The sequence below is a fragment of the Cajanus cajan genome, chromosome 3, assembly GCF_000230855.2.
Source record: "Cajanus cajan strain Asha chromosome 3, NIPB_CcT2T_4, whole genome shotgun sequence".
NCBI classification, from domain to species: Eukaryota; Viridiplantae; Streptophyta; class Magnoliopsida; order Fabales; family Fabaceae; genus Cajanus; species Cajanus cajan.
This window is the reverse complement of record NC_138519.1, coordinates 6,497,911-6,569,999: the sequence shown is the minus strand read 5'-3', so window position 1 is coordinate 6,569,999 and position 72,089 is coordinate 6,497,911. Positions and strand designations below refer to the sequence as shown.

At 31.2% G+C, this 72,089-nt stretch overlaps 5 protein-coding genes and 1 pseudogene across 5 annotated transcripts in view; 2 read left to right on the top strand and 4 right to left on the bottom strand.

Moving 5' to 3' along the window:
• Positions 1–1,144, top strand: part of LOC109794553 (RNA 3'-terminal phosphate cyclase/enolpyruvate transferase, alpha/beta) — a 7,660-nt gene extending 6,516 nt beyond the window's left edge. Inside the window, exons 7-8 of the mRNA XM_020354024.3 lie at positions 514–575; positions 658–1,144. Of these exons, the coding sequence (XP_020209613.1) occupies positions 514–575; positions 658–876 (281 nt within the window). The 3' untranslated portion in view covers positions 877–1,144. The remainder of the gene's footprint in view (positions 1–513; positions 576–657) is intronic.
• Positions 1,145–3,613: 2,469 nt separating this feature from the next.
• On the top strand, positions 3,614–6,256 carry LOC109800184 (UDP-glucuronate 4-epimerase 3). Its single transcript, XM_020360925.3, has one exon. It carries the CDS (start codon positions 4,455–4,457, stop codon positions 5,769–5,771), a length of 1,317 nt encoding a protein of 438 aa, XP_020216514.1. The 5' UTR covers positions 3,614–4,454; the 3' UTR covers positions 5,772–6,256.
• A 21,790-nt stretch (positions 6,257–28,046) lies between these two features.
• Positions 28,047–47,326, bottom strand: LOC109819177 (uncharacterized). The gene is given in 9 exon segments (XM_083071548.1): positions 28,047–28,595; positions 28,710–29,541; positions 29,543–30,497; positions 43,287–43,336; positions 43,644–43,703; positions 43,837–44,035; positions 44,317–44,399; positions 44,997–47,076; positions 47,160–47,326. Coding segments are annotated over 9 exon segments (4,839 nt in total). The 3' UTR covers positions 28,047–28,182.
• A 4,461-nt stretch (positions 47,327–51,787) lies between these two features.
• LOC145955992 (uncharacterized) lies at positions 51,788–55,488 on the bottom strand. The gene is made up of 2 exons (XM_083071547.1): positions 55,459–55,488; positions 51,788–55,324 (listed from the first exon to the last, which is right to left on the bottom strand). Exons 1-2 carry the CDS (start codon positions 55,486–55,488, stop codon positions 54,338–54,340), a joined length of 1,017 nt encoding a protein of 338 aa, XP_082927673.1. The 3' UTR covers positions 51,788–54,337.
• LOC145955993 (MDIS1-interacting receptor like kinase 2 pseudogene) lies at positions 53,579–54,297 on the bottom strand (annotated as a pseudogene).
• Positions 55,489–63,203: 7,715 nt separating the features above from the next.
• Positions 63,204–71,968, bottom strand: LOC145955991 (uncharacterized). The gene is made up of 5 exons (XM_083071546.1): positions 71,624–71,968; positions 69,683–71,489; positions 69,188–69,568; positions 68,978–69,080; positions 63,204–68,223 (listed from the first exon to the last, which is right to left on the bottom strand). The coding sequence occupies exons 1-4, from the start codon at positions 71,966–71,968 to the stop codon at positions 69,010–69,012; spliced, it is 2,604 nt and encodes an 867-aa protein (XP_082927672.1). The 3' UTR covers positions 63,204–68,223; positions 68,978–69,009.
• Positions 71,969–72,089: the final 121 nt, after the last annotated feature.

Here is a 72,089-nt window from a genome sequence, read left to right as displayed (position 1 = left end):
GAGTTCAATCCTTGCTGCTCCCAGTTCTTCCAGTAAAATTCATTTTGGCCTACTTCAAATAAACAGTTGAATTAAAGTATAAGGTAGGTGGGCCTGTGCATATTCACATTTCAGGCTCGGGGAGGGGTGGGGGGTGGGGGCATGTGTGGAATATATAATAGAATCATTCATGGGGTTCACCTATCAACTCAAGTTTTTGTGATAGTTGTATCGTATCAGAGTGTCTAAACTAGACATGATCTTTCTATGGAGGGAAATTTAACCTAAGGAACTTGGATGTTTCTTGTTTTGTGTTTCTTTTTCTTTTTTTAATCTTTCTAATAATTGAAAGGTTTTAGTTGTACCCAAAAAGGGAGCAGAAATAAGGGGTTAGCTTTTCTCTTGTAAGCATGAATTAGGTGCATTTTATGCCATTCCTTAAGTTCTTATACATTTGAACTATCTACTATATCCTGTAGCAAACTTGTTTTCTGTTCAGACACCCATTTACTCTTTATTTCTTCTATCTTTCAGTGGCAAGTTGGAGAGTTAAAGAGACAGAGAGGATGATAGCAATCTGCACAGAACTCAGAAAGGTGAGTTTCTTGCTGCTTCCTTTATGATTTCTATGTTACTGGACTTTTTACAGCTCACTGACTTGCCGTCTTGACATTTCAGCTGGGAGCGACGGTTGAAGAAGGTCCTGATTACTGTGTGATTACTCCACCTGAGAAATTGAATGTCACAGCTATAGACACATATGATGACCATAGAATGGCCATGTCATTCTCTCTTGCTGCTTGTGGGGATGTTCCAGTAACCATCAAGGATCCTGGCTGCACCAGGAAGACATTTCCTGATTACTTTGAAGTCCTTGAGAGGTTCACCAAGCATTGAACATTCTTGTACATTCAGTAGATAAGAGAGAGATAAAATACTCACAAAGTAGTGAGTATGTGGCTTGTTTTAGTTTCTAAACATTCCCTTGTAAGGACTTGAGATAATTTGTATTGTTGAAAAGAGCTATCGGTTTTGTTGTATCAAAGTAATTTAATTTTCAATAGTATACCGACTTGGCTCTGTTACTCTATAAGTGGTGGTGTACGTTTCATATTTGCATTTGATTCCATATCTATTGAGATGGGACCTTGCCTTTTTTTGTTTATTATTTAAGTCAAACATGGCAGATAATATGTGAACAGAAAAGAGTCTAGCTAGCAAATGGGGCAGTGATTGAAAAATGTATGACCATGGCCTTAGGGACCAAATGGTCCTATGCCACAGTCCCACTTGAGAGTCTTGGTCCTTGATGATGTCCTTTTTTTTTTTTTTATTAAAAATTTTCTTTCATTTTTTTGACAATAAAGAAAGTTCATATTCTTGGCAATTGCAAGTTAAATCAAATGTGAAAGTCACATGAAATTTGCCACAGGCTTCATTGTTCATATGCTTTATTCATTGAGGCCAAGAATTTTGACTATTATAAATGCTGTGCGGCAAAGACTGCATAGATGTATAAATTATTGCATATCTTACGGTGACTGGTGAGGTTCATTGCTCCGATCCACTTGGCCAATTACTAAATGCATGTATATATTATTGCATATCTATGGAAATTTCTTTGTAATACCAGAGTGGGGATATTTTACTAAATGCATGTGACATGTACTAAATATTTTACAATACAGTCTGGTTTAATAATAAAATATGTAGAATGTCCAGCTTATGTTAATTCTTTTAATTCATGGAAAATGATGATATAAAGATTAACAGAAGGAAAACCATAATGGAGGTGCATTTTTCTCTTTTTTTAATGCTGTTTAATATCAGATTGCACATGGGAAAGGGTACTGGCTCATGTGGGATATTGATTTTTGTCCCTTACCTAAAAAGAGAGAAAGAGAAAACAACTAATTAAAAAGAGTACCACCACCACCACCCTTTTCGCTTTTAAATTTTGTTCTGTTTTCACTACCCTTTCATGTGTTGTTTGTTGGCTTCTGATAGTGACGATTACGATATTATGTTGAGAAATAAGTGCCAAGAAAATTCTAGAGATTGAAATTTAAGCTTTTGAAACTCTTCAACAACGAACTAACACTTCAATCCTTAGACTCGGCCTCTAGATCCCAAAAGAAGGTGATGTTTAGACACATTATTATATATAATACACATATATAACATGATTTATATTATATTAACGAGTGATGCACGAGGATGGTGGTGACACTAGATGGTCAAAACAAAAGTGCAATTTATTTTTTTCTTAAGAATTACTCTATCCTTGGAATACTAGTCTTAAAACCTGAAAGACCTTGTGAACAAAGCAATCTTGTCCTGATCCTGTGATTGTTCCACACTAGTCCTTGCGTGTACATGAGCACATGATACTTTGCTGCCCTAACATAAATTGTACCATAAGGATTCTTTGGAAGATGCTTTTGCCTTCATTTTCAAGTTTGTTTACACTTTCAAATTGCTCTTTCAATGCACTCTCTTTCCTTTCTGGGACCCCTCTATTTAGCACGCGCGCACACAAAAACAAGTAGACAATAATATTACATTGGTTCCATTAAATTGTAATTACATATAGTACATTCTTTGTGAGTTTCATTGAATTTATATTTACAGAGTTATGTAGAGCCTTGTCATTAACATGATCTGATGTCAGGATTGTTTCATGCTTTGATTGTACGTTTTTTTGTATTATTGTAAAGTGCTTATTTTAAAATTTGTCTGGGATTGCCATGATCTTTATTCTTTAGGGAACACTGTACAGAAGAGAAAGACAAGGATATTACTAATACTAGTAGATTCCACAAATTCAACCATAACTACTTAACTATTACACATTAAGCATGGTAAGAAAAGGGGGGAGAAAAGTAAGAATCAAAATATATAGGATTGAACTTTTTCCTTGTATTGAATGGCAATGCTTTAAAATGGGCTTCAACTTCTAAGAAGAGATATGTCATAGAAATTAAGGAATTTTACTTTATAATAGTACATTACTGAGCCTTATAAGTGACCTATTGACGTAGTAGAATTCGATGTAAAGGGAAATCAATAGGTCTCTTGACGGAAAAGTTAAATCAAAGTATCATATACACTTCATGGCCAGCGTTTACTTTAATTATAAGAAATGCATGTAATTAATGGGCAAATGAATTATTTGAAACCAACTAAGTGAAAATAATTTTCCTCCAAAACCACTCAAGCCCGCATTAAAAACAAATAAACTAATGCATATAATTAAGTAAATCTAACCAACCATGTTTTTTTTCCATCTTCTAGTGCATATATATCGTATTAATATGGTACTATGAATTTAGATAAATTTTTTTTTTTGGAAAGGAATTTAGATAGTTTTGACTGTTAAATTTAGGAGGGTTGTTTTACTATCTCTTACTCAATTACTTTATTTAAGGCACATTTTAGTAAGATTTTCAGCCCAAATTAGTAAAAAGGAGTTGCGGTTTGACTCTCTAAAAACTTAATTGAGATTTCTAATTTCAGAAATCAATAATTGCGGTCTTAAACTCTATAATTAAACCTTTTAACTCCAATCTTTTTTTTCAATTCTCTGAATTAAAACGATCAAAATTCAAACTGACAGGAATCTCACACGCCTTCCCACGGTAGAGAATAGGGAGTCCCTTTATAGCAAAAGGCCTCTAAATCTCCTCCATTGCATTTTCACATTCAACAAACCACCCATTATTATGTTCCCTTAATAAATTTCACACTGAAAAACCCTCCTCCCCATAACCAAAAGGAAGTTTCCTCCACACAAAAAATATCCTCAAACTATGAGCTTCTATAAATCTACTTAAAAAAAACCCCAAAATCCAAGGATCTCCAGCCAATCAAATCACCATGTTGCATCTTTTACTACCCACCCACTTGCATTGCATTTCTTCAATGAAAACCTTTTGTTCTTTCTGAGACAAAGGGAGAAGACACTTCACAACATAAATACAATTATCATTCTTAATCCCAAACCCCATCTTCTTCTTCTTCATTCACATTTTCTCAGAATGTCCCAAATCCCTACCCCACTCTCTCTCCATGATGCAATTATCATTCTTTAAATCTTGAAACCTTTTTCCCTGTAAAACTATAAACCCAAAAGAGGGCCAGCACCTCCAACCCATTCCTCCAAGAAACAAGAAGATTCCCACGCACAAATATTTCCTTTTCTTTTTATTTTAAAGGAAAAAAAAAAAAAACAACAACTCACCAAGCCTCCCTTTTTATTTTTTCCTGTTCTCTCCATCACTTTCCCCATCTCACAAACAAACAGAACCATATCAAACCAAACCACCATTATAACACTCACGAGTAAACCCTAGACACTCAACAATTTGGGGGAACCTCGAACCCAATCCCAGAAACCGAAATCGGCCTCGCAATTCGACGAAACCGAGGAAGAGAAATCGTGGGCACCCTTCAAAATCCGACATTTCCCCGAGAAAATGTCCCAGCTGAAGCAAATGTCGCACATAGACAGTGCCCCTTCGACCCCAGGGAAGTTCAAGATGGAGAAAGCCTCGTACTTCAACCGCGTGCGGTGGCACATGTCGCTGGCGAAGCTCGCCGTGTGGTCCTTCGTCTTCTTGGCCGCAATCTTGATCTTCTTTTTCCGGTCTCCGGCGTCGTCTCCGGCGGCGGCGGACCTCTCTCGGCGGTCCCTGAGGAACTACAACTGGGGCGGTCCCGTCTGGGAGAAACGGGTCCGAGCATCCGCCCAGATCCGTTCCCGAAACGGGTACGCCGTGTTGGTCACCGGAGCCGCCGGCTTCGTCGGCACCCATGTCTCGGCGGCGTTAAAGCGCCGCGGTGACGGGGTGCTGGGAATTGACAATTTCAATGACTATTACGACCCTTCGCTGAAGCGTGCACGCCAGTCACTTCTAGAGCGCACTGGCGTGTACGTGGTGGAGGGTGATATCAATGATGAAGCACTCTTGAGAAAGCTTTTCGAGGTTGTGCCTTTCACTCATGTGATGCACTTGGCTGCTCAGGCTGGTGTGAGGTATGCTATGGAGAATCCTGGATCTTATGTGCATAGTAACATTGCTGGTTTTGTGAATTTGCTTGAGGTTTGTAAGAGTGTGAATCCCCAACCTGCTATTGTTTGGGCCTCTAGTAGCTCAGTTTATGGACTTAACACTAAGGTTCCATTTTCTGAGAGGGATAGGACTGATCAGCCTGCTAGTTTGTATGCTGCCACTAAGAAGGCTGGTGAGGAGATTGCTCACACTTATAACCATATATATGGCCTTTCATTGACTGGATTGAGATTCTTCACTGTTTATGGCCCTTGGGGTAGGCCTGATATGGCTTACTTCTTCTTCACTAGGGATATTTTGAAGGGGAAGGCCATCTCCATATTTGAGGCTGCCAATCATGGCACTGTTGCAAGGGATTTTACTTACATTGATGATATTGTGAGGGGATGCTTGGGGGCTTTGGATACGGCAGAGAAGAGCACAGGGAGTGGAGGGAAGAAGAGGGGGCCGGCGCAGTTGAGGGTGTTCAATTTGGGGAATACTTCGCCCGTGCCGGTTAGCGATCTGGTGAGCATTTTGGAGAGGCTGTTGAAGGTTAAGGCCAAGAGGAACATAATGAAGTTGCCACGGAATGGGGATGTGCAGTTTACTCATGCCAATATTAGCTATGCGCAGAGGGAGCTTGGGTACAAGCCCACCACGGATCTGCAGAGTGGTTTGAAGAAATTCGTGCGGTGGTACCTGAATTACTATTCTGGCGGGAAGAAGGCTGTTGAGTGACTGATTCTTTTAATCATGTGATGCGATATTGTCTTTGAATTCTTGTTCATTATGATTCTTGTGATTGTTCCTTAGCATTTCTCTGTGTTCGTTGTACGATCACCGTGTTTCATGTGTCAAGGATGATGCCATATTAGGAGGAAAAGTAGGAACGTTGTTTCCTGCACTGAGGAAGTTTTGTTGTTGGTGGAGATTAATGCCTAGGCACCGATTTGCTGTGTCCAAGAAAACCAAATACATCATATTCTCTTTTATTTTTTTTCTTTTCTGAATGTAATTGCTGTAGTTTTAGAAATGTAGCATTCATGACTGATAGAGCATATGCTGATTGGTGGCAGTGTATAATAATTGTTAAGAGAATTTAGTAAAATCACAATAGTTTGATTTCCAGTTTTCGGACTGAATGAATCAATAAGACATGTATTTTATTTTCTTATGTAATTTTTCACCTATAAATGGACTCCTGTATTAATAATTCTTGCACAGTTCTGCTACTTTTTTTTTTTTTTTTTTGTTGCTATTGCTAACATTTTTGTGGTTTCTCTGTGGCATCAGGCTTCAGGCACCAGGCACCCTCTCTCCTGGAAAAGCCAGCATTCTTGTATGTGTTTATATTTGAAAGTTCTTGAATGTTGTTGTAGATACTTGATTTTATTGTCAGATTAATTATTTGTTACCATTTGAAAGGATTAGTTTTTCAAATAATTTTTTGAATTAACTTGCAATTTCATGGTATTTTGGTCTCTTGTTATCTAATATTCTTGATACATTTTTCATAGCCATTTTTTTGTTCTGCTTCTGTCACAATGTTTTTGTCCAACAATAACAGTTCTATGTGAGTATGTGTAATGTCTTTCTGTTAAGAACAATGTGTTCTATTCCTTCTGTTAAGGACAATGTGTTCTATTCCTTTTAGTTTCCTTCTGAATTTCTTTTCGTTTCCTTTATGCATAGATTTTGAAGTTCTCCCCCTTTTTTGATAAAGATTCTACGGAGTTTAACCTGAGAGATTATTTTGGTATGAGTTGTTGCTTCCAATCACCTTTACCTTTATTTACATTTATCTGTGATGAACTTGACATTTATACGAATACAAGTAATGAAGACCTTTTGGTAAAAGCAATGAGGTTCCTACTTTCTACATATTTTTTTAAGCATGTCAATGTCTTCCTAAATAGGTGACCAATTCTGAATATTTAATAGTCATCACGATTCAGTACGTCTAGTAGGAAGTAGGAACATACATGTTATCAATTGTTGTTTGGAAATATTAATCAGTCAGACCCGTCTTCACTGTCCGAACTTCCTATCACATTAGTCTTTTAGAAGTATTTATCACTAGAATGCTCATAATAATCCTTACAATCAGTTGAAATCAAAATATAATTGTACCTATGAAATCTCTAGTTCTTGTTAGGTCCTGAATAGTTTTTGGTGAATCGTATATTAGAAATCATGGACAGACTTCAACTGCCAGAATGTCTGACCAAAATGATAAATTACATATGATTGGAATGTTCATGAGTTTAGCTATAGAAATTCATAATGCTTACACAGAAAATCGTAGTGAAGAGAGAAATTATTACTCGATTGCTTCTTATAGTGTTTTAAGCATAGAGGCCTAGAAAACTAGAAAGAAATAATTAGTTAACGCGAGGTTTCAATGGCTTTAATACTGAATATAAAGTATATGGTTGTGAACTCAGGATTCTAAAGTCTAAAAAGTATTTAGAATATGTGCGAAGCTTAAACAAAAAAAGATTCAAATCTGAATGTTTTTAAGGTTTAAGCTTGTTTTTAACGTGGTGTTGAATCGAATTAGTAAATGAAGTCCATTTGCATGTAGCTTATATTATTACTTGCACAGTGTCAGAACAAGATTTCGAAATGTTTGGAAGTATGATATACAGACTAGTAGATTCAAAACAGGGTTCATAAAAGTCACATCAACAATGACTTTTGAATGTTGACAATATAAAACTTTTATACTAACAAATTACTAATACATAATCATTGAACTCAAAAGGAGTACAAGTATTTAGAATTATTCAAAACCAACAAAAGAACTGTGAAATCAGAGTAATATAAACTTGTGGCATTTCATTACACGAGCAAGTTTTCATAATATTTTGTTCTAATCACTGTTGTATAACTTGTATTCTACTGAATGCTCAAGTGTTACTTTTAATGAATCCCTATTTTTATTTGCGGCTAACACACCATTTACCAGACTATATAAGTTGGATTTTGTCTCGAGCAAAATGATAGCACGCCGATAAACAAATAAGTACAACAACTAATTCTTACTTTATGTTTGGACGAGAAAATTTAAGAAATTTAAAATTTTTAAAATTTAAATCACTTTAATTTTAATTTTCATCATTTTTTTTAAATATTTTGTTTGTTTGTGTGTGTGTTTTTAATTTAACCAGTAATAGTAAAAAAAAATAAGTAATTGAGCTATTATATTGATTACATTCAAAATTTCTTTTTCTTATCTTTCATTTTAGAGAGCATTTGGTACATGGAAAGTTTCTGGCTACCAATGAATCTAAATTGAGAATTTTGAATTTTTATGTTTGATTTATTGTTTTATAACATTATGAAAAAATATTTTTTTTATAGATTTTTTTATAAATTTCACACAAAATTATTTTCATGAGACGAGGTAGAATGTAACCTTTATCAAGTTGGGAGAAAAGCTATAGGGCTATAGGAATATCATGTTTGTTAATTTAATGCAACAAAGATCTTTGATTTTTAAGTAACATATAAAAATGTTCTTTATTTTTTTAGAACTTTTACTATTAATCAAATAAATTTTAATCATTTTTAGAAATAAAAAAATCTCATCTAGAATGATGGTCATCTCCCCCAATCAACAGGTAGCAGGAACTAATCCCCTTTATCATTACTCAATCAAAGTAGACAAAATGTCTTGTTGATCACACTTGTTGAACTACTAGCCCAAACCAGTGATGAATCCAAAAAAAAAACTTGTTTAGTAGGGACAATAAAATATTTCATAATAATTTTATAAAAATATATGACAACTTATAGAAATACATATTTTTGTAATACAAAATCTAAAACATATATTTTTTTATAAATCACAATTTTCTTTCAAATATAGTAACGTTTTTTTTCTTCTTTTTCTATTTAAGATTATATTAAAGTGTGAATTTGTGATTTTTGTGACTTATTTATTATTAAAGGAATAAAATGGTAAAAATTAAAAGGATAAAATTAGTATTAACTTATTTTTTTTATCTCTTATAAATTTCTACATTCATTTAAAATAATTATTTTATGAGAGTAATGCTTATTTTTTGTAGGAGCGATTTTTTTTATTATATGTGTTTAATTTAAAAAAAAAACTGTGGACAATTACTCTACTCCTCTCAAAATAGATCCACTCTTACCAACACACAATGTAACATATAAGATTGAAAGAGTAAAAAATTAAAATAAAAATTAGAAATAACCTTTTTTCCATAATCTAATGACAACTTTAATAAATATATCACAAACCTTTTTGTCAAATTATAATAATAATAATAATATAGTATGACAATAATAGAATAAAATGTGAATGAAACACTGATATATTATAACATTAAATATAGTATGACAATAAAACATAACTAATATACATATATATATATATATATATATATATATATATATATATATATATATATATATATTGATAAACAATAAAATTTTAGTGGGGACAATTATCCTCACTGTTGTGGCTGTGCATCTGTTCCTAACCCAAACCTCTATATGTATCTCATCATGTCCTGATGATTAGTCTTAAAGAACAACTCCTTCTTATGCTTGACCACCTTTAGCTCGTGTTGGTCTTGTCCTATGATTTGTGAAAATCTTTAGAAGGAACTAGATTGTTGTAATTTCTCCTTCAAGTTTCTTCTTAGATCTTTTCCTTCTTGACACTCCTTAAGCTTGTTCAAGGTCTCTAATGGAGTAGGAAACCTTTGGAATCACCTTCAATAGTGAAGGACTCTCTTCAGGTGGTGCCACTTTAAGGAAGAAGATAAACCACTTCAAATCTCACCACACTCTTAAGAAGAGGATAAGAGAATTGGAAGTAAATCAAAGAGAGATTTAAGCTTTTGAGAGAGAGAACACTAGAGAGAAATCTTGGCCAACTCCAATAATACTCAAAAACTATGTACAAATGGTTCCAAACACCTATATATAGAGCTTAGGTATCTTGGAGAAGAAGTTCGACATCTAGGAGACAAGGAGATACTTAGATCTAGTTCCATCAATCATGAACAAGCTCTAGGAGACATGTAGATCTAGAAGATCTAATGAGCAAGTGTCAGGTATCCTCTTGTTTCTAGGTGGTTGGAGAAGTAGTTTCAAGGTGAGATAACACATACTCTATGCTCATGATAAGCACATGCCTAAGAAGCACATCCTCTTTAGTAACTTCTTCTAGCCTCCTAACCAAAGACCTTGTCAAAGGTCCTATGATCTTTAAGGATGATCCTTCATAAAAGACTCTAACACTATAAACAAAACACTTATTATCGACAGACTTTTTCTCACGGATAAATTTTCGTCTGAAAAACAACATTATCGATGGATTTTTTCGAAGGATATGTGTCCGTCTGAAATATAATTAATTTTAACGGATATTACCCACGGATTTTTTCCGTCTGAAATTTCATATGGATATTATCCACGAATTTTTTTTTCTGAAATTTCAGATGGATATTACCCACGGATTTTTTGCGTGGGAAAATTATGATGTTTTAGACAGATATTTACCACGGATTATCTATCTAAAACATTGTTCATAAAAAATAAAAAAAAAATCGTCGGTAACTTTTAAAAATTTAATGATAAAAGATTAACAAATTAAATTCTTAAATACTTAACTAATTTTCTCATGCTAATTAATTTACCATACCAAACATTATATATATAAAATTTATAATTAAATGATAGTATAAAATAATAATTAACTATCAATATATTTTAATATTATATAGTTATTTTATTTAAATAGAGAAATATATAATTAGAGAAATGATATTGATGCATGATAGTCTAAAATTAAAAGATAATTTCTTAACATTTATAATAATTTTACCAATTTTGAACTATATTATTTTTAATAAAACAAGATTATTATTTAATACAATTTTAAAATAATTTTTTAAAAATATTTTCAACAATACCCACAAAATTACCGACGTTATTACCGAAACCTGCATCCGTGGGTAATTTTTTTATTAATAATTTATTTTAAAAATAATAAAATTAATTCGTAAGTAATTATGATAAATAAAAATTAAATTAGATAATTACTCACGAAATTACCCACGAATTTATCCGTAGGTAATTATCGACGGATGTATCCGTGGGTAATTCCCGACAGATTTATCCGTGGGTAATTACCGACGGATTTATCCGTGGATAATTATTTTTTATTAATACTTTATTTAAAAAATAATAAAATTAATTCATAAGTAATTATGATATATAAAAACTAAATTTGATAATTACCAACGAATTTATCCATGGATAATTATTTTTTATTAATAATTTATTTTAAAAATAAAAATTAATTTATAAGTAATTATGATAAATAAAAATTAAATTAGATAATTACCCACGGATTTATCCGTGGGTAATGACCGACAAATAAATCCGTGGATAATTATTTTTATTAATAATTTATTTAAAAAATAATAAAATTAATTCATAAGTAATTATGATAAATAAAAACTAAATGAGATAATTCGTGAGTAATTATTTTTTATTAATAACTAGTTTAAAAATAAAAAAAAATTAATTTATATGTAATTATGATAAATAAAAATTAAATTAAATTATTATCTATAGATTTATCTGTGGGTAATTACCGACGGATAAATCCGTGACTAATTATTTTTTTATTAATAATTTATTTTAAAATAATAAAATTAATTTATAAGTAATTATGATAAATAAAAATTAAATTAGATAACTATCCATGGATGTATCCGTGAGTAATTATTTTTTATTAATAATTTATGTTAAAAATGATTAATTAATTTATAAGTAATAATGATAAATAAAATCTAAATTAGATAATTTTTTAAAAAAATATATAAAATTATTATAGTTAAAGAAAAGTCTCTAAAAACCAGTGTTTTAAAAATTGAATCGAATCGACCGGTCGGATGGGTTGGACCGGGAACTGGTGATTCAGTCGGTCCAAATCTTAAGTTGGATCGGTTATGCAGTCGACCCGTTTTAAACCAGATTAAACCGATCAATTTTTCGGTTCAAACCGGCGGTTCAAACCTATTCAACCACATTTTTTTTTTATTTTTTTAAGGGACCATAAACCACAAAAATAATAATGATAATTGAATCTCTTAATGGAAGAGCAAAGAGTCTTATGAAATATAACAATGACTACTTGTTCTAATGTATTTATTTGTAATATATACAACTTAAATAACTTTTATAATATATTATTAATTTTAAATTATATATTTAATAATATAATATCTATGTAAATATTACATATATTATTTTGTGATATCAATTGCAAGCATATTATATATGTACATATTATTTATATTTTTAATTTGTACTAATATATAGTTTAACATGTAATTTTTTTATGTACTTTTTTTACAAAATAAAAATAATTTTTTTTAAATAAGATAGAAAAATTGAAATTTAAAATAAGATATGAATTTATTAAAAATTATAAGTATAAAATATATTTAACATGAATATTTAAAAAAAAAAATTGAGTCATGCGATTCAACTAGTGACCCACCGGTTCAACCTTTGATCCATTGACCCAGTACCTTGACCGGTTTGGTAACTGGTCCGGTTTTTAAAACTATGCTAAAAACGCTATGGTACAAGAAAGACATTTGTGCTTTATATATAGAAGTTAATTATTTTTTGATTAGTTACTAATTTTATTTAATAATATATTTATACAAATTCTAAATATAATTTATTGATTTAGCTATAATATTTATTTTTATATATAATTTATTATAATTTTTAATTATAACAAATAAAAATGTAACTTGTGAAATACATAAACTAAAATATTAATATTTTTTAATTTAGATAAAAATTATAGTATTATATTATATTGTAATTTGTGAGATATACTCAAATGAGAGGGATCCAAAGATTGCACAAGTATGAGATTGTATAGTTGAAGATGACTTAAAGAAATTAATTTGTACTATTTTTACCAATGACATGCATCTACTCTTTGGTAGCTTATTCCTTAAGAACTTCACAGTTAAGCGTGCTTAACAAGGGGTAATTTAGGGACGGGTAACGTTCTAGGAAGTTTTCCAGAAAAATGTGCAAGTGACGACAAGACATGCTAAAAAGTCTTGTGTTAATTTGTGGGGTTTGTGGGGTCAATCTTTGATGTTAAAACATACGAATATCTAAAAAATGATTACCCATGAAGAGCTCGAATTGGTGAAGGGTTCTGACCAATGAGAAGTTGCGTCAAGTGTCATGGAGTGGAGCTGCTGAAAGGTCATATATGAGGGATGGTTGCGCAAAATAAGGATGTTATTTAATATAATTTTGAAATAATTTTTTAAAAATGTAAAATCTGTGGGTAATTACCCACGGATAAAATTTGTGGAAAATTCCGTCGGAAAGTTACCCACGAATTACAATCCGTCAGTAAATATTTCAGACGAGTAATTTTTCGACGGATTAGTTCGTCTGTAATCCGTCAGAAATGAAGTGTTACCTATGAATTTTTTGCATTACCCACGAATTTTGGTCGTTTGTAATTTCAAAATTTCTTGTAGTGTAACCTTCACCCTTCTTAGACTTATCTCTTCCAAAAGGATCCTTGGGATGTAGGTTTTCATCAATGACAATATGGTTTATACATAGACCACAACACATAAAGGTCCTTAGGACTTCTTAGAAGAAAAAAAGGGGCTAGTAATTGACTATACTAGTGGTAACTAGGTCAAAAGCAACAAATGACTCTTGGGGAATATCAACATTAGCCATCACAACCTCCTTTGACTCATTTTGCTTTCCTGTCACTCTTTGTCTAAGTTGACACTACAAGAAAAATGTTAATTATCAATAGATATTTTGTAATGGGTCTATATCCGTCAAACAATATATATTAACAACAGATTAAGTATTCATGGATGAATAAGGTCTCTCTAGTATATCTATTACCCTTATTACATGACATATATTTACCACCTACATTCATCATCAAACGTGTAACAGCCCAAGAACCCGCATGTGGATATTGTCCGCTTTGGCCGCAGCCCTCACGGTTTTGCTTCTGGCAATGGCACGCATGCCACCCCAAAACGCGTCTACACAAGGAAGGTATCCACACCCATATATATGGCATGCTTCGTTCTCCTTCCTAACCGATGTGGGACTTCACAATCCACCCCCCCTCGGGGAGCCCAGCGCCCTCGCTGGCACACCTGCCCGGGTCCCGGCTCTGATACCAAATGTAACAGCCCGCGCAAGAACCCGCATGAGGATATTGTCCGCTTTGGCCCACGGCCTCACGGTTTTGCTTCTGGCAATGGCACGCATGCCACCCCAAAACGCGTCTACACAAGGAAGGTATCCACACCCATATATATGGCATGCTTCGTTCTCCTTCCTAACCGATGTGGGACTTCACAATAAGTCCCACATCGGCTAGTAAGGTGAACGAAGCATGCCATATATATGGGTGTGGATACCTTACTCTTGAGGACGCGTTTAGGGATGCCATGAGGGCATTGCCTAGAACAAAACCCTGAGGCCTTAGGGCAAAGGGGACAATATCTGGCCATGTGGGGTCGCTGCGCTACTCTGATGGGGTTGGCAGGACTTGCCTTGGAGGACGCGTTTTGGGGTGGTGTTGGCCATTCCCGAGAACAAAGCCGTGAGGCCGTGGGCCAAAGCGGACAATATCCTCATGCGGGTTGCGCGGGCTGTTACATTTGGTATCAGAGCCGGGACCCGGGCAGGTGTGCCAGCGAGGGCGCTGGGCTCCCCGAGGGGGGGTGGATTGTGAAGTCCCACATCGGCTAGTAAGGTGAACGAAGCATGCCATATATATGGGTGTGGATACCTTACTCTTGAGGACGCGTTTAGGGATGCCATGAGGGCATTGCCTAGAACAAAACCCTGAGGCCTTAGGGCAAAGGGGACAATATCTGGCCATGTGGGGTCGCTGCGCTACTCTGATGGGGTTGGCAGGACTTGCCTTGGAGGACGCGTTTTGGGGTGGTGTTGGCCATTCCCGAGAACAAAGCCGTGAGGCCGTGGGCCAAAGCGGACAATATCCTCATGCGGGTTGCGCGGGCTGTTACAAAACGCACATGAGATTGTATAAATAAAAGTCCTCTCAAAGAATGTATTATATCTTGTAATTATACCATGTGAAAAATTATTTTTGTAATATATATCTACGTTACAAAACTTAGTTTATGTAAAATCTATGACACTCACAAAAACAAAAAACAAAAAATGAAGAAGCGAAACATAGACAAAGAAGAAGTGAGAATTCAAAGGGTTATGGAGAAGAAGCAATGAGTTTAAGGAGAAAAAAATGAGAAGATGAGAAGGGAAAAACATTTTTTATAGATAGATGAGGGAGTGCAAGATGAGAAGGACAAAACATTTTTTTGTAGACAAATGAGGGAGTGCAAGAAGAGGGGAAAGAGAAATGGATTTTTAAAGGGGGTGAGTGTAGGTGAAGGTTATTTAATTATTATAAAAAAAACTAAAAGAAAATTTAGAGATATGAAGAGTAAAAAAGGGGTATAAATAAAAATCTCCTTACAAGTTTTTTTGTTTATAACTTATCAAGAATTTGGGTCATGTTACCGTACTAAACAAAGAATTTATTTATTTAGAATGGAAAGCTAAAACAATATATAGCAAGAGGGGAAAAAATATGAGAACTGTGAAGTACTTGTTATGGAAATTTAATACTATCATCAATAATACCTTTTTTAATTTCAATTCTAAAAGAAAATATTATTTTAAATTTTAATTTTAATTAAAATCGTAAAAAAGATTCATATGCCATGATTATCATAATTGGATAAATTGGTCACTTCAATCAATTATCAAAATAAAGGTGAATCTTAAGTTTGTAGTAAGGAATTCGATCTTTAGGTCAACTTCTTACTTGAATCTTTGCATCTAGAGGGGCTAGTCTATGCCTCTTGGTTGGGGATACTTGGGTACCTAAAAATATAATGGCAAACCAAACACTTTGTATAAGAAAATATAGGTTAAAGAAAATAAATTGGTGAAAAAGTACTTATTATTGTAAACTAAATAAATACATTTGTAATGTTCAATCAAGGAAAATTTCTTACTTATTCTTTAAAAGAAAAATATTATTACATTAAATTTTTACTTACTAGATTTCATTCTTGACACATGGATGTCATTCTTGACACATGGATGAAAGATGGCATATCTCTTGAGTCATCAATTGATGGATGAAAATTTCATGGAAAGGCAAAGATAATGACAATTTGTAACTAGAGAATTCCTAAACCACTTGTTCCATTAATGACCTAAACTTTGGTTTAGAACACAAACATGCTAATGCTACTGTTACCACAAGCATTATATCTTGAGCATCATTTTGAGAATGACAAAGGGGAAGACGTGAACCTAAGAGATCTTTCAACAACATGTTTTGAGTAGTTGGTTTTGATAAAGATGAGATTAGCTCTCCAGGATGCCTTCCCATTAATGTTTCCAAAGCCACCACTCCAAAACTATAAACATCACATTTTTCTGTTACATTGAATCAGTGACGGATCCAAAAATTTTAGATAATGGGGGCAATACTTATTTATATATTTGTAGTATTAAAATTTTTACATATATAACTTTTAAAAGCATAAATATATTATCATAATTAGTTTTTACAATTTTTTATATTTACGATTACAAGTAAATGTGAAAATAAATTAGGTTAGACTAAATTTTATTATAACTTAATAGGTTTGAACCTAATTTTTAAAAAAAGTATATATCCTAAATATGACTTATTTATCTATCATAGACATTTTTTAAATTTTTGGTTAGAATTATAACCCTAAAGACCTACTTTATAATAATTCACTATTAAAAATATAAAATAAATATGTTAAATTTTATAAAAATCAAGTTTAATTTATTTATGATATAAACATGTTTTTAATATCTAATACGTATTTTTAGATGATAATTTATTTTATATTTTATAATAACAATTCTAAATAGAACATAAATCTTTCAATTTTTTTATTTTAATTTTTTTAATCAATATATGCAATAAATAGAAAACACAAAAGGTAAATATCATACTGTAAATTTTATTTTATCAAAAATTAATTTTTTTAATATATTACATTATATATGTGAGTATTAATATATATATATATATATATATATATTATAATTAAATCTTTTAAGAAAATTAATTCATTATTAAGGAGTATTTTTTATCACATAAGAGAATTAATTTCCTTCAAAAATTTGATAGACATCAAATAAATAAATCTCTTCTACAAATCTATATTTTATTCATATAATAATTTAAATATATATATTTATTTTATTAAAATATATTTTTTATTTTTTAAAATAAAAAATATGTATGTGTAAAATAGTAGTGGGGGCAAGTGGCCCCACTACTCTCAACCTGGATCCGTCCCTGCATTGAATGTATAGGCAAACTCTGTAATGACATATAAGACATTACCCATATGAAACAATGGATTGCAGAAAATGAGGTCGTGATTCGATAGTTGCAACACTTTCATTCAATTATCGTGCAGTTATTAACAGTAGAAACACAAAATGCCTTCGAACAAATTAGCCAATTGCAAAATAATAACCTAGATAGGTAAAACAAGCAACAACAACAACGGGAAGACCAAGGAAAGACCAACAACAACAAGACTATCCCAATTATGAGAATTATTTCATTTTATTAAAAAAAATTATGAATGTTACTATGATGTGGTTTGAATAATGATAACAGTAACAAATTATAACAGAACTTCTGTTACACACTTTTGAATAAAAGAGATATCCAAGAATCTACAATTCAAATAGAGTAAACAAACTATTAAAAATAATAACAGCAAAACTAACAGAAAATTAGGATGATGATCCTTTGCTTTTTGTTGCTTCTACAACTTAGCTCCATTAATTGTACCGATTCTAAAAAAAGGTCACTTTAGTACCCTTTGTACGTGCCATATCATATTTGTCCTCTACATTCATCATAAAATGCACGAGATTATATAAATAAAAGTCCTTTTAAGGAACTATACAAAATATTGTTTTCGTATTATATCTTTCAAGAAACATAAAGAAAACTTGTTTTTGTAATATATGTCTAAATTACATAACCTAGTTTGTGTAAAATCTATGACAAAATAATAAAAATTAAACAAGTGAAACAAAAACAAAGAAGTGAAAACTATATAGACATTTCCATATGCCCCAGTCCCAATGTAATACTTTATATGAAAGTCCTCAATTGCTTCAATGATATCTTCAAATGCAATTTTACCATCATAGTTCCACATAGAAAACAAATCGCCATTCTTTGTTGATATTCCATCAAATTTGGTCTTAGGCATATATCTTTGTTGATCTGTGTGACTCTAAAACAGAATTAAGTAAAAACAGTTTCTCAACTAACTCTTTATTATTGTTAGTTGGTTATTGGATTCTCTTGTATTCTATATATGTTTTTCCTTTCTTATTTTTCTCTCTTGTATGTAATATAAATACAAGTGAGTGGAAAGGGGTTAAGAAAAAAAAAAAATAAAAATAAAAAGAGGTGAAAGTTACAAGGAGTGGTAGAACAAGAAAAGGGTTCTTGTGAGACTTGTGACTTGTATTGCTTGAGAATCATAGAAAATTGTTGCTGCTCTTCCCGTGGATGTAGGCCTCAAGGCTGAACCACGTAAAGCTTGGTGTTATTCTTTCTTTGTCCCTCATCTTTAATTTCTGCATTTTATAAACATTCTTGCATCTATGTGCATATGTGTGCATTAGTATTTTGTGGTTCTTGTATGTTTTAATCTTCTTGTTAGGTGTTATAAGCTGAAGGACCAACAAGTGGCGCCGTCTGTGGGGATAAACACCATCAAGAATGGGAAATACAAAGTATGACATAGAGAAGTTTTCTGGCGAGAATGATTTCGGGCTTTGGAGGATCAAGATGGAAGCAATCTTGATTCAACAAGGGTGTGCAGAAGCTATAAAAGGAGAAGAAAAAATGTCAAGTTCTTTAACTCAGAAGGAGAAAACAAACATGATTGAGAAGGCTAGGAGTGCTATAATTCTATGTCTAGGTGACAAGGCTCTCAGGGAGGTTGCTAGAGAGAAAACTGCTGCAGCTATGTGGCTCAAGCTGGAGTCTTTGTACATGACAAAGTCATTAGCACACAGATTATGTTTGAAACAAAGATTGTACTCATTCAAGATGACAGAAACAAAATCAATTGTGGATCAATTAGCTGAGTTCAACAAGATCTTGGATGATTTGGAAAATATAGAAGTACAGCTGGAAGATGAAGACAAGGCTCTGCTCCTTTTGAACTCACTACCAAGGAATTATGAACACTTCAAGGATGCCATTCTTTATGGCAAAGAACAGGACATTACTCTGGATGAAGTGCAAACTTCAATTAGGACAAAAGAGTTGCAAAGACAACAAGATAACAAGACAGATGATAATGAGGAGAGTTTGAATGTGTCAAGAGGCAGAAGTGAGAAAAAGGGACAAAGTCAGAAAGGAAAGAAAGCTAGATCAAAATCTAAAATTGGTGACAGGTCAAAATTCAAGTGCTTCTACTGTCACAAGGTTGGTCATTTCAAGAAGAACTGTCCTGAGAGGAATAGGGACCAAAAATCATCAGCTGATTCTGCTGACATAGCTGCAATATCTGATGGCTATGAGAGTGCTGATGTTCTTGTAGTCACAACTTCACAGACACAAAAAGACTGGGTTATGGACTCAGGGTGTTCTTATCACATGTGTCCCAAGAAAGACTATTTTGAAACCTTGAAGCTTAAGGAAGGAGGGACAGTGTTGCTTGGAGATGATCATCCATGTCAGGTGCAAGGAATTGGCACAGTCAGGCTTAAAATGTTTGACAACAGAGAATACATCCTTAAAGATGTGAGGTATGTGCCTGATCTCAAGAGAAATCTTATATCTATAAGCATGTTTGATAGTTTAGGTTATGCTACTAAAACTCAACATGGTGTACTTAAAATTTTGAATGGATCTCTTGTGATTGCTAAAGGTAACAAAGATAAGAATAATGGCTTGTTTGTCTTAGATGGATCTACTGTTATGGCTCATGCATCTATAGCTAGAAATGATATTGATAAAACAAAACTATGGCATTTAAGGCTAGGACATGTAAGTGAGAGAGGCCTAATTGAACTAGAAAAAAAGAATTTGCTCAAGGGTGATAAGCTTGATAAGTTAGAATTCTGTGAACATTGTGTGTTAGGTAAGTCTCACAGGGTAAAGTTTGGAACTGGTATACATGTTTCTAGCAGGCCTTTTGAGTATGTTCATGCTGATTTGTGGGGACCTTCTAGAGTTAAAACTCTAGGTGGAGGTTCTTATTTTCTCACTATCATTGATGACTTTACTAGAAGAGTGTGGTTGTATGTACTAAAAGATAAAACTGAAACATATAAAAAATTCAGGGATTGGTATACTCTGATCCAAAACCAACTTGAAACCAAGTTAAAAGTATTAAGGACTGACAATGGCCTGGAGTTTCTTTCAGAGCAGTTTGCTGAGTTTTGCAGGAACCAGGGGATTAAAAGACATAGAACAGTCCCTCATACACCTCAACAAAATGGGCTTGCTGAGAGGATGAATAGAACTATCTTGGAAAGGGTTAGATGCATGCTTCTTGGTTCAGGATTGTCAAAGAAATTCTGGGGTGAAGCTGCTACCACTGCTGCATATCTCATAAATAGGTGTCCTTCCTTTGCATTGAACAATAAAACTCCTATGGAAGCTTGGCATGGAAAACCTGTAGATTACTCTAATCTGAGAGTGTTTGGATCTCTAGCTTATGCTCATGTGAAAGAGGGTAAGTTAGAACCAAGAGCTGTGAAGTGTGTTTTCATAGGATATCCAGATGGAGTGAAAGGCTACAAGCTATGGAAGTTGGAAAAAGGTGGAGGAAAATGCATAATCAGTAGGGATGTTACCTTTGATGAGACCAAATTGGGAATACTTGAAGAACAACAAATGGAAGAGAGCTCTAGTAAAGATCATGTTCAGTTTGAGGTGGAGTCTTCCACACACTCTTCAGAAATAAATCAAACTGAAAATTCTGAAGAAATCACTGATGGAGCTTCAAGTTCAGGTGAAGTTGCTAGAAATCAGGATATATCAAGTTATCAATTGGTAAGAGATAGAGCAAGGAGAGTTCCTAAACCTTCTAGCAGATATGGTTATGCTGACCTTATTTGCTATGCTCTTAATACTGCAAATGAAGTGCAAGGATTTGAACCAAAGACTTATAAGGAGGCTATGGAAAGCAGTGAAGCACAAGATTGGATGAAGGCTGTACATGAAGAGATGAAATCTCTACAAAAGAATTTGACTTGGAAGCTTGTTAGTTTGCCAACAGGGAAAAAGGTCATAAGCTGCAAATGGATCTTCAAGAGGAAAGATGGCATTCCAGGAGTTGAAGCACCAAGGTTCAAGGCAAGACTTGTTGCCCGGGGATTTACTCAGGTTGAAGGTGTAGACTACAATGAGATTTTCTCACCTGTAGTGAAGCATTGTTCTATAAGGATTTTGCTTAGCATTGTAAACCAGTTTGACTTGGAGTTGGAACAAATGGATGTCAAAACTGCTTTTCTGCATGGAGATCTTGAAGAAACCATTTATATGCAACAACCAGAAGGTTTCTCTGAAGAAGAAAACAAAGTCTGCTTGCTTAAAAAAACCTTATATGGTCTGAAACAAAGTCCTAGGATGTGGTATAAGAGGTTCGATGATTTTTTGATGAAGTTGGGTTTCTATAGATGCAGGTATGACAGCTGTGTATATGTTCTTAAAAGAAAGAAGGAATATGTGTTATATCTACTCCTATATGTAGATGATATTCTTCTTGCAAGTCCTAGTAAGGAAGAGATAGAAAATTTCAAATCTAAGCTCAATTCTGAGTTTGAAATGAAGGATCTTGGCCCTGCCAAGAAGATTTTGGGAATGGACATCATTAGAAACAGAAATGAAGGAGAATTGTTCCTATCACAAGAAAATTATTTGAAGAAAGTAGTTGAGAGGTTTAGAATGCATCAATCTAAACCTGTCAATACACCTCTTGGATCTCTATCAAAACTGTCTATTTCTCAGGTTCCTAAAACTGAGGAAGACAGGATCAAGATGGAGTCTGTTCCCTATGCTAGTGGGGTTGGTAGTGTCATGTATGGCATGGTGTGCTGCAGACCAGATTTGGCTTATGCAATTAGTTTGGTTAGCAGGTTTATGGCAAATCCTGGTCAACTTCATTGGAATGCATTGAAATGGTTGTTTAGATATCTCAATGGGACTTTGGGATGTGGTTTGAGATTTAAAAGAAGTCATACAGAAGGAGATGCTGTGATTGGATATGTTGATGCTGATTTTGCAGGATGTCTTGATACAAGAAAGTCATTAACAGGTTATGTGTTCACTATGTTTGGTTCTGCAGTAACTTGGAAAGCTAACCTACAATCAGTGGTTTCTTTGTCAACAACTGAAGCTGAGTATATTGCCCTTACTGAAGGAGCCAAGGAAGGTTCATGGTTAAAAGGATTGATTGGTGATCTAGGTATAAATCAGTCTAGAGTTACCATAAATTGTGATAGCCAAAGTGCTATTCACTTAGCCAATCACCATACTTATCATGAAAGGACCAAACATATAGACATTAGATATCATTTCATCAGAGATATGATTGAAACAAGAAAGATTCAAGTTCTAAAGATTGCCACTGAAGACAACCCAACTGATATGCTAACAAAGTCACTTCCTAGAGCTAAGTTCAAGCATTGCTTGGACTTGATCAATTTTTCAAGTTGATTGAAGCATGAATGTGAAGAGCAGAGCAGTTCTGGAGGTTCAAGGGTTCTTCTTCTTATTTGTTTTAAGAGTCAAGGTGGAGATTTGTTGATCTGTGTGACTCTAAAACAGAATTAAGTAAAAACAGTTTCTCAACTAACTCTTTATTATTGTTAGTTGGTTATTGGATTCTCTTGTATTCTATATATGTTTTTCCTTTCTTATTTTTCTCTCTTGTATGTAATATAAATACAAGTGAGTGGAAAGGGGTTAAGAGAAAAAAAAAAAAAAAAAAGAGGTGAAAGTTACAAGGAGTGGTAGAACAAGAAAAGGGTTCTTGTGAGACTTGTGACTTGTATTGCTTGAGAATCATAGAAAATTGTTGCTGCTCTTCCCGTGGATGTAGGCCTCAAGGCTGAACCACGTAAAGCTTGGTGTTATTCTTTCTTTGTCCCTCATCTTTAATTTCTGCATTTTATAAACATTCTTGCATCTATGTGCATATGTGTGCATTAGTATTTTGTGGTTCTTGTATGTTTTAATCTTCTTGTTAGGTGTTATAAGCTGAAGGACCAACAATCTTGCAAAATATAATGCGGAAAGAAGTACTAAAAGAATGAAGCAAATGATGGGAAGAACAATTAGCAAGAGAGGAGTACTTTTTCTAGTTTGAGGATTGGTTTGCTGGACCAAGTTGCAAGATGTGAAATTTAGCATGTGATAATTAATTAACGAGATTTTCTTGAAATAACAATAGTCTGGTAACTATGACTTTGAGCCAAGGTTTTGAGATAAGTCAAAGGAATTGTATGAGAGATTTATGTATGACAAACTAGCAAGTTTCTTTTGTAGTTTAACAGTGAGATTATTATAAATAAGATCCAATCGATCAAGTTTGGAGTTCATTCTCGAGAGAAATGGAATCTCACCAATAAGAAAATATATTGTGGCTAAGGTTAAGGTCACTACCACAACCAATTTGGGTAGTTGTGCTTCTATTAAGCAAGTTATAGATTGAATCAATTGTTGCAACATTGGAACATTTTGTAGTATTTAATGGGATTGAACTAGAGCTGTAAAGTGGGTAACTCTGACTGATCTAGCTCAACCCACCACGAGTTGAGCAATAAGTGGGCTAACCTGGCCCAACTTACCTTTAAGTGAGCTTAAAAAAAATCAACCTAACCCGACTCACCATGAATTTGTGAGTTAAATGGGTTGGCTCAATTAAATTAAAAAACAAAAATAAAATAAAATAAAATATTAAACTTTATAAAAAATATATATTATAATATTATATTTTAGAATTACAACTATGTTAATAAATAGAAAAAATAAAATGGCAAAAAAAAAAATAGATATCATCTGCAACCAACTTAATCAACTTATAAAATCAAAATTGTTATATAAAATATTAAAAAATAATATCAAATTGATACTAATTATCATAATTCACCATTAGTATATACAAAATTTAGTCAGTGATATAAATGTAAAATTACATAAATTAACATTTGAAAACATAAAAAGTAAAATAAAAGTATATTAGGTGAGTTAATCAAGCTCATCACAAGTTGACTCGTGATGAGTCAGATTATAAGTAAGTTAGGTCAAATTTTCCTTCTAATTGAAATGGACCAAATTTTTTTGGCCCAACCTGACTCAAAATCATGGTGAGCCTGGTTGACTCACTTTGACAATTCTACTCCCAACCCGAAGTATAGTGTCGTCGAAACCAAACCAAAATTGAGGAGAAAGGCATCACGACACTCTTCATTCTCCCAACCCAAGGTATTGTGTCGCCACGACCAAACCAGATTGAAAAACACAATTTTAGAACCAAAATTTTAGCAACAACTTTTTGTCTCTAACGATGGCATTGGTCTCCCTCATTCGCATCTTTTTTTCCTCTGCTCTCCCCCATCAAGCCTTAGTTCTCTTCATATTGTATCTAGCTTTTGCTTGGTTATTTACATGATTCTTTTGTTAAACTATAAAAACAAATGAAATAAAGAGAACAATGGTTGAAGAAGAAAAAAAGTGCCGCATTTGCCGCATGCAATATGGTTGTAGTGAGTGATACCCCTGATGTTGCTAGATCGAGGGAGAAAGAGAAACAAATATTGAAGAAAAAGTTTGAGATGTTAGAGACAAAGGTTAGAAATGAAAACAAGCTTCCACAACATAACATGCGACGACACTACTAGAAAAATTATCATTTTCTTGCAAATTTTTCTACAAAAAAATATTTGTAAAACTTTTTTACGAATTTTCTTGAAATAATAATTTCACAATTTTTTTTTACGATTTTATTTGTGAAAAATAATTTATAAATATTTCTTACAAATTTTTTTATGAAAAATAATCTAAAAGAAATTTTTGCAAATCTTAATACAATTTTAATGATCATAGAAATTTTTTTCTGTAGTAAAAATTTGTAAAAAATATTGTAAGAATTTATTTTTTCTTGCAGATTTTCTTACAAAAGTAAATTTGCAAGTAATGTTTACTAAATGGTAGAAAAATTCTGCAGGTAATTTTCCTGCAGATTTTCCTGCGAATTTTAATCCGCAGGAAAAATAAAAAAAATATTTAAATTTTATAAGTTTAATATTTTAAAAAAACTTCAAGTCCCACATCGATTGAAAATAAAATAATTAAAGAGTATATAAGTTGGGACAACTTACCTTACAAGTTGATTTGTATGGTTGAGTGTTATGCTTATAATTTACAATCTTAGAGTCTAAAAGATTATGTACCACATGTTGGAGGCATGAATACAAATGTTTCGAATGAATTCATTATGAACATTTGAAAGTTGAAGAATTATTAATAGAAATTTGCAGTAATTTCTTTGATTTTTTTCGTAAAAAATATTTCTGCAAAATTTCTTGAGAAAAATTCGCAGGATCGTAAAAAGTATTCCAGCAGAATTTCTTGCGAAAAAATTCGCAGGAAACTTTTCTACGAATTTTTTTTGTAAGAAACTTTCTCGCGAATTTGTTTTTGCAGGAAACTTTCCTGCGATTTTTTTTTCGCAAGAAATCTTGCAGGAAAATTTCTTGCAAATTTTAAAATTTGCAAAAACATATTATTCACGAAGGTATTACCTACAGATAAAATTTCGTAGGAACAATTTTTGCTATGAATTTTATATTAAAATTCACATGAAAAGTTGCATGTAATAAAAGAAATTATAGTAGTGTGAATCGTCTCTACAATGTTGATTTTTTTTTCTTATTAAAAACCTCCTATTTCTGGACATTTTATTGTGTCACCCATGAAGCACTTGTTGTAAGCATTTTTATTTGTGGCTAACACATGCCATTTACCAAGCTATTTAATGCACCATTTGCTTTTCATCAAATTGTATGAGTTGGATTTTGCCTCGTGCAAAATGATAACATGATTATAAACAAATTAGTACAACAATGAATTATCGGGCCGTGTCCTACATGTTGTAATTAATATTTCTCCACCAATTTTTAAATTCACAATTTTAAGGTAACATTTTTTTTTAATTTAACCTACCTAATTATTGACAAATAAGTAATTCACTAGCTAATAATTCAAAATTGTTTTTTCTAATCTTTTAATCTTACGAGAAGTTTGATACATAGAAAATTTTTACTTTCTCATGAATCTAAAATTGAAAATATCTTCATGTTTGGTGTATTTTTTTTTTCATGTTTAGCTTATTATTTAATAACATGAACATTGTTTCTCAAGAATTTTTTTTTTTAGATAAGTTTCACTAAAATTATTTTTATGAGGTGAGAATCTAACTTTTTTTGAATTGGAGAACAGTTTTATACTAGTAAAAATACCATACTCTAATTTTTTGATCTATGAACATGGTTCATAAAGTGTTCCAAAACTGATGACTAATAACTAATTTTTATTTGTAAAGTGGAGTTTTCATTACTCAAATATTATTTTAATATAGATAAAAAATCAAATCTAAGAATATCAAGTTGGCCTCTCATATTCTAAAATAGACTTTACAATCACTAGATCAAGTCCAAGAGGCTTGATTATCTAATTTAATACACTAAAAATCATTATTTTCCAAGTAATATATATAAATGTTTTTTTTTAATTTTATTTTCAAGAACAATTATGACCAACTAAACAAATTTTATTCATTTCTAAGAGTAAAAAAAAAAAAAAAAACATAATCTAAGGTGATGATTATCTCTCCAACTAAAGGTATAAGGAATTAGTGCCTTTTAACCGCAGCTCAACAAAAGCAAACAAAATGTTGTTGTTGAGCATGCTTGTAGAACCACTAGCCCAAACCTTTGCATGTATCTCACCATGTCTTGATGCTCAACCTTAGAGAACAACACCTTCCCATGCTTGACCACCTTTACCTCGTCTTAGTCCTGTCTAATCCAAAAATGTGTGACTATATTGTATAGGACCGCAACCCAAAAGGATCCTTAAGACCTCTTAGAAAATGTTGCTAGTAGCTGGTTATACTACATTATGAAAATTTGTTTTTGTAAAATATGTCTACATTGCAGAGCCTGGTTTATGTAAAATCTATAACACAAAAAAAAAAAGAAATTGAACAAACGAAACAAACAAAGAAAAAGCGAGAACTCAAAAATTTATGGAGAAGGAGTAATAGACAAGGAGCAATGGATTGAAGGAGAGAAACTGAGAAGATTAGAAGGGTTGAAAATTTTTGTAGGAAGATGAAGGGGTGCAAGGAGAGTGGGAAGGGAAATGAATTTTTAAAGGGGTGTGAATAGGTGAAGGTTGTTTAGGTATTATAAAAATAAAAAGAAAATTGGGGATGTGAAGAGTAAAAAGAGGTACAAATAAAAATCTCGTTGTATATTTAATATTGTTTATAACTTATCAAACACTTATGTCATGTTACCCAACGAAACAGAAATTTCCTATTTGAATTAAAAAGCTATAACAATATATAACTAGAGGTAAAAAAATAAAATTATGAAAATCATGAAATACTTTGTTGGGTTAATTAATGCTATCATCAATAAAATAATTTTTTCAATTTTAAATTGAAAAATTATTTTAAACTTTTAAAAAGTTTCATATGTCATAACTGTCATAATTTGGTAAATCAGTCACTTCATTTTCTAATCAAAATAATGGTGAACCTTAAATTTGTAGTCAATAATCGATCTTTTGGTCAACTTCTTCATGAATCTTGGCATCTTGGGGGACTAGTCTTTACTTCTTGATTGGGGATACCTTGGGAACCTAAAAATATAAAAGGCAAACAAAAAAAGTTTGTCAAAAAATGGGTGAAAGAAAATTAGATAGATGAAAAAAAATTCACTGAAAACTAGAAAAATGCATTTGATTACCAGATTTCATTGACACTTGGATCGTATCTTTTATAGTCATCAATTGATGGATCAAAATTTCATGGAGAGGCAAAGACAATGACAATTTGAAACTAGAGAGTTCCTTAGCCACTTGTAGCATTGATGGTCTGACCTTCGGTTTGGAACACAAACATGCCAATGTTATTGCTACCACAAATATTATATCTTGAGCATCTTTTTGAAAGCGAGGAAGGGGAAGACGTGAATCCAAGAGATCTTTCAACAACATGTTTTGAGTAGTTGGGTTTGATAAAGATGAGATTAGCTCTCCATGATGCCTTCCCATTAATGTTTCTAAAGCTACCACTCCAAAACTATAAACATCACATTTTTCTGTCACAATGAATGTGTAGGCAAGCTCTGTAATGGACCGAAGAAATAAAAAAAAGTTAACTAAACTTTTCAAAATTGTATTATTAAATTAATTCTAGGGAGTTAAATAGAGTTTGCTTGTAATATAAATTAACACTTTACCTGGGGCAATATAGCCATATGTGCCAACTACCAAGGTTTGATTTGAAGAATCGGGATCAAGGAGTCTAGCAGTGCCAAAGTCTGAGACAAATGCCTCTAATTGTGAGTTTAACAAAACATTGCTACTTGTTACATCTCGATGAATAATTGGTGGGGCACAGTCATGGTGCATGTAGCACAAAGCATGTGCCATTCCTTTAATGATATTCACCCTTTTACTCCAATTCAACTCCTTAGCTTCTACGTCATTATTCAAGACATAAAATAAGCTGCCTTTTTCCATGTATTGATAGACTAGAAACATGCATCGATTGTGGAGGCAAAAACCATGAAGCTTTACAATATTTTTATGACGAATTTCTGTTAACATCTTGACTTCATTGCGAAAACTTTTGTCAAAAGATGGATTTTGAGATTCCATTTGGTGTAGTTTCTTCAATGCAACAATTTTGCCATTCGGCAATTGAGCTCTATAGACACTACCATATGCACCAGTCCCAATGCAATACTTGATGTGAAAGTCCTCGGTTGCTTCAATGATATCTTCAAATGCAATTTTTCCATCATAGTTCCATATAGAAAACAAGTCTCCATTCTTTGCTAATCCTCCTTCAACTTTGGTTCTAGACTTGCTTCTTGTGAAATATAAGGCTAGAAGAATTACACAAAGAATGATAAAGATGATAGGGAAAATAATTACAATGATAGGCTTAGTTTTACTAGTTGGAGAATTGGTTTGGATTTGGAGGGAAGGATCACAAGATGCAAAATTTGGTGGGTTGTGACTGATTAGTGAGCTTGTTGGGAAAGAACAATAATTTGGTAAGTGTGACTTCAAGGTCTTGTGAATAGTCAAAAGAGTTGTATGAAAGATTTATATATGATAGAGTAGCAAGTGCCGTGTGTAGTTTTCCTGTGAAATTATTATAACTAAGATCCAACCAATTTAGCATGGAGTTCGTTCCCAAATGAGATGGAATCTCACCACTAAAAAAGTTGTGACTAAGGTCAAGGTAATTTACACAAGCAATTTGGGAAGATATACTTCCATTTAGCAAGTTGTGACTTAAATCAATTGTTGTCATAGAGGGACATTTCATCATCTCTAGTGGGATTGGGCCACATAACTGATTTGATGAGAGATATAAAGAACGCAGATTGTCCATTTGAAAAAGTTTTAGAGGTATTAAACCAGACATCTTATTATGTGAAAGATGTAAACAGTCTAAATTGGACAAATTCCCAAGTTCTAGTGGTATGTGACCTTCTATTTGGTTAGAATCAAGAAAAAGATCCGTCAAATTCTTCAATTTACCCAAAGAAGGAGGAATTGAACCAGTAAGTAAATTGTTTGATAGAAATAACTTTTCTAAACATTTTAAATTTCCAAATTCCACTGGTATGGGACCTTGAATATGGTTAGAATCAAGGAAAAGAATAGTCAAATTCTCTAACTGACCCAAAGTAGAAGGGATTGAACCGTTGAGTAAATTGTTTGAAAGATAAAATTCTTTCAATTGTGTTAAGTTCCCCAGTTCTGTTGGTATGGTTCCTTCAAGTCGGTTGAACGAAAGAAGGAGATACTGCAAATTCTTCAATTTACCCAAAGTAGAAGGAATTGAACCCGCTAGTGAATTATTATAAAGACACAAATCCACTAATTGTGTCAAATTTCCTACTTGGACCGGTATTGAACCTGCAATTTGGTAAGAAACAAAGAGAAGAAATATGAGATTCTGGGATTGACAGAATTTGAAAGGGACAATGCAAGCAAAAGAATTGGCAGTTCTGAAAGTATTTTAGGCAGAAATTTACCATGAAGATGATTATGGGTTAGATAAAGATAGGTAAGGTTTTTAAGTGTGGTTACTTCTGTTGGAAAGCTTCCTGTAAGACCCATTCCATATAGATCTAGAACGACTAAATTGGGGAAGGCAGTGAGGTTCAAGTTCTGAATCCGCCGCAATTCTTTGGATGGAGGATCATATAGATCTATCTCTGTAACACTTCCAGCTTCATTACAAGTAATACCTACCCATTCACAATGGCGTGAGATACTTAGGTTATGGTTCCACCAACCGCTCTGGAGCAAAGCATGTCGTTCCTCATTTATGGATGAAAAATTAGAAGAAATTGGCATGCTGCTACCAATAAGATATGAATGTGATTGTAGCATCATAATTACTAATAAACTGCAAACACACTTTGCCATTCTTTATTCAAATGGCTTCGATAACTGATCAACTTTGTTATATGCTATTCAACCTGGAACTAATTAACTTGTATATATAATAGTGGCCAAAGGACCTTTCAATCTTTTCCAGTGAGGAAAATGGATGTCTAAAGACACGGATTTGGCCAAAGGAATTGTGAAATAATTGGTTGTGGAAAGATAGAATGAAGGTGTAGGGTATATGTATTTGTTCTCATATATTTAAAAAAGTTTTATATTACTTAATAGAGTGAGGTTAAATATAATTTATAAACATTTTTTCTCTTTAATCTACCGAAACTCTTTTTCAAAAGACAAAATCATTACGTTCTAATGATTTGAAATAATATTCTTAATGGCAGATTTACTGATTTCTTAGTCAGAAAGTGCAATATTGACTTAGACTCTTATGACTATTACATGCAATGGGAGACTCCAAAAAGTTTGAATGCCACCTTTCCACACGGCCATGTACATATAATGTTGAATTATTGTGCAACTTCTTCTCCTATATACATCATTCATTCATTCCAATCCTTCTTATGTTCACACACTATCTAGACTTTACCTTAGCGTAACGCTCCCTCCTCCAAGTCTCTAACCTATTTTATTAACTTATCTCATTCATAACCTATTTTTATAAGATTATTATACACACAATTTTATAATGATGAGATATTATTTGTTTTGAGCCTAAACTCTCACAGTTTTAATTTTGGTCATCACCAAAAAAACCTTTTTAATATTGGAATATGTATGTACTTTATAATTGTTATTTTTTTTTCTTATTTTATGGACGTAAGACTTGTTTGTATCTCAACATTTCTTTATCACTCATTTTTCTTATTTTGGGTTAATTCTAATTTTTTCCCCTAATTATTAAATTTGAAATATTTTCTCCTTAAAATTATGGATGAAAAATTCATTCTTTTGTATATTCACTTTATGGTTTTTTTTGTTGTTGTTCTTTTTGTGTCTGGATGATATCATATTGATTCTATAATTTTATAGTATATTAATTTAATTAATAGTATTAATTACTTGATTTATCAAATTTATAAATTTAATAGAATTTCTTCTTAATTGCGAAGAGTTAATTATGATATAAATATTTTTTTTATATTTTACTTAACCAAACGTTTACCTTTTTTAAATTCAGAAAATTTAAAAATATTTTTAATTTAATTTTTTTTAAATATGACATGAATTTCAAAATAGATGGAAATGAATTAAAACTGAGAGTAAGAAATATAATAATATATCTTAAATATGATTATATATTAATTATTACATTATTTATTTAATGTCATATAAGATCAACATTATAATGGGTAAATATTTAATAATTAAATAAAAATTATAAATTTTATAAAATTGAGTGACTAAAATTATAAATTTAAATATGGAGAGACAAAAATTGCATATAAAAATTTTAAAGGATCAAAATATAAATGTAGCTAAAATTACAATTAGATCTTAAATATTTTATAGTTTTATGTTTTTATAACTGGATATTATGTTTTAAAATTGGAGAAAAAATTGAATATCTTTTACTTTGCTTGACCAAAAATTATCTCATACTCTCTTGGTTTCATAGTCACTGTAATTTAATATTTTTATATATGAATAAAAATAACAATAAATGTGTCATCTTTTATCAATATTTTTAAAATTGGAAGGGTTATTAACTCAGTCAAGACATTGATTTAAATTTTAATAGTTTAATTGAGCTTGAAGTAGTATTAATAAAATAATAATATTTAAATAATATATAAAATAATATTACATGAGCATAATATCATAATTTTATAAAATTAAAATTAAAATAAAATATTATTTTATATATTTCTATTTTTTAAAATGCATGTAAAAATCTAAATATAATATTTAAGTTTAAATTTTAATAAAATATAACAATATATATATAAAAAATTATATTGTAGAGTAGAAAAAGTTTAAATTAATACAGTATATAATATAAGATATAAATTATAATTATATAAAATTATAAATTAATATAAATGACTACATTATATCTTTATAAAAAAATTATTAAAAAAAACATGATTTATTCTAGTTTATAATTTTTATTAATATATTCATTTATGTATCATAAAATATTTTAAAAAAATAAAAAAAAACATTTAAAAAAAAAAGACTAGTTCAAGTCAATTTTTTGGACCGATTTTTATAGATTTTGAGTCGATTATCTTATTTGTAAATTTATTTTCTATTATATATTTTTAAAATATTTTCAAAATACATGATTATAAATATTATATATAAAATTTAATACTTACATAGTTATAATTTTTTCAGTAAATTTTAACTTTGGAAATTGGCATCCCAATTATCTCTTCTTAACTCCGTTCTTGGTATATGAAGCATGGTTGTTCGATGGAACAAACACAACTATAATGAACAGTCCATTCTAGTTTCCAATCACGCGCCAACAGCGCCACAATGCCAACCACAACTATAAGGGTTGAATTTGGGCAGAGCTTAGAGCGTATGCAAGGAATATATAAGGGTGAGTGGGATAAAAAATGGTGTATGAAGTAAAAGGATGTGAGTGTTAAAAAAAATTGAATTAATTTTTTTTGGAAAGAGAAAACTATTAACTAAAAAAATAAAATGTTAGAGTATTTATAAAAATAATAAAATAAAAAAGAAATATATTATTATTAAATATTAGTATGACAAAGAGACTCTTTGCTTGGATTATGTAAAAAAATATGTTTATTAACAATTATTCATGAATAATTTAGAATAAAATAAAATAAATAAAGAGAAAAAAGTAATTGATGACATCATATTTAGAAGTTTAATCTTAGAAGAATCAAGAGAAGTATGCTAGATTTGAAAAAAGAGAACTCAAATTCTTATTGACCTTTGGATCCATTTTAATAACTTACTTTTTCTTCTTTGCTTATGTTTTCCTTGCGTGTATATATATATATATATATATATATATATATATATATATATATATATATATATATATATATATATATATATATATATATATATCGTGTATTTTAGGTCTAGTTTAGAAATTTATGTCCATGTATTTTTATTTTAGAGGTGTAAATAATAGTTTAGAAGAAGTGCAATTAATAAATGCTTGTTGAACACATTGGGTTTGGAAGGCCAATAACACGTCCCTTTGGACCATGTAGGACGTCCACTTGCTCTTGTAGGTGGCTTGGGACGTCCAACATGGTGGGGGCAAGGTGTTCCTAGGCCATCCAAAGAGCCAACATGTCACATAGTCTTGTTTAGTCACACCAAACACACTATGTTACATGACAACCTCCCATTTGTTATTCTAAATTTAAGATGGTGATATGAGTCGCACTTTTCTTACCTTGTTACATGTTAAACTCTCATTGACTATTATAGATTTAAGATACTAACATTGGAGAGGATGTTAGATGAATGATTAAGTTTGACTATATATGGTTAGTAGTCTTGAGTTCAAGTTAACCTAACCTAAATTATTTTTATCCTAGGTTAGTCTAACTTGCACCACAAACTATCAAATCCTATACATAAGTTTCTCCTTGTATTTGGATGCCACTTTTGATGAATTGTGAGATTATAAATTGATTTTCTCCTTTCAAAAGTCTTAATTCTCTTTCTTGAAAATACTTCTCCTTAAGAATTTTTACCAACGATTTCCTCCTTGTAGCAAGTTTAACACTCTTTCTTATCTTCTCTCTAGAAGTATGTGGTGCATCCATTTCTATACCTCCTCCACCATTTTTGGTCACTTGAGCTTGATTCAATCAATAAGGAACATAAATGAAGCTAGTTGAAGATTTTCACATTTCATCTTCAACCTAGTTTCATCATTAATTTCATAATAAATTAAAAAATATAAAAAAGAGAGAAAGTAGTTTTAAAGAATTATAGAAAATAAATAAAGTAAAATGATCCATGTAATTAAAAATGAAAATAAAAAATAGTTATCAAAAAACATTATTTTATATAATGGTATAGATAAGGGATTAGAGACAATCTTGACATTTTATGTGCCCCTAAATAAAAAAAATAAATACGAATAATTTGAATTTTTATATATAAATATTTGATAACGTAAACATTTATGATATAAAAATATATCGACACATAATTTATTTAAAATTTAACATATCATTTGGTATTAGAACCTTTTTGAGAATTATTTATTAAGTCTTTAAAATAAAATAATATTATAATTGAGTTCTTCTTTTTATATTTTTGTAATTTAGTTCCTAATGCTAGAAATTTGTTTATAATTTGTCAATTTTGATATATATATATATATATATTTATTTATTTATTTATACTTAGACAACTATAATAAATTACTATTTAATTTTATCATTCACTTATATTAGTTTTTAATCTCTACCTATTAAAAATTTTTACTATTAAATTTTTTTTTATTAAGGATATTACAAGTATTTCTACAAGTAAATTAAAGCCTTCTATGGTCGATGATACTTAAAACAATAATGTGTGAAGAAATGATTTTCTTGAAGGATTTTCAAGTTTCACCTATAAAATTTGTGAAGAAACGATTTTCAAGTTTCACCCATAAAATATGTGTGGAAGGGATCAAGTTTCACCAACAAAACTTAAAAGGAAGGATTTTCATATATATATATATATATATATATTGTAATACATTTTAATATATAATGAATATCCTTATGGATGTAGACATGAGGAATTGAACCACATTAAATAAATTTGTATATTTTTTTATTAGATTATTTCAATGTATTTCTCATTATTATTATACTTAAGAGAAAAGCATATTTTTTCCCACAAGAATAAAAGTAAATAATTGCCTATTAGAAGATAAAGGCTAACCATATTTAGCTGGCGTGTTTAATTACCACCTCATTTACTTTACAGAGAATGTGATTTATAAATTTGTTTAGTTAGGATTTGAAATAATATTCTTAATGGCGGATTTACTGATTTCTTAGTCAGAAAGTGAACTCTTGACTTAGACTCTTATGACTCATACATGCAATGGGAGACTCCAAAAAGTTTCAATGCCACCTTTCCACACGGCCATGTACATATAATGTTGAATTAATTATTGTGCAACTTCTTCTCCTATATACATCATTCATTCATTCCAATCCTTCTTTTGTTCACACACTATCTACACTTTACCCTTAAACTCACTCCTCTAACCTATTTTCTTAACTTATTAACTATCTCCTTCATTCATACCCTATGCACTGTTATCAGTACCTATTCGCTCCGGATCTAATCAATATTTCTTATGCCTATTTCTTTATCACTCTTTTTTCTTCAACTCTCTGCTTTGGGGTAATTCTAATTTTTTCCCCAAATTATAAAATTCCAAATATTTTCTCCTTAAAATTATGGATGAAAATTTTCATTCCTTTGTATATTCACTTTACGGTTTTTTTTTGTCGGTCTTTTTGTGTCTGGGTGATATCAAATTGACTCTATAATTTTATAGTATATTAATTTAATTAATTAAGAGTATTAAGTTCTTCTTAATTGCGAAGACTTAATTATGATATAAATATTTTTTATCTATATTTTAATTAACTAAACGCTTACTTTTTTAAAATTCAGAAAATTTACAAATATTTTTAATTTAATTTTTTTTAAATATGAGATGAATTCCAAAATAGATGGAAATGAATTAAAAATGAGAGTAACAAATATAATAATTTAGCTAAAATATGATTATATATTAATTATTACAGTATTTATTTAATGTCATATCAAGATCAACATTATAATGGATAAATATTTAATAATTGAATAAAAATATAAATCTTATAAAATTGAGTGGCTAAAATTATAAATTTAAACATGGAGAGACAAAAACTGCATATAAAAAAAATTTAAAGGATCAAAATATAAATGTAGCTAAAAGTATAATTAGATCTTAAATATTTGATTATTTTATAAATAGGTATTATATTTAAAAATTGGAGAAAAAATTGGGTATATTTTACTTTACTTGACCAAAGATTATCTTGTACTCTCTCGGTTTCATAGTTATTGTAGTTTAATATTTTTATACATGAATAAAAATAATAATAAATATAACATTTTTTTTATCAATATTTTTAAAATTAGATGGGTAATTGAACTGAACAAAGTTTAATGATTTAATCGAGGTTGAAATGATATTAATTAAATAATAATATTTAAACAATATATAAAATAATATTACATAAGTATATTATAATTTTATAAAACTAAAATTAAAATAAGACATCATTTTATATATTTTTATTTTTTAAAGTGCATGTAAAAGTCAAAATATAATATTTAAGTATAAATTTTAATAAAATATATTGATATATTAAAAAATTTATATTTAGAGTAGAAAAAATTCAAATTAATATAGTATATAATATAAAATATAAAATATCATGATATAAAAATTATAAAATTAATACAAATGACTACATTATATCTTTAGCCTGATGAGCTTTGGTGTAATTATATGGTTGTGTATATAATAATGGCCAATGGACGCTCAGGCAGAAACTTCGTTTGAAACTTTTGCACAAAGGAATTATAAAGTGATTGTATATTTGTGGAAAGACAGAATAATGGTACGAGGTGTGATTCATGTGGAACATCTTTAACAAAGTGCACTGCTGACTTGACTCTCACAAATATACATACAATTTTCTCTTCTAAAAATGCTTGCTCATGACGCGGTTCTCTTTTTCTTCTGTGATTCTTTTTTTAACACTTTAGTGTGTCGTGTCTACATTTCAACCCCAAATTTATGATGATATGCTCATGAATTTCGATGTATATGTTGAGCCATGGATAAATAACTTGGCAATTACGTTGGAAATAGGCACTGAATAACGTGTTTCACGTCCGAGAAGATCAGAAGAAGGATCCCTATTAATTAATTGGACTGTGTTTCTCGTTCTTGCCATTGTCTAATTGGAACTAATTTCTGTATTGGCTAGTTAACCGATCGAATATTAATTCATAATTAATTAGGGAAAACAAGAAATTTTAATTTGTAACAGTATAATGAATACAATAACGATCACAATACGATAGTAATCATGCCAAGAATAACAGATAAATTAACCTAATTGTTATCATTTATATTTCCGTTATGTATTATTCTCTTTATTGTGTAATCAGTTACCACATGTACTTATAAATAGGTTAGTCCTCTCCCAAAGATAATACATCAGTCATATTCTTTTCTCCATCTCATACTGTCTTGTTTCTTCTTCCTACTTTTTCTTCCTTTTATAACACGTTATCGGCATGATAGTCTTTTCGCTATTGGTGGTGCAACGGTAAGATAAAGCTATGAAGAATTTTCATGAAGAAAACCATATTTTTCAAAACAAATATTTCAAGGTTAGTTATTCATCTACCACAATAAGAATTTTATCAAATATTTATATTGTTTACATTGTTATGTATTAAAGTAGTCTTGAAGACACTATAATAGTCCTGAAGACACTATTAAATAAAAAAAAATTATACATCCTTGAAATGTGTCTAGAAGATGCTATCAAAAGAGAATATTCAATCTCTTTTAATTTATTATTTTTTTTTCTCACCAGAAGTGAGAAATATCAATATTTCATTGACTTAATATATTTTGTCATTATTATGCAATCATGTTTTTCATATTATGAATTTGATAGAATATTTGTATTTTTATGATTGTGAAATTTATTTAAATACAATTGATTTTAAAGACAAAATCAAAAAAATTATAAAAATATTTTTATAATGGTCTAGAAGACATTCTCAAATAAAGACATTTTAATATTTTTTTCTCTCACCAGAAGTGAGAAAATGATGAAAAAATGAAAATGAAAGAATAAATTTTCTCACTAGAAGTGAGAAAATGATATGAAAAGTGAAAAATAAAATAAATTTCACTAGAAGTGGAAAAAAATTTGATATAAATATATTACATAGAGTTTGATCCTTTGATACAAATGAGGTCATCACCAGAAGTGGAATAATTTTGTAAATGTCATAATTATAATGTTGAATGATATTTGAGACACATATAAAAATTATGACTAGCGAAGCGTGTCCTCAAGCCTATTTAGATTTTGTGTGATGTCTTGAAAAGATTGAGTTTTCCTACATCTGTAATTTGATATTATTCATGATTAAATTGATTGAAATAATCAACTTGTCATGTAATTGAACTCACGTGTTACGTTATTGAATCTTAAAAGAGTTTGGTTTCAAATCCTATTGATATAATTGATATTATTTGTTTTCATAATGTTATGCGGCTATTATTTTAATTGATGGAGATATCATTGAATTATAATTAGAATATGAACATCTATTTTACTCCAGAAGTAGCAATATTTTTATTTATACAAAAAAAAATATTAAGAAATATCCTTAGATGATTTATTGTCTCTTGAAAACTAAAACAAAATATTGAGATTTTTTTATGCAAGAGACCATTTTAACTAACATTATTTCATTCTCTAAAGTGAATGTTCTAACGTATTAATTTTTGTCTTTCATATTCAATAATGCAAGAAATTAATGTTATATGATACTACAAATATAATTGAAGGCTCCAGAATAACTAATATATTATTACTGAAAGACACAAAGTTGCATATTAAAAATATATTATATTTTTCTAAGTCTTACAGAAACTTATTGAGTTTCAAGGATATTCGTTTAAATGAGTTTCATATTGAAACAAACAATAAAGGAAATGTAGAATATCTTTATATCACGAAACTCCACTTGAATAAAAAGGAAGTATTGGAAAAATTATTTGTTTTTTCCTATAATCTGTATTGCACGTATATTTATACAGTTGAAACACATATTATTGTAAACTAGAAATTTACAAATCAAAATAAGTTTGAGGTTTGGCATGACCGGTTGGGTCACCCTAAGACTATTATGATGCGAAAAATAATTGAAAATTCATGTAAACATTTATTGAAGAACTAGGAGATTCTTCAATTAAATTTTCTCATGTACTGCTTGTTCCCGAAGGAAGTTAATAATCAGATCATCACCAGTAAAAATTGGGGATGAATCTATCTTATTTTTAGAACGGATACAAGGTGATATTTGTGGACCAATACACCCCCATGTGGGCCATTTAGATATTTTATGATTTTAATTGATGCATCAACAAGATGGTCACATGTTTGTTTATTATCAATTCACAATTAGACGTTTGCGAGATTATTAGCTCAACTAATTAGATTAAGAGCTCATTTTCCTGACTATCCAATTAAGAAAATTCGTTTTGATAATGCTGGTGAATTCACATCTCATTCTTTTAATGAGTTAATTTTCTCAACATTAGGGGGAGAACACAAATAGCTAGAAAAAGATATTAGTTTGAATGAATTATCACTATCTTATTTTAATCCTCGTACAAAACAATGTGAACTAGAAGTTCAAAAGATAATTCATAAGCAAAATCTAGCCAACCAATTACCAAATATGTATTCACAAATCCAAAAAGGGTGACTAAGTCATATGTACCAGCTGCTAATGCTCCAATAAGAGTCGAAGTCCCAGTTGGACAATTTATTACTACAAACGAGTCACAAATACGCCTAAAGCGTGGTAGTCCAATTGGTTCCAAGGATTAGAATCTTCGAATAAAAAAGGGAGTTAAAGAGAAAAATGACCAAATTGAGGATATAAAAACTCAAAAAGATTCCTCTGACATAACTAATATTCCAATTCCATAAGAAACTCAGGTACTTGAAATTATTGAAAATGAAGAGATCTCAATAAATTATGTCATGAATGGAATACGATAGAATTGAAACACTGTCAATATTGATGACGTGTTTGCATATAATATAGCGCTGAATGAAATAAATGATATTGAGGATCAAGAACCAAAAGTCCATCAACGATTGTCAACAAAGAAATGATTAGCCAAAATGGAAAGATCCAATTGAGGCAGAATTAGACTCGCTTGCTAAGCGAAAAGTTTTTGGACTAGTACTACGTACACCAAAAGGTGTAAAATCAATTGGATACTAATGGGTTTTTGTGCAAAAACGAAATGGTGAAATTGTGAGATACAAAGCAAGACTAGTTGCTCAAGGTTTTTCACAAAGACCTGGAATTGATTTTGAAGAGACACATTCACCTGTAGCGGATGCAAGTACTTTTCGATATTTAATTAATTTGGTTGTACATGAAAAACTTAATTTACACCTAATGGATGTAGTTACAACATATTTATATGGCTCTCTTGATGCTGACATTTATATGAAACTCCTAGAGGATTTAATTTGCCTAACGATGCAATTTCTTGAGAAGATTATTCGATCAAGTTGAATAAGTCCCTATATGGGCTAAAACAATCAGGTCGTATGTGGTATAATCGACTTAGTGAAAATGATCCAATTTGTCCTTGTATATTTATAAAAAGATCTAAAAATGGATTTGTCATAATTGTAGTTTATGTAGATTGCATAAACATCATTAGAACTCCTGAAGAGGTTTCAAAGGCAATAGATTGCTTAAAGAAAGAATTTGAAATGAAGGATCTAGGAAGGACAAAGTTTTGTCTAGGACTACAAATTGAATACTTAAAAAATGGAATTCGTGTGCATCAAGAAGCTTATGTAACAAAGGTTATTAAAAGGTTTTATATGGACAAATCACATCCATTGTGCAATCCCATGGTTGTAAGATCTTTAGATGTTAACAAAGATCCATTTAGATCCCAAGAAAAAGGATGAAGAAATACTTGGTCTCGAAGTACCATATTTTAGTGCTATAGGAGCACTAATGTACCTTGCTAATTATACACGACTTGATATAGCATTTGCTGTTAATTTAGCAAGATATAGTTCTTCACCTACACGAAGACATTGAAATAGAGTTAAACAAACCTTTCGTTATCTTAGAGGTACAATGGATATGGGGTTATTATATTCAAATGTTCCTAAACCAGAACTAAATAGTTATGCAGATACAGGTTATTTGTCAGATCCTCATAATGGTAAATCACAAACATGATATTTTTTTACAAGTGGTGGTACAGTCATTTCATGACGATCTGTAAAACAAACCATATCAGCCACTTCATCTAATCATGTTGAAATTTTAGCATTACATGGTGCAAGTCGTGAATGTGTTTGGCTAAGACCTGTGATTCAACACATATGAGAATCTTGTGGTTTATCTTCTGGAAAAATAATATCGATAGTTATATATGAAGATAATGTTGCATGTATTGCACAATTGAAAGATGGATACATAAAGGAAGATAGAACAAAGCATATTCTACCAAAAAAAATTTTTACTCATGATCTTCAAAGGAATGGTGATATAAATGTTCACCAAGTTCGCTCAAGTGACAACCAAGCAGATCTCTTTACAACGTCACTTTCAAGAAAAGTTTTTGAACAATTGATACACAAGATTGGACTCCGTCGACTTAAAGATTGTATGCATGAGAGGGAGAAATAAATATTTATGAATGATGTACTCTTTTTCCTTCACTAAGTTTTTATCCAATAGAGTTTTTCCTAGTAAGGTTTTAACGAGGCACATTCTAAATATTTGACATCCAAGGGGAGTGTTATGAATAATAATTAGTGGCTTAATTAGTGGATGTCAATATTCATTATCAATCATTACCATTTATATTTCTGATATGTATTATTCCCTTTATTGTGTAATTGTTCAGTTACCACATGTACTTATAAATAGGTTAGTCCTCTCCCAAAGATAATACATCAGTCAGATTCTTTTCTCCATCTCTTATTGTCTTGTTTGTTCTCTCTACTTTTCTCTCTTTTATAACACTAATGACAATGTTGAGTTCATAATCTACAATTTTTTAATAATATAATTATATATAAAGAGAGGAGAGATTCACTTGCTTAAAAAGATATATTTTTGTATACTTATTCTACTTAATAATTCAAACATAAAATTTTAAATTAAATTTTTTTTAATATATAAATAACTTTACAAATTTTTAAAAATTTAAAAATTATATTTGACTTCATTATATAGATTCAAAACAATGTATAAAATAATTTTATGATTATCTATTAAAAGTAATTATTTATATATTAAAAGTAATTATTTATATATAAAATAAATATTTTTCTTTACATATAGAAGTCATCATAACTACGTAACTTCTAGGTAATGTGTCATTCATGGATATGTTGTTATTTTCTATTTAATCTTGAATAATAAATTAATGATTGGACCAAAATTACTTAATTTGAATATTTTTTTTTGATAAGCAAAATAAATTAATAGGAGTACAAGGGGTACCCCAACCCATTACAAAATACAAAGTCACCTAAGCAATATCTAACGTAATCCATACAAAAGGTAATCACCTGATTGTAATGTCTACCACCATTACAAAACTAGGACCATAAAATGTTATCTAATAATCAAACAAGTTCAGTAATCAGAAAACCAGATACAAAACTAACACCCTGATGTGTACAAAATTAGAAAGAATCATTATTCCAGAAGTTAAGGCAAACACTAGGGGAAGAAAACCACGCTAAAAATGGGTAAAAAAGATGACTTATCTTTGGTCTTAATCCAGTTCTAGCTACATAGTTTGATTAATTCCACTAAATTCGTAATTGTCACCACCTTGTCTTTAAAAATAACATCATTTCTAGCAAGCCACAGAGACCAAATTGTGGCTAACCAAACCACATACCACCTCATCCTATCTCTACCATTGCATCTAGGAAATCCAATAAAATGAGCAAAATTTTCATGACAGGAATTGTGTAAAACTGTTGAAACACCAAACCAAGCAAAAACATATAACCATACAGAATAGACATAATAACATCCGAATAATAGGTGAGAGGTATTCTCCAAATCTTCACCACACCAAGCACATCCACTAGCAGAAATATTAAGAACCTTCCGCTTAATTAAGTTACATTTACTTGGTATCGTATTCAGCAAGGCTTTCCAAGCAAAACCTGATACTTTAGAAGGTACACAACTAGACCAGAGAAATTTATGAAGCGGGAAATCTGCGTAGATACCATCATTAATCACCGCCTTGTATGCTGATTTCACATTATATATCCCATCATTAGAATCCTTCCAACACCACCTATCACAACAATCATTCTTTAAGACAGTTGATCCTAAATCAACAGCTAATTGTGATAATAAATCTAATTCCCATTGAAATAGACTCCTACGCTAAGACCAAATCCACTCAAAACCTCCATCCCTCCAAAGCACCATGTTTGCGACCGATACACCTTGTCAGAAGCTATAGAGAACAATCTACTATATCGATTACAAAGAGGTCCTTGACCACTCCACCCATCCTTCCAAAAAAAGGTATTTCGACCATCCCCCACCACCTTGGTACACCTAGAAGAGAACCAATCAAATGATGTGTATGGAGCAGAATCAATGGTCCACAGATCAACCCACCACTTTGAACTTTGTACTTTATCACCAACTCCCTGAAAACAACCCTCCCCATAAATAGAAGTGACAACCCTATGCCAAAACCTACCCTTTTCAACTAACAGCCACCATCTCCACTTTCCAAGGAGAGCAAGGTTAAATGCTCTAAGGTCTAGAATTCCCAACCCACCATGTTCCTTTCCCCTACACACCTCCTGCTAAGCCACCCAAGCAATTTTCCTATGATTTTCATCCCCTTCCCAAAGAAAGAGTTTAAAAAGAGATTCAAGTTTAGAAATGATGCCTTGAGGAGCCTTGAAGAAAGAAAGATAGTAGATCAGAATGGAATTTAGGACTGATTTCAAGAGGACACTACGCCCACCAAAGGACAAAGTTGAAGACTTCCATTTTGATAACCTCTTCTTCACTTTAGAAATCACGGGCTCCCAAGTTTTGATACAACGTGGATTTGCCCCAAGAGGTAACCCTAAATAGCAAAAAGGTAAAGAACCAACCATACAGTTTAGAAACTGAGCCATCAAGTTTAACACTTCAATATTAATATTGAACCCAAAGAGCTTGCTTTTATGAAAATTAACTTTGAGACCTGCCACCAACTCAAAAAACTGTAAGATGGATTTTATCGCCTAAACATTATGTAAAGATGTTCCACCAATAATCAAAGTGTCATCTGCATAATGAAGGTGAGACACACTAACTGACTGGTGTCCAACTAAATAGCCACTAAACAGATGACATTCCATAGCTTTGCTCATCAATGCATTAAGGCCCTCAACAACTATAAGAAATAGAAATAGAGCAAGCGGATCTCCTTGTCTTAGTCCCTTGCCAACCCCAAACTCACCAGTGGGACTGCCAATTAATAGGACAGAAATTCTTGTAGTGCTCAGACATTCAGCAATCCACTTCTTCCATTTTAACGGAAAACCCATCCTTTCCATCATGTACTGAAGGAACTCCCAATTAACTGAATCATATGCCTTATCAAAATCAACTTTAAAAAGCAAACATTTACTTTTCTTCCTTCTAATCTCCTCAATAATCTCATTGGCAACCACAACTCCATCCAAAATAGATCTTCCTTGTATAAAGGCTGACTGACAATCTGAAATAACGTTACCTATTACTGCCCTCAATCTGTTAGCCAACAATTTTGCCACCACCTTATACATACAACCAATTAGGGAAATTGGTTTGTAGTCTTCAACTCTTTGAGGGCTCTCAATCTTTGGGATTATAACGATAAAAAAGCTATTGGAACCCTTCACTAATTTTCCATTTGCATGAAACTCATTGATAAAAGCCAAAAAATCTACCTTGACAACCTCCCAAAAGTCTTTAATAAAATTAAAATTAAAACCGTCTGGGCCTGGACTTTTGGAACCATCACAATCCCATACAACTTCTTTCACTTTTTCCTCAGAAAAATGCAATACCAAAGAAACCACATCCAATTCAGACAAAGTCTTGAAATTCACACCATCCAAAGACAGCCTTTGGCTTGAATTTTCCTTGAAGTGCATTTCAAAAAATCCCCGAAGTGCCTCCTTGAGAGCTATAAGATCAGAATGACGCTCACTGTTCATCACTGCAGATCGCACCATGTTCCGCATCCTCCGTTTGTTAATGCAAGCATGGTAGAAACTTGTATTAGCATCTCCTTCATGTAACCATTGCACTCCAGATTTCTGAAACAATAGACTTTCTTTTTGTGACAACAGATGAAAGGTTTTAGCACGCCACTCCCTTCTAAGCTGAATGTCTACATCACATAGAATTCCCTCTTCTGACTTAAGATCCAAATAGTGAGCGAGCCGACTAGCCTCCTCAATTTGTGTATCCAATTGGCCGAATGATTGTTTATTCCAAACCTGCAGAATATTTTTCAACCCTTTTAACTTTTCCTTAAATACAAAAGCCGCTCTTCCATCTACTTGTAGATTTTGCCATTGCTCCTTAACAAAATCACCAAACCCAGATTTGCATCTCCAGCAGTCAAGCACTCTAAAAGGTTTCGGTCCCCAATCAATAACTTCACTCTTCAATAGAATAGCACATTGATCTGAAATGCCTCTCCTAAGACCCCATTGTGAGATTTGACCCCATTGTTCCAGCCATTTTTGTGTAACCAAGAACCGATCAAGGCGACTCATGCAAGTTCCTGCAGCCATATACCAAGTGAATTTTCTTCCAATTAAAGGAAGATCAACCAACTCAGCCTCTGCAATAAAGGAAGCAAAGCTACTAATATCATCTCTCCTCCACACGTTTGATGATCCCCTACACTCCACATCAGACTTGATGGCATTGAAATCACCACCAAAACACCATAAATCACCACCACGATTTCTCTTTACTTCCAATAATTTTCCCCAAAGAGCCCTTTTCCCAACTGTGTCACAAGGAGCATACACATTCATTATGTAGCAAAACACCTTTTCCTCACCCCACCACCCAGACACACCTACAAAATGAGTATCACAAAATGATTCATACAGTTTGAAAGAAGACTTCTTCCACATTGAGATCAAACCTCCTGACATCCCAACTGAATTACTGGAACACCACTCAAAATCATCACCCCCACCTATAGATGCACACAATTTATCATCCACACTTGTTATTTTTGTTTCTTGCACACATATAAAATCAAGTTTCTCATGTTGCAACAAATTCCGAATCTCTAATTTTTTGGTCCTCCCTCCAATTCCTCTAATGTTAATAGAGTCAATTATCATATGAATGACAAAACACCTATATCCCAAACTTACTTCAACATCAAGTTATTCCATTACTTTCTACCAATCGCCTGTCTGTCTCGAACCTCCATAGCTACTAATGCATCAACTATCTTTTTACCATCACCACCATCATTATGATCAGGTACAGCATGTGAAACACCCAGCTCCTTCCCAATACCCCAAACAAATTCTGTTATTGTATCTGGACTCTGTTGCACCATCTGATTGATATTTATAATCTCTAAGTCAGAATCACTTATCACAGATGCAGGATCATTTTTTCTTGGCCTTCCTCTCTTTTACTTTGACACTCCATCAACAAGACCTACTTTAGAACCATTTAGGTGAGCACAATATGCATTAAAATCATGAACCCCTTCCACTGTTATGACTGGCACCTCACATAACTGTAGATCAACTATATAATTCTCCAAACTTTGGTTTTCGAGGCCTAGAGGGTGCCCTGGATTTTGCATACCAACAAAGTGATAATTTTTATCAGGTCCCACACTATATTTGAAACTCCCTTCATTACAACGACCCTCATCTAGGCATTCGGCATCTTCACCTTGTTGTGTGTGCTTCTTCTGGGGTTCCACAGCTTGACCACTAATTTGTGTGAACGTCTCTTTATTTTGAACTCCACGAAAATCACTATCACCCACACCCATCTCTGTTTGAGTACCACCTATTGGAACAGAACCGATATAATTATCCTGATTATGAATAATAAGGCAGGTAGGGTCGTCAGAATTGGGCCTAATATCCGTAGAGTCAATAGATGAATCTTCCTTCCTTTTTCTAACAAGTTCCTCCCTTAGCACACTAAATGCATCATTTTGTCCAAGTTCCTCATGTTGACACGCAACAACAAGTTGCCCCACGTCATCCTGAGCATGCATCGTATTATGTTGTTGCTCCAAGACAACAGTGTCATAACACATAATAGAATGTGGCCCAATCTTTGGCCCAGCACACCGTGCAAAAGAAGAGGTTTCTATCTGGCTAATAGGTAGCGTGTGTTGACTTGGCCCAACAACTAGCCCATCACTATGCCCAATAGGAAGAGTCCCAATAACACAGTTGAATGCAAGTGCACATTGATCCACACCCATGCGCATTAGAATGAAACCCAATTCCTTGAAGTGCGTTCAGTTGCGAAATTTTCCCAAGCTCATGCTCTAAGGGTTTTGCATGAAATTGCGGCCCGAATTGTCTCACCATGGTAGTAGGCCCACTTTGTCCATCACCCACTATGCCTTCACGTGATATGTCATCTAGAGTTAATGAAGTGAATTGATTAGTTGATTCCCGTAAAACTCGTCTCTGACTCATCTTAATAGCATTATCCTCGCAATCCCCATCAGCATGAAATTGATTCGCCACATCATTTTGTAACCCTTCACCAATTTGAAATTCAAATTCAGCATCATTCTTGTTTTGTAACACACCGTAACCTTCCCACCCCTCACTACTTGAAATGCTTGTTTCAGAGTCACTAGCATCAGTATGTAGTCTTGAATCTGATTGACTTTTAAATTGGGCGTTCCATGGATCAACAAAAAGATCTTCAAGAACGCTAATTGAAAATAAACAACCATCAATCTTAATCTTGATTACCCTATTAATGGTTTCCAACGAAGAAGTCTGAATCATTAATCGTGCAACATCTAAACGTGTCTTACATTTCGTGATATTATCAATACAGACATATCTCCCAAAAAGATTAGCCATGACCTTGAAAAAAGACTCTGTCCACGCATGCAGAGGCACACCATGACACCTCAACCACACATATCTCTCTCATGCAACATCTTCACACGACCATGGGTGAATCCTCGTAAACCAACAAGGAAAAAAATCCCCCAACTCCTCTGTTAACTCCTTAAATTTTTCCTCTGCAAGAGGTTGAATAAGAACCATATCGGCACCCATTGGAATCACTTTAACAGAGTGAATTCCCTATGCAATAAGTTTATCTTGCAACTGAAAAGCCTCATCAATTTGACGAAGATGTCCGACGTAAGTTTTATCTAGCCATTCCATCACCTTATCCTCAACACAAAATTCCAAACCATTCCAAGACGAATCATTGTGATTACTTGTATCACGTTTTGGTTTCCATATGGGTCCACCTTTGCGTACCACCGCATCCGCATAACTCTTTTCAAATTCCACCTTATTAATGTTCCGTGCTTGGCCCTCTACCCTCGTAACTCCATCACGTTTTCATCATAGAATACCCTGCATCATTCTTCACAAATCTTCCAAACCTAGAGATATTAACATGTAATTTGTATGTTCCGATCCATATATTCCTCAAGCTGTCCTCCATAGCCACAGAATCACCATTATCTTTAAATTTGACAAAACCAAAACGATTCCATCTTTTATCCCGCTTTTTTGGAACATAAATGTCAAGGACATTTCCCCCCCACTTAGTAAACACCTTCCAAAGATCCTCTTGCCTATACCCTTCTAGAAAATTTGAAAAGAAAAAAGACACTTGATCATCATTACAAAATCCTCCAGAAAATCTCTTCATTCTTCGTTCTGTGTTGTATTCCTTTGATGTGCTCATGTCCTCTGGAATTGTTTCCAACCTCGATCGGCGCACTTTTCCCCTTCTCGATCTCACCAAATGTGCAATAAAAAAAATTTGAGAACAAAAAATGCACATCCACAAAATTATAGAGACCAAAAGTGAATTTAAAAAAAAAAATATAAATACAATTGTAACAACATCAAACATTCTAAATAAAAGACTAAAACCTTAACATATCAATATTTAAATATTTTAATAAAAACATCAAAATCTTAATATTTTTAAAAACTTAAAAGTCTAAATACATCAACCAAATATCATTTTAAAATTTTCATTCTCCCAACCCAAGGTATTGTGCCGCAACGACCAAACCAGATTGAAAAACACAAAATTTTAGAACCACAATTTTAGCAATAACTTTTTGTGTCTAACGATGGCACTTGATCTCCCTCAATCGCATCTTTTTTTCCTCTGCTCTCCCCCGATCAAGCCTTAGTCCTCTTCATATTATATCTTGCTTTTGCTTGGTTATTTACATGATTCTTTTGTTAAACTATGAAAACAAATGAAATAAAGAGAACAATGGTTGAAGAAGAAAAAAAGTGTTGCATTTGCCGCATGCAATGGGAAGAAATGGTTGTAGTGAGTGATACCCCTGATGTTGCTAGATCAGGGGAGAAAGAGAAACAAATATTGAAGAAAAAGTTTGAGATGTTAGAGCAAAAATTTTAACATGAAGCAATAAAAAATATGCCTCATGGATGAATCATTAGTTTTAGCCGTTAGATATATTAATAAAAAAATCAGCGTACGAGATCGAAGGAAATTGAAAGTAGGTAACTCACGTAACCGGTAAACTCATCCCCGTCAAATATGCAGCGACGTCACCATGGCCGCATGCGCAACGACGACACCATGGTCGTAGGCTGCACCCGTAGCGTCATCATCACTGCACTACACTCATATCGTCACCGCACTTGTCACCATGGTCACACGACTGCATCCGTAGCGTCACCGTTGCCGCATTGCACCCGTAGCGTCACCATCGCCGCACCGCACCCGTAGCATCACTGTCACCGCACTCGTAGTGTCACCATGATCGCACGGCCGCACCCGTAGCGTTACCGTCGCCGCACCGCACCCGTAGTGCAGTGACAGCGTCACCGTGGCCACACGCACAGCGGTGAAACCTAGGGTTTCCAATTATTTTCCTCTGCTCGTAATTCAATTTCGCTATGGCTAACCGGAGAGAATGAGATGAAGGTTTCGACGATTCCTCTTTAGTGCACGGCGAAGGTTTCGACGATTCCTCTTCAGTGGATAGCACCGGCGTTATCATCGTGGCCACACGCGTAGTGGCATTGTCACCGTGGACGCACGCGTAGCGACGTCGTCACCGTGACTGCACGCACAACGACAGCGTCACCGCGGCCACACACACAACGACGGCGCCACCGTGGCTCTCAAATATATTTGTAATTTTATTTTATTTTATTTATTTATTTTTAATATTTTTCCGGTTAAAAACTTGTTGTTCCTAGTCATTTTAGTGCCTCATCCACGAAAGACATTTTTCCCTAGTTCATGTTAGAATCCGTCATGTTAGAGACAAAGGTTAGAAATGAAAACAAGCTTCGACAACATCACATACGGTCGGGCATTGTCTCTACAATGTTGATTTTTTTTTTTCTGGTTTAAAACCTCCTATTTCTGGACATTTTAGTGTGTCACCCATGAAGCACTTACTATAAGCATTTTTTATTTGTGACTAACACATTCCATTTACCAAACTATTTATTGCACCATTTGCTTTTCATCAAATTGTATGAGTTGGATTTTGCCTCGTGCAAAATGATAACATGATTATAAACAAATAAGTACAACAATGAATTATCGGGCTGTGTACTACATGTTGTAATTAATATTTCTCCACCAATTTTTAAATTCACAATGTTAAGGTAACATTTCTTTTTTAATTTAGCCTACCTAATAATTGAAAAATAAGTAATTGAGCTAGCTAATAATTCAAAATTGTTTTTTCTAATCTTTTAATCTTACGAGAAGTTTGATACATAGAAATTTTTTACTTTCTCATGAATCTAAAATTGAAAATATCTTCATGTTTGGTTTTTTTTTTCATGTTTAGCTTATTATTTAATAACATGAACATTGTTTCTCAAGAATTTTTTTTTAAGATAAGTTTCACACAAAATTATTTTTATGAGGTGAAAATCTAACTTTTTTTGAATTGGAGAATAGTTTTATGATAATAAAAATATCATACTCTAATTTTTTGATCTATGAACATGGTTCATATAGTGTTTCAAAACTGATGACTAATAACTAATTTGTATTCGTAAAGTGGGATTTTCATTGTTCAAATATTATTTTAATATAGACAAAAATCAAATTTGAGAATATCAAGTTAGCCTCTCATATTCCAAGATATACTTTACAATCATTAGGTCAAGTTCAAACTTGATTATCTAATTTAATACACTAAAAATCATAGTTTTTCAAGTAATATATATAAGTTTTTATTTTATTTTCAAGAATAATTATGACCAATTAAACAAATTTTATTCATTTCTAAGAGAAAAAAAAAAATCTAAGGTGATGATTATCTCTCCAACTAAAGGTATAAGGAATTAGTGCCTTTTAACCGCCGCTCAACAAAAGCAAACAAAATGTTGTTGTTGACCATGCTTGTAGAACCACTAGCCCAAACCTTTGCATGTATCTCACCATGTCTTGATGCTCAACCTTAGAGAACAACACCTTCCCATGCTTGACCACCTTTACCTCGTGTTAGTCTTGTCTAATCCAAAAATGTGTGACTATATTGTATAAGACCGCAACCCAAAATGATCCTTAAGACCTCTTAGAAAATGTTGCTAGTAGCTGGTTATGCTACATTATGAAAATCTGTTTTTGTAAAATATGTCTACATTGCAGAGCCTGGTTTATGTAAAATCTATAACACAAAAAAAAAAAAAAATTGAACAAACGAAACAAACAAAGAAAAAGCGAGAACTCACAAATTTATGGAGAAGGAGTAATAGACAAGGAGCAATGGGTTCAAGGAGAGAAATTGAGAAGATTAGAGGGGTTGAAAATTTTTGTAGGAAGATGAGGGGGTGGAAGGGGGAAGGGAAATGAATTTTTAAATGGGTGTGAATAGGTGAACTTAGTTTAGGTATTATAAAAAGAGTTAATCATTTATACACTGTCAGTGTAAACTTTTTTACACTCGTAACTAATCATATCTTTTAAATTATTTTATTTTATTTTTATTTAATCAAATAAGCAAATTACATGACATTATTAAAAGATATGATTGGTTGACAGTATAAATTTTTTTTACATTAGTAGTGTATATGTGATTAACGCTTATAAAAAATCAAAAAAAACATTAGGGATGTGAAGAGTAAAAAGAGGTACAAATAAAAATCTCGTTGTATATTTAATATTGTTTATAACTTATCAAACACTTATTTCATGTTACCCAACGAAACAGAAATTTCCTATTTGAATTAAAAAGCTATAACAATATATAACTAGAGGTAAAAAAAATAAAATTATGAAAATCATGAAATACTTTGTTGGGTTAATTAATGCTATCATCAATAAAATAATTTTTTCAATTTTAAATTGAAAAATTATTTTAAATTTTTAAAAAGTTTCATATGTCATAACTGTCATAATTTGGTAAATCAGTCACTTCATTTTCTAATCAAAATAATGGTGAACCTTAAATTTGTAGTCAATAATTGGATCTTTTGGTCAACTTCTTCATGAATCTTGGCATCTTGGGGGACTAGTCTTTACTTCTTCATTGGGGATACCTTGGGAACCTAAAAATATAAGAGGCAAACAAAAGAAGTTTGTCAAAAAAATAGGTGAAAGAAAATTATAGATGAAAAAATTTTCACTGCAAACTAGAAAAATGCATTTGCTTACCAGATTTCATTGACACTTGGATCGTATCTTTTAGAGTCATCAATTGATGGATCAAAATTTCATGGAGCGGCAAAGACAATGACAATTTGAAACTAGAGAGTTCCTTAGCCACTTGTAGCATTGATGGTCTGAACTTCGGTTTGGAACACAAACATGCCAATATTATTGCTACCACAAATATTATATCTTGAGCATCTTTTTGAAAGCGAGGAAGGGGAAGACGTGAATCCAAGAGATCTTTCAACAACATGTTTTGAGTAGTTGGGTTTGATAAAGATGAGATTAGCTCTCCAGGATGCCTTCCCATCAATGTTTCTAAAGCTACCACTCCAAAACTATAAACATCACATTTTTCTGTCACAATGAATGTGTAGGCAAGCTCTGTAATGGACCGAAGAAATAAAAAAAAGTTAACTAAACTTTTCAAATTGTATTATTAAATTAATTCTAGGGAGTTAAATAGAGTTTGCTTGTAATATAAATTAACACTTTACCTGGGGCAATATAGCCATATGTGCCAACTACCAAGGTTTGATTTGAAGAATCGGGATCAAGGAGTCTAGCAGTGCCAAAGTCTGAGACAAATGCCTCGAATTGTGAGTTTAACAAAACATTGCTACTTGTTACATCTCGATGAATAATTGGTAGGGTACAGTCATGGTGCATGTAGGACAAAGCATGTGCCATTCCTTTAATGATATTCACCCTTATACTCCAATTCAACTCCTTAGCAAAAACTTGGATCGTATCTTTTAGAGTCAAAAGAGTTGTATGAAAGATTTATATATGATAGAGTAGCAAGTGCCGTGTGTAGTTTTCCTGTGAAATTATTATAACTGAGATCCAACCAATTTAGCATGGAGTTCATTCCCAAATGAGATGGAATCTCACCACTAAGAAAGTTGTGACTAAGGTCAAGGTTATATACACAAGCAATTTGGGAAGATATACTTCCATTTAACAAGTTGTGACTTAAATGAATTGTTTTCATAGAGAGACATTTCATCGTCTCTAGTGGGATTGGGCCACATAATTGATTTGATGAGAGATATAAAAAACGCAGATTGTCCATTTGAAAAAGTTTTGGAGGTATGTGACCTTCTATTTGGTTAGAATGAAGGAAGAGATCCTTCAAATTCTTCAATTTACCCAAAGAAGGAGGAATTGAACCAGTAAGCAAATTGTTTGATAGAAATAACTTTTCTAAACATTTTAAATTTCCAAATTCTACTGGTATGGAACCTTGAATATGGTTAGAATCAAGGAAAAGAATAGTCAAATCCTCTAACTGACCCAAAGTAAAAGGGATTGAACCGGTGAGTAAATTGTTTGAAAGATACAATTCTTTCAATTGCGTTAAGTTCCCCAATTCTGTTGGTATGGTACCTTCAAGCAAGTTGAAAGAAAGAAGGAGATCCTGCAAATTCTCCAATTGACCCAAAGTAGAAGGAATTGAACCCGTTAGTGAATTGTTTGAAAGATAAAATGTTGTCAATTTTGTTAAGTTCCCCAATTCTATTGGTATGGTACCTTCAAGTCGGTTGAAAGAAAGAAGGAGATACCGCAAATTCTCCAATTGACCCAAAGTAGAAGGAATTGAACCCGTTAGTGAATTATTATAAAGACTCAAATCCACTAATTGTGTCAAATTTCCTAATTGGACCGGTATTGAACCTGCAATTTGGTAAGAAACAAAGAGAAGAAATATGAGATTCTGGGATTAACAGAATTTGAAAGGGATAATGCAAGCAAAAGAATTGGCAGTTTTGAAAGTATTTTAGGCAGAAATTTACCATGAAGATGATTATGGGTTAGATAAAGATAGGTAAGGCTTTTAAGTGTGGTTACTTCTGTTGGAAAGCTTCCTGTAAGACCCATTCCATATAGATCTAGAAGGACTAAATTGGGGAAGGCAGTGAGGTTCAAGTTCTGAATCCGCCGCAATTCTTTGGATGGAGGATCATATATATATATATATATGTAACACTTCCAGCTATATTACAAATAATACCTTCCCATTCACAATGGCGTGAGATATTTAGGTTATGATTCCACCAACCACTCTGGAGCAAAGCATGTCGTTCCTCATTTATGGATGACAAATTAGAAGAAATTGGCATGCTGCTACCAATAAGATATGAATGTGATTGTAGCATCATAATTACTAATAAACTGCAAACACACTTTGCCATTCTTTATTCAAATGGCTTCAATAACTGATCAACTTTCTTATATGCTATTCAACCTGGAACTTGTATATATAATAGTGGCCAAAGGACCTTTCAATTTTTTCCAGTGAGGAAAATGGATGTCTAAAGACACGGATTTGGCCAAAGGAATTATGAAATAATAGGTTGTGGAAAGATAGAATGAAAGTGTATTTGTTTTCATATATATTTAAAAAGTTTCATATCACTTAAAGTTAAGGTTAAAGATAATTTATAAATATTTTTCCTCTTTAATCTACGAAACTCTTTTTCAAAAGGAAAAATCATTACGTTCTAATGATTTGAAATAATATTCTTAATGGCGGATTTACTGGTTTCTTAGTCAGAAAGTGCAATCTTGACTTAGACTCTTATAACTCATACATGCAATGGGAGACTCCAAAAAGTTTCAATGCCACCTTTCCACACGGCCATGTACATATAATGTTGAATTAATTATTGTGCAACTTCTTCTCCTATATACATCATTCATTCATTCCAATCCTTCTTTTGTTCACACACTATCTAGACTTTACCCTTAAACTCACTCCTCTAACCTATTTTCTTAACTTATTAACTATCTCCTTCATTCATACCCTATGCACTGTTATCAGTACCTATTTGCTCCGGATATCTAATCAATATTTCTTATGCCTATTTCTTTATCACTCTTTTTTCTTCAACTCTCTGCGTTGGGTTAATTCTAATTTTTTCCCCAAATTATAAAATTCCAAATATTTTCTCCTTAAAATTATGGATGAAAAATTTTATTCCTTTGTATATTCACTTTACGGTTTTTTTTTTGTCGGTTTTTTTGTGTCTGGGTGATATCAAATTGACTCTATAATTTTATAGTATATTAATTTAATTAAGAGTATTAAGTTCTTCTTAATTGCGAAGACTTAATTATGATATAAATATTTTTTTATATATTTTTTAATTAACTAAACGCTTACTTTTTAAAAATTCAGAAAATTTACAAATATTTTTAATTTATTTTTTTTAAATATGAGATGAATTCCAAAATAGATGGAAATGAATTAAAAGTGAGAGTAACAAATATAATAATTTAGCTTAAATATGGTTATATATTAATTATTACAGTATTTATTTAATGTCATATCAAGATCAACATTATAATGGATAAATATTTAATAATTGAAAAAAAAATATAAATCTTATAAAATTGAGTGGCTAAAACTATAAATTTAAACATGGAGAGACAAAAACTGCATATAAAAAAAATTAAAGGATCAAAATATAAATGTAGCTAAAAGTATAATTAGATCTTAAATATTTGATTATTTTATAAATAGGTATTATATTTAAAAATTGGAGAAAAAATTGGGTATATTTTACTTTACTTGACCAAAGATTATCTTGTACTCTCTCGGTTTCATAGTTATTGTAGTTTAATATTTTTATACATGAATAAAAATAATAATAAATATAACATTTTTTTTATCAATATTTTTAAAATTAGATGGGTAATTGAACTGAACAAAGTTTAATGATTTAATCGAGGTTGAAATGATATTAATTAAATAATAATATTTAAACAATATATAAAATAATATTACATAAGTATATTATAATTTTATAAAACTAAAATTAAAATAAGACATCATTTTATATATTTTTATTTTTTAAAGTGCATGTAAAAGTCAAAATATAATATTTAAGTATAAATTTTAATAAAATATATTGATATATTAAAAAATTTATATTTAGAGTAGAAAAAATTCAAATTAATATAGTATATAATATAAAATATAAAATATCATGATATAAAAATTATAAAATTAATACAAATGACTACATTATATCTTTAGCCTGATGAGCTTTGGTGTAATTATATGGTTGTGTATATAATAATGGCCAATGGACGCTCAGGCAGAAATTAAACTTGGTTTGAAACTTTTGCACAAAGGAATTATGAAGTGATTGTATATTTGTGGAAAGACAGAATAATGGTGCGAGGTGTGATTCATGTGGAACATCTTTCACAAAGTGCACTGCTGACTTGACTCTCACAAATATACATACAATTTTCTCTTCTAAATAGTTTGCATAGTTAACCAGAAATATATATATAGAGATAGAGAGAGAAAGAGAGAAAAGAGTTAATCATCCATATACTGACAGTGTAAAGTATTTTACCCCAGTAACCAATCATATCTTTTAAATTATTTTATTTTTAGTTTATTAAATAAGGAAGTGACATGACACTATTAAAAGATATGATTGATTGTCAGTGTAAAAAAACTTTAGGGTTTAGGGTTTAGGGTTTAGGGTTTAGGGTTTAGGGTTTAGGGTTTAGGGTTTAGGTGATTAACTATATATATATATATATGTTTGAATTAAAAAATGCTTGCTCATGACGCGGTTTTCCTTTTCTTCTGTGATTCTTTTTTTAACACTTTAGTGTGTCGTGTCTACATTTCAATCCCAAATTTATGATGATGCTCATGAATTTCGATGTATATGTTGCGCCATGGATAAATAACTTGGCAACTACGTTGGAATTATAGGCACTGAATAACGTGTTTCACGTCCGACAAGATCAGAAGAAGGATCCCTATTAATTAATTGGACTGTGTTTCTCGTTCTTGCCATTGTCTAATTGGAACTAATTTCTGTATTGGCTAGTTAACTGATCGAATATTAATTCATAATTAATTAGGGAAAAAAAAGAAATTTTAATTTGTAACAGTATAATGAATACAATAACGATCACAATACGATAGTAATCATGCCAAGAATAACAGATAAATTAACCTAATGACAATGTTGAGTTCATAATCTACAAGAAAGAAGCATCTCTTCCATAATTAATTAGGGTTTCTTCCATGATTTAGCTTTTTTCATGCCATATTCCCTTGAGGATTCTTGAAGGGCAAATGCTGGAAAGAAGCATCTCTGCAAGAAAGAACCATCTCCCTAATTCTTGGCCTTTCCATGCTAGTAAAGCTTTCAAAAAAAATTGATAGTAAAAAAAAAAATCCATAAAGAAAGGATTGCTGTAAAGCGCAGAGAAAGAATGTGCCAATTATCAAAAAGATATGTGAAAGAGTCAAAAGTAAAAACTATAAGATATAAGATATTTGATACAAGTGAAACTATACATGATAGACTAATTATATATTTATTTTTGTGCATCTCGCAAAATATTAATAATATAAATGATTAAATAAAATAGTAAACTAATTATTTAAGTAGGAAAGAATTTATAAACGTGTAAATTAAAATTCAATAATAAATAATAGTGAGAGAAAAATTACAAATAAAATTGTATAGAAAATATTTTAGCATACTAAATATGTTTGGTCTATATTTTTTCTGGGTTTTTAAATAGGTTCCTAAATTATAAAATTTTGCAATTAAATTTTTTATTTTTCCAAATTTTGGTAATTAGGTCATAGAGGTTTATACTATATTATAAATGATTAATTTATGCTCAATGCCTGAATACCAATATTGAAAGAGACATTTTTGGTAGTGTAAAATTGGAAGAAATCAAGAGTGTGTTTGGAAAAATTGTGAAAATTATATTATTTTAATAATTAATTATATAAATTATTTAATACTATTAATTTATTTTGTGTCGACACATTTTTTTTATTTTATTTTAAAATGAAGGAAATAATATTTTATAAAAATATTTTTATATATAAATTATAATAATTATTTTGAACGAGATTATTTTTAGAGATTATTATAGAAAAGAGTGTTTTAAGTTGATTTTTTCAAAAGTTTAAAAAATTCTCAATATATCATCTCTTTCAATTTTATAGTTATATTTTATTTTAAATTAAATTGATTTTCTTAAAATATCAAATATTAAAAATAGCTTCGTATTAATCATAAATCTAAACTATGATATATATATATATATATATATATATATATATATATATATATTTGCAAAAATATTTATTAATTATAATTTTTAATTGTAATATAATTTATATATTAAAAGTAATTATTTATATATAAAATAAATATTTTTCTTTACATATAGAAGTCATCATAACTACGTAACTTCTAGGTAATGTGTCATTCATGGATATGTTGCTATTTTCTATTTAATCTTGAATAATAAATTAATGATTGGACCAAAATTACTTAATTTGAATTCAAAGAAACAGGATGTTGTGGCTCAATCTTCAGCTAAAGCTGAGTATATTTCAGCTGCAGCTGCTGCAAATCAGGCTATTTGGCTGAGAAAGATTTTATTAGATGTGAGACAGATTCAAGATAAAGCTACTGTCATTTGGGTGGATAACAAATCTGCTATTTCTATTGCTAAAAATCCTGTCCAACATGGAAGAACAAAGCACATTAATGTGAAAGTTCATGCCATTAGAGAAGCAGAGAAATCAAAAGAAATCAAGTTGGAGCATTGCTGCTCTGAGGAACAGATTGCAGATATCATGACCAAAGCCCTCTCCAAGGGTCAATTTGAAATACTAAGATCAAGACTTGGAGTGCTCAAGAAAAATCTCAAGGAGGAGTGTTAGACTTTGAGAATTTTCTTGATATTTTTTGAATACAAAATCTGTTGTACTGTGCTTGTTTTGACAGCAATCTGTTTTAGGTGAAAATTAGGTGATTTGGTGTATGTTTTTGGTAAATATGCAGTAGGTAAAAGTGGGTAGTACAACTAAGTCAACAATGAATGCATTTTTTGAATACTAAGCTTGTAACATCAGAAGTTGTATTGTAACTTGCATATATGAAGAAAAACGTGAATGAAAAATAGATTGCCCACTAAAAACTTGTCTTGGTCTGTTTTTGCTCCCCACTCTTCCTATCATTCTGTTTTCATTTTTCATCATAAAGATAGGTAAGGTTTTTAAGTGTGGTTACTTCTGTTGGAAAGCCTCCTGTAAGACCCATTCCACCTAGATCTAGAACGACTAAATTGGGGAAGGCAGTGAGGTTCAAGTTCTGAATCCGCCGCAATTCTTTGGATGGAGGATCATATGGATAGCCTATGCTTGTAACACTTCCAGCTTCATTACAAGTAATACCTACCCATTCACAATGGCGTGAGATACTTAGGTTATCGTTCCACCAACCGCTCTGGAGCAAAGCATGTCGTTCCTCATTTATGGATGACAAATTAGAAGAAATTGGCATGCTGCTACCAATAAGATATGAATGTGATTGTAGCATCATAATTACTAATAAACTGCAAACACACTTTGCCATTCTTTATTCAAATGGCTTCAATAACTGATCAACTTTCTTATATGCTATTCAACCTGGAACTTGTATATATAATAGTGGCCAAAGGACCTTTCAATTTTTTCCAGTGAGGAAAATGGATGTCTAAAGACACGGATTTGGCCAAAGGAATTATGAAATAATAGGTTGTGGAAAGATAGAATGAAAGTGTATTTGTTTTCATATATATTTAAAAAGTTTCATATCACTTAAAGTTAAGGTTAAAGATAATTTATAAATATTTTTCCTCTTTAATCTACGAAACTCTTTTTCAAAAGGAAAAATCATTACGTTCTAATGATTTGAAATAATATTCTTAATGGCGGATTTACTGGTTTCTTAGTCAGAAAGTGCAATCTTGACTTAGACTCTTATAACTCATACATGCAATGGGAGACTCCAAAAAGTTTCAATGCCACCTTTCCACACGGCCATGTACATATAATGTTGAATTAATTATTGTGCAACTTCTTCTCCTATATACATCATTCATTCATTCCAATCCTTCTTTTGTTCACACACTATCTACACTTTACCCTTAAACTCACTCCTCTAACCTATTTTCTTAACTTATTAACTATCTCCTTCATTCATACCCTATGCACTGTTATCAGTACCTATTCGCTCCGGTTCTAATCAATATTTCTTATGCCTATTTCTTTTTCACTCATTTTTCTTCAACTCTCTGCTTTGGGTTAATTCTAATTTTCCCCCAAATTATAAAATTCCAAATATTTTCTCCTTAAAATTATGGGTGAAAATTTTCATTCCTTTGTATATTCACTTTACGGTTTTTTTTTTGTCGGTCTTTTTGTGTCTGGCTGGGTGATATCAAATTGACTATAATTTTATAGTATATTAATTTAATTAAGAGTATTAATTCCTCGGTTTATCAAATATGTAAATTTAGTAGAAGTTCTTCTTAATTGCTAAGACTTAATTATGATATAAATATTTTTTATATATATTTTAATTAACTAAACGTTTACTTTTTTAAAATTCAGAAAATTTACAAATATTTTTAATTTAATTTTTTTAAAATATGACATGAATTCCAAAATAGATGGAAATGGAGACAAAAAATAATATCGCATAGTAAATATGATTGAAGATGATTGTGACAAGTAGGGATGACAACGGGGCGGGTCGGGTACGGGTTTCATGATACATGTCTCCGTCCTCGCGAGCCAAATTCATCATCGTCCCTGTACCCATACCCATCAGGTATGTGATTTTCATCTCCATCCCCGTCCCCGTCGGGTATCGGGTATACCCGTACCCGACAATTTTTTTTTTTTTTGGAAAAAAATATAATATTTTTAAATTATTTTTTTATCATATTATAATTATAATTAGGTTATTTCTCTATCTCATATTATAATAAATAATCACACATAAAAAATATTAAAATTCTTTAATATAATTAAATTAAGAGTGGGTATTAAATTAAAAATAGGAACGGGGACGGGTACGGGTCGGGTAAGTACATACCCGTACCCGTACCGATTTAATATATCGGGTTTTACCCGTACCCGGTCAAATCGGGTATTCCCCGTCAAAGTCGAGACTGGTTCGGGTATTACCCGCGGGTACGAGTATATTTGTCATCCCTAGTGACAAGCATCCAAGACAACAAGAAGATAAAGTTTAAAAATTTTATTTGAGGGAGGAATTGTTGGAACAACAATTCAAATTTTCAAGTTCAAATCTTTAAGATATTGTTTAGAATTTAAAAAATATTCTTTTAAGATATTGTTTAGAATTGAAATATATTAATTTATTTTTGAGATTTGTTTTCTTTTTGAAGATTAGGATGTTAGGTTGATAAATAGAAGCTCTTGAGATGAGAATAATTACCTGACCTACAAAAGGAGTCATTGTCTTAAATGAGAAAGGAGGTCATGTGAGGAGGAATTCCAAGTTTCACCGAAAAACTTGTGAGGAAAGGGTTTTTAAGTTTCACCTATAAAACTTGTGAGAAAACGATTTTCAAGTTTCACCCATAAAACATGTGAGGAAGAGATTTTCAAGTTTCACCCACAAAACTTCAAAAGGATTTTTACACACACACACACACACACACATATATATATATATATATATATATATATATATATATATATATTTATTTATTTATTTGTAATACATTTTGATAGATAATGAATATTCTTATGAACGTAAGCATGACGGATTGAATCATATTAAATAAATTTGGGTAATTAAAAAAACCATTATTTGGCTTGAAAACGAAAGCCAATTACTTGGTTGAATCAGAGAGATATGAGCTATAGGGGTTTTTATCATGTCTTTTTGAGTTTTTATATGATTAATATTGGTGACAAATTAATATTATCACATGTGTATGGTGCATCATCATAGTTGTTTAATTGATGAAGGTTAGAGTGTGATTTTACGGTGATCATAGTTTGCCATACAATTGATTCAAACTGAAACTTTTGCACAAAGGAATTATGAAGTGATTGTATATTTGTGGAAAGACAGAATAATGGTACGAGGTGTGATTCATGTGGAACATCTTTCACAAAGTGCACTGCTGACTTGACTCTCACAAATATACATACAATTTTCTCTTCCTAAAATGCTTGCTCATGACGCGGTTCTCTTTTTCTTCTGTGATTCTTTTTTTAACACTTTAGTGTGTCGTGTCTACATTTCAACCCAAATTTATGATGATATGCTCATGAATTTCGATGTATATGTTGCGCCATGGATAAATAACTTGGCAACTACGTTGGAAATAGGCACTGAATAACGTGTTTCACGTCCGACAAGATCAGAAGAAGGATCCCTATTAATTAATTGGACTGTGTTTCTCGTTCTTGCCATTGTCTAATTGGAACTAATTTCTGTATTGACTAGTTAACCGATCGAATATTAATTAGGGAAAACAAGAAATTTAATTTGTATCAGTATAATGAATACAATAACGATCACAATACGATAGTAATCATGCCAAGAATAACAGATAAATTAACCTAATGACAATGTTGAGTTCATAATCTACATTTTTTTATATTATAATTACACATAAAGAGAGTTGAGGTTCACTTACTTAAAAAGATATTTTTGTATATTTATTTTACTTAATAATTCAAACATAAAATTTTAAATTAAATTTTTTTAATATATAAATAACTTTAAAAATTTTTTAAAATTTAAAAATTATATTAGAATTTATTATATAGATTCAAAATAATGTATAAAATAATTTTATGATTATCTATTAATTTGAATTAATGAATGGAGTATTGAATATTTTTTCAAGTAAATGTTTTATGTAATAAATATTTTCAAGTAATTATTTTTTCTTAAAATAAAAACATTTATTATTTACCATATATAAAAAATGGAAAGATGTTGCAAAAAAATTTAAAATTAATATAAAATTTAATATTAAGACTGTACTCTATAAGTATTGATATGCTACAAATGATTGATCAAAACTTCATATTACTGAGAAAGAAAAACAAAATTGCATACATATTCAAGATGGAGGAGAAGAAGGTTTTGGGTCTTGTTATTTTTGTTATGGCTTATGGCTTAGCGGTAACAACATTGACGAGTGCATCTCAAAAGCTTCCTACAACATGCAAAGGATATGAAGTTGTTGAGGGTAAAATTGTGAGATTGTTTGAAGTGCTCGAAGTATTCTCAAGGAATCCGACAATTGAAGAAGAGCAATTATAAGCGGTTAAGGAAGTTACCCACATTGCGTAAACAACGAAACAATTATATATCATAGGGGATTTGTGTATGATAACCATTTCTCAAAGTTAAAGCTAAGGTTCTCGAAGGAATTATTTGTTAATCGAAAAATGTAGTAGGCAATTGCGAGAAGTTAATAACGGTTGAGAAGGATTATTCACATCATATAATGTGGAGCGGTTATACGTCTCACATCAAATTAATGCAAAAATAACTACTCTTCCATATCCTCTATAAATAAACGAGACAGACTCATTCGTAGGGGTGAAAAACTTAATACTTACGCTCTCTTGCATCCAATGCCCGCATCCATGGCTTTTGTGTACGAGATGACTGAGTATGGTTTCTAGGCCAACTTTTCATTTCTTAGTTTAGTTTCTTTTTCTTATTTTAATGTAGTTAGGATAATTTTAGTCTTGTTTATTATTTCTGTACTACATTGCGATCATTATATAAATCACTACAAGAAAAATACTGATTTCTGACGGAAACAGGTAAATTTCCGACGGATGGCGTCGGAAAAAAAAAATCCGTCGGAAATAATTTTTCGACGGAAATTTCCGACAGAAAATTCTGTCGGAAATTATAATTTTTTTTTAATTTAAATAAATTTATTAATATAACAACCCTCATATTTGGCCTCTCAAGGGTTCCATTTTACAATATTACACTGTTTAGCGTGTTTTATCCTTACTTGTGTAATTTCTGGGAAAATTCCCAGAAGGTCACCCATACCAGTACTACTCCAGGTCAAGCATGCTTAACTGTGAAGTTCTGATGAGTAAGCTACCGAAATGTATATGTATGTTGTCAGTATAACTTGTACAAATTAATTCATTTAAGTCATCCTCAAATATACAATCTCATATTTGTACTATAATAATAATATATAATAATTTTATATTACGAATAATAATAATAATAATAATAATATATTTAATTATTCTTTATTTATATGTACTTACTTTTATAATTAACATTTACTTATTTCTATTTAAAATTATAATTTAAATTATTTAATTTTATAATTTATAATGATAATATAATTTATAAAATTATAAATATTTATTTATTACATACTTATAAATTAAATTTTAATATTTTAAATAAATTATTAATTAATTTAATATATTTATTTACCTTAAATCAAACATATAAAATTCAAAAAAATCTATTTATCCTTATTTTTTTTCTTCTAATTATCAACTATTAATAAAATACTAACTTAAAATCTTATCTAATTATATATAATATTCTCATATTAAATTTAAAACCATATATTAGTTATACAAAAATATTAAGATCATATAGGAAATTGTCAATAAGATTTTAGTTAAATAATTTAAAATAATTAATGTTTCAATTATATTGTTAATTAGCAAATAATTTATTCTAAAACTATTTAATTTTTTTATATTAATTATTAGTAAAATTTAATAACTTTTAATTTAACAATTAATTGGATCGATGAAATTCAACACACAGCATGAGTTATTGAGTGGAATAATTTTACCAAGAGTTATTTTGTAAGTTATCTTAAATCAAACATATAAAATTCAAAAAATGTATTTATCCTTATTTTATTTTTTAATTATCAACCATTAATAAAATACTAACTTAAAATCTTATCTAATTATATCATAATATTTTCATATCAAATTTAAAACTAGTTCTTACATTTTCGATAAATATAAATTTGTCTGAAATATTCTATCAATAATATAGCTTTTCCTACAAAAAATTTCTCATCGAAAATATAAATTTTCTCATCGAAAATATAAATTTTCTGACAGATTTAATTTTGTTTTATAGGAAATCATCTTCGATTAATATAACATTTTGTATATATGATTTAAGAGTAAAAGATTTTCAATTTAACGGTTGAATTTACAAAATTCACATTTAATATAAAGTTATTGAGCAGTGTAATACTTAGTAAAAGTCACATTGAATATATATATATACATACATATATATATACATACATATATATATATATATATGAGGGGGACTAAGTATTACACTACACCGCTCAATAACTTTATATTAAATGTGAATTTGGTAAAATTGAAAGTTCATATCTCTTATAAATTATATATACAAAAATATATTATCCACGAATGTATTACCTACAGATAAAATTTCGTATAAAAATTCGTAGGAATAATTTTTGCTACAAATTTTGTATTAAAATTCACATAAAAAGTTGCATGCTACAAATTTTGTATTAAAATTCACATAAAAAGTTGCATGTAATAAAAGAAATTATAGTAGTGCGGTCGAGAATCGTCTCTACAATGTTGATTTTTGTTTTCTTGTTAAAAAGCTCCTATTTCTGGACATTTTAGTGTGTCACCCGTGAAGCACTTGTTGTAAGCATTTTTATTTGTGGCTAACACATGCCATTTACCAAACTATTTAATGCACCATTTGCTTTTCATCAAATTGTATGAGTTGGATTTTGCCTCGAGCAAAATGATAACATGATTATAAACAAATTAGTACAACAATGAATTATCGGGCTGTGTACTACATGTTGTAATTAATATTTCTCCACCAATTTTTAAATTCACAATTTTAAGGTAACATTTTTTTTTTAATTTAACCTACCTAATAATTGACAAATAGTAATTGACTAGCTAATAATTCAAAATTGTTTTTTCTAATCTTTTAATCTTACGAGAAGTTTGATACATAAATTTTTTTTACTTTCTCATGAATCTAAAATTGAAAATATCTTCATGTCTATTTTTTTTTTCATGTTTAGCTTATTATTTAATAACATGAACATTGTTTCTCAAGAATTTTTTTTAGATAAGTTTTACACAAAATTGTTTTTATAGGTGAGAATCTAACTTTTTTTGAATTGGAGAACAGTTTTATACTAGTAAAAATACCATACTCTAATTTTTTGATCTCTAAACATGGTTCATATAGTGTTCCAAAACTGATGACTAATAACTAATTTATATTTGTAAAGTGAAGTTTTCATTACTCAAATATTATTTTAATATAGAAAAAAATCAAATCTAAGAGTATCAAGTTGGCCTCTCATATTCTAAAATAAACTTTACAATCACTAGATCAAGTCCAAGAGGCTTGATTATCTAATTTAATACACTAAAAATCATTATTTTCCAAGTAATATATATAAATGTTTTTTTTTAATTTTATTTTCAAGAACAATTATGACCAACTGAACAAATTTTATTCATTTCTAAGAGTAAAAAAAAGAAAAACATAATCTAAGGTGATGATTATCTCTCCAACTAAAGGTGTAAGGAATTAGTGCCTTTTAACCGCCGCTCAAGAAAAGCAAACAAAATGTTGTTGTTGAGCATGCTTGTAGAACCACTAGCCCAAACCTTTGCATGTATCTCACCATGTCTTGATGCTCAACCTTAGAGAACAACACCTTACCATGCTTGACCACCTTTACCTCGTCTTAGTCCTGTCTAATCCAAAAATGTGTGACTATATTGTATAAGATCGCAACCCAAAAGGATCCTTAAGACCTCTTAGAAAATGTTGCTAGTAGCTGGTTATACTACATTATGAAAACTTGTTTTTGTAAAATATGTCTACATTGCTGAGCCTGGTTTATGTAAAATCTATAACACAAAACAAAAAAAAAAATTGAACAAACGAAACAAACAAAGAAAAAGCGAGAACTCACAAATTTATGAAGAAGGAGTAATAGACATGGAGCAATGGGTTCAAGGAGAGAAATTGAGAAGATTAGAGGGGTTGAAATTTTTTGTTGGAAGATGAGGGGTGCAAGGAGAGGGGGAAGGGAAATGAATTTTTAAAGAGGTGTTAATAGGTGAAGGTAGTTTAGGTATTATAAAAAATCAAAAAGAAAATTGGGGATGTGAAGAGTAAAAAGAGGTACAAATAAAAATCTCGTTGTATATTTAATATTGTTTATAACTTATCAAACACTTATGTCATGTTACCCAACGAAACAGAGATTTCCTTTTTGAATTGAAAATCTATAACAATATATAACTAGAGGTAAAAAAAAAAAAAAGAATTATGAAAATCATGAAATACTTTGTTGGGTTAATTAATGCTATCATCAATAAAAAAATTTTTTCAATTTTAAATTGAAAAATTATTTTAAACTTTTAAAAAGTTTCATATTTCATAACTGTCATAATTTGGTAAATCAGTCACTTCAATTTCTAATCAAAATAATGGTGAACCTTAAATTTGTAGCAATAATCGGATCTTTTGGTCAACTTCTTCGTGAATCTTGGCATCTTGGGGGACTAGTCTTTACTTCTTGATTGGGGATACCTTGGGAACCTAAAAATATAAAAGGCAAACAAAAAAAGTTTGTCAAAAAATGGGTGAAAGAAAATTAGATAGATGAAAAAAAATTCACTGAAAACTAGAAAAATGCATTTGATTACCAGATTTCATTGACACTTGGATCGTATCTTTTATAGTCATCAATTGATGGATCAAAATTTCATGGAGAGGCAAAGAAAATGACAATTTGAAACTAGAGAGTTCCTTAGCCACTTGTAGCATTGATGGTCTGAACTTCGGTTTGGAACACAAACATGCCAATGTTATTGCTACCACAAGCATTATATCTTGAGCATCTTTTTGAAAGCGAGGAAGGGGAAGACGTGAATCCAAGAGATCTTTCAACAACATGTTTTGAGTAGTTGGGTTTGATAAAGATGAGATTAGCTCTCCAGGATGCCTTCCCATTAATGTTTCTAAAGCTACCACTCCAAAACTATAAACATCACATTTTTCTGTCACAATGAATGTGTAGGCAAGCTCTGTAATGGACCGAAGAAATAAAAAAAAATTAACTAAACTTTTCAAAATTGTATTATTAAATTAATTCTAGGGAGTTAAATAGAGTTTGCTTGTAATATAAATTAACACTTTACCTGGGGCAATATAGCCATATGTGCCAACTACCAAGGTTTGATTTGAAGAATCGGGATCAAGGAGTCTAGCAGTGCCAAAGTCTGAGACAAATGCCTCTAATTGTGAGTTTAACAAAACATTGCTACTTGTTACATCTCGATGAATAATTGGTGGGGTACAGTCATGGTGCATGTAGGACAAAGCATGTGCCATTCCTTTAATGATATTCACCCTTTTACTCCAATTCAACTCCTTAGCTTCTACGTCATTATTCAAGACATAAAATAAGCTACCTTTTTCCATGTATTGATAGACTAGAAACATGCATCGATTGTGGAGGCAAAAACCATGAAGCTTTACAATATTTTTATGACGAATTTCTGTTAACATCTTGACTTCATTGCGAAAACTTTTGTCAAAAGATGGATTTTGAGATTCCATTTGGTGTAGTTTCTTCAATGCAACAATTTTGCCATTCGGCAATTGAGCTCTATAGACACTACCATATGCACCAGTCCCAATGCAATACTTGATGTGAAAGTCCTCGGTTGCTTCAATGATATCTTCAAATGCAATTTTTCCATCATAGTTCCATATAGAAAACAAATCTCCATTCTTTGCTAATCTTCCTTCAACTTTGGTTCTAGACTTGCTTCTTGTGAAATATAAGGCTAGAAGAATTACACAAAGAATGAAAAAGATGATAGGGAAAACAATTACAATGATAGGCTTAGTTTTACTAGTTGGAGAATTGGTTTGGAGGGAAGGATCACAAGATGCAAAATTTGGTGGGTTGTGACTGATTAGTGAGCTTGTTGGGAAAGAACAATAATTTGGTAAGTGTGACTTCAAGGCAAGGTCTTGTGAATAGTCAAAAGAGTTGTATGAAAGATTTATATATGATAGAGTAGCAAGTGCCGTGTGTAGTTTTCCTGTGAAATTATTATAACTGAGATCCAACCAATTTAGCATGGAGTTCATTCCCAAATGAGATGGAATCTCACCACTAAGAAAGTTGTGACTAAGGTCAAGGTTATATACACAAGCAATTTGGGAAGATATACTTCCATTTAACAAGTTGTGACTTAAATGAATTGTTTTCATAGAGAGACATTTCATCGTCTCTAGTGGGATTGGGCCACATAATTGATTTGATGAGAGATATAAAAAACGCAGATTGTCCATTTTAAAAAGTTTTGGAGGTATTAAACCAGACATCTTATTATGTGAAAGATGTAACGAGTCTAAATTGGACAAATTCCCAAGTTCTAGGGGTATGTGACCTTCTATTTGGTTAGAATGAAGGAAGAGATCCGTCAAATTCTTCAATTTACCCAAAGAAGGAGGAATTGAACCAGTAAGTAAATTGTTTGATAGAAATAACTTTTCTAAACATTTTAAATTTCCAAATTCCCCTGGTATGGGACCTTGAATATGGTTAGAATCAAGGAAAAGAATAGTCAAATCCTCTAACTGACCCAAAGTAAAAGGGATTGAACCGGTGAGTAAATTGTTTGAAAGATACAATTCTTTCAATTGCGTTAAGTTCCCCAATTCTGTTGGTATGGTACCCGTTAGTGAATTGGTTGAAAGATTAAATGTCATCAATTTTGTTAAGTTTCCCAATTCTATTGGTATGGTACCTTCAAGTCGGTTGAAAGAAAGATAGAGATGCTGCAAATTCTCCAATTGACCCAAAGTAGAAGGAATTGAACCCGTTAGTGAATTATTATCAAGCCACAAATCCACTAATTGTGTCAAATTTCCTACTTGGACCGGTATTGAACCTGCAATTTGATAAGAAACAAAGAGAAGAAATGTGAGATTCTGGGATTGACAGAATTTGAAAGGGATAATGCAAGCAAAAGAATTGGCAGTTTTGAAAGTATTTTAGGCAGAAATTTACCTTGAAGATGATTATCGGTTAGATAAAGATAGGTAAGGTTTTTAAGTGTGGTTACTTCTGTTGGAAAGCCTCCTGTAAGACCCATTCCACATAGATCTAGAGAGACTAAATTGGGGAAGGCAGTGAGGTTCAAGTTCTGAATCTGCCGCAATTCTTCGGATGGAGGATGATATGGATAGTCTATGTCTGTAACACTTCCAGCTTCATTACAATAAATACCTTCCCATTCACAATGGCGTGAGATATTTAGGTCATAATTCCACCAACCGCTCTGGAGCAAAGCATGTCGTTCCTCATTTATGGATGACAAATTAGAAGAAATTGGCATGCTGCTACCAATAAGATATGAATGTAATTGTAGCATCATAATTACTAATAAACTGCAAACACACTTTGCCATTCTTTATTCAAATGGCTTCAATAACTGATCAACTTTCTTATATGCTATTCAACCTGGAACTAATTAACTTGTATATATAATAGTGGCCAAAGGACCTTTCAATCTTTTCCAGTGAGGAAAA

What these genes read in the sequence shown, in the direction of transcription:
- LOC109800184 (XM_020360925.3), top strand. Translation starts at nt 4,455, where the DNA reads ATGTCCCAGCTGAAGCAAATGTCGCACATAGACAGTGCCCCTTCGACC.
- LOC145955992 (XM_083071547.1), bottom strand. Translation starts at nt 55,488, where the DNA reads ATGGGTCTTACAGGAAGCTTTCCAACAGAA. An exon ending in CAGGAAGCTTTCCAACAGAA is followed by an intron (nt 55,325 to 55,458) that starts GTAACCACACTT and finishes TGTTAATCCCAG; the next exon opens with AATCTCATATTTCTTCTCTT.
- LOC145955991 (XM_083071546.1), bottom strand. Translation starts at nt 71,968, where the DNA reads ATGGCAAAGTGTGTTTGCAGTTTATTAGTAATTATGATGCTACAATTA. An exon ending in CAGGAGGCTTTCCAACAGAA is followed by an intron (nt 71,490 to 71,623) that starts GTAACCACACTT and finishes TGTCAATCCCAG; the next exon opens with AATCTCACATTTCTTCTCTT. An exon ending in ATATGGCTATATTGCCCCAG is followed by an intron (nt 69,569 to 69,682) that starts GTAAAGTGTTAA and finishes GGTCCATTACAG; the next exon opens with AGCTTGCCTACACATTCATT.